General features: G+C 49.4%; 1 protein-coding gene across 1 annotated transcript; it reads left to right on the forward strand.

The window, feature by feature from the left end:
* The first annotated feature begins 11,261 nt into the window (after window positions 1-11,261).
* Window positions 11,262-43,301, forward strand: TMPRSS13 (transmembrane serine protease 13). The gene is given in 13 exon segments (XM_068555150.1): window positions 11,262-11,471; window positions 11,473-11,499; window positions 22,449-22,683; window positions 23,763-23,867; window positions 27,009-27,131; window positions 28,135-28,264; window positions 33,713-33,756; window positions 35,333-35,495; window positions 36,396-36,568; window positions 39,274-39,372; window positions 40,587-40,729; window positions 40,874-41,026; window positions 41,737-43,301. Coding segments are annotated over 13 exon segments (1,632 nt in total). The 3' UTR covers window positions 41,764-43,301.
* The last annotated feature ends 24,111 nt before the right edge of the window (window positions 43,302-67,412 follow it).

The following is a 67,412-nucleotide window of genomic DNA, read 5'->3' on the forward strand; positions in this document are numbered from 1 at the left end:
TATGATTACATTTATATGACATTCTAAAAAGGCACAAAAAATGAATCTGTGGTTGTCGGGGACAGGGAGTGTGGACAGAGGATTGACTGAGAAAAGGTATAAGAGAAACTTGGGGAGGTGGAAATATTGTATATTTTGAGCACAGTAGTAGCTATGCAACTGTAATATTTTTCAAAGCTCATCAAACTTCATACTTTAGAAAGGTGAAGTTTATTGTGCATAAATTACACTTCACAAAATCTGATTTAAAAAAAAAAAATCAGATCATGCCTCTACACTCCTCCCCCACCCCCACTTCCACCACTTACTTGAAAGAACACAATGGCTTTTCATTGTTCTTGGGGTAAAATTTAGATCCCTGCCCGTGGCCTACGGGACCCTAGGGCCACTCTTTTCCTTGCTCATTCTGCCCCCATGATGCTGCTCTCTTTTCCTCTGAGCTCTTCCTTCTACCTAGAGCACTGCCTGACTGACTCTTTTTCATTATCCAGGGCCTTCCCTGACTGTACCATCCAAAGCACCCCCCTCATTCTGCTCCATTTCATCAGTTTTCTTTCCATTGCTACGTGAAATGATTGTGCTTATTTACTTTTTCTTGCCTACTGCCTGTCTCCCTTTTTAGAATTCGAGCTCCCTGAGGACAGAACCTCATCTGTTTTCTTCACTAGAATTTATTCAGATTTTTTTCACCAGATTTGTCCAGAATCCCTAGCACCCAGCCCAGGCCTGGCACATAGGAAGCTCTCAAAGTTATTTGTGAAAAAGTTCCTTAAAATTTTAAACACAGAGTTACCATATGACCCACCACTTCCAATCTTAGGTATATACCCAAGAGAACTGTAAACATATATCCACACAAAAACTTGTATATAAATGTTTGTAGCAGCATTATTCATAATAGCCAAGAAGTGGAAATAACCCAAATGCCCATCAACTGATGAATGGATAAATTAAATATGAGATAACCATGCAATGGAGTATTATTCCACAATAAAAAGGAATGAAGTATTGATGCAAGTTATAACATGAATGAACCTTGAATATATTATGATGAATGAAAGAAGCCAGTCACAGAAGATCACATGCTGTATGATTCCATTTATAGGAAATGTCCAGAATAGACAAATCTATTGAGACAGAAAGTAGATCAGTGGTTGCCTATGGGGCTGGGGGAGGTAAGCTTTTTTGGGGTGATGAGTGTTCTAAAATTCATTGTGGTGACGGTTGCATAACTCTGTACACTGTAAGTGGGCAAATTATATGGGATGTGGATTCTATCTCAATAAAGCTGTTAATTTTTTTGTGTGTGTGGGATGAATTAATGAATCTGCTCCTCTGACCACTTCCTGGCTTTTAGGGGAGACAAATCAGGTAACACATGCCCCGTGAGCTGGTCTATTCTGCTCTATTCTGGACATGCACAGTTGATGCAGGCGTTCCATCTGTACACACGCCCTACCTACCTCTGGGATTCCATCCCCATGGAGCCCCCCTGGATGCCATGAGAGACCTAATGGGAAGGGTGTCCTGGAGGGCCACACAGGGTCCAGGCCCAGGTGGGACTACTGGAATTTTCTCTCCAGCTCTCTGAAGTTAGAGCAAAGCATTCTCTTAGTCACTGGCTCTGTCACCCCGCCCGGGGTAATTACCCCTCGTTAACCCCTCTGTGTGTGTCATCCACACATGTGGATGATTATACTGAACTTGGGCCTGATGATTTGGGCCACATTGCATCACACCAGCCTTGGCTCAGTGAAGACTGGGAGAACCGGCTCTTCCAGGTGCTCAGGGCGAGTGGAAAGCCAGGGCACCAGGCACTGAGAAGAAAAGGTGACAGTGGTGACACAGGAGGGCTCTCTGGTCTTCCTCACTCCTCACCCCAAAACTGGAACCCAGAGCAGGTGGGGCCGTGGTGGTTCCAGCTGGAGCTGAGGATGGCTGGCTGGTTGGCCTTGTATTTAGCCTTGAAGCATTGAACTTGGTATAGGAGGGTCTGTGGTTTGGTGTTGAACCAAAGAAGTCTTGGGCAGCCTTCAGACTCTGAGGTCTGGGCACAGGCCTGGGTGGAAAGGCCAAAGGCAGGAAGCGGGTCTTTAGAATCCTGGCCTCTCAAAGCTCTGCCATAAGATGTCAGAGGTTTACCCTGCAATCAGAAATTTAAAAGAATGATTCAGAAAAGAGGATCCCTGAGGTTCTTCCAGTTTGGACATTCTGAGAGTCTGACTGCAAACATCCACTGGGCACTTGGTCTGCGCCATGGCTGTACACGCACCAGCTCTGTTCACCCTCACATAACCCTATGAGGTGTAGCCTTATTCACAGTAACTTTTCTTCATGACGGGGAGATCAGTGGAAGCAATTTAGTTATTAAGCAGCTCCTGATAGGCACATAGTACAGCCTCAATAAAGACTTGATGACTGACTAACTGATTGCTTAGATTTGTGCTAGACATTGTGAGGAGATGTGAAAGAATTATATCAGTCAATTAGTGAATACTTATTGAGTGTATATTATGGGCAAAGTATTGTCCAATCTTGGAAGGGGAACCAGACTTCTTTGGGTTTTTAAATGTTGGCAATAAGTAATCCTGTCCAAATTCAATAAAATATATTGTGAAATAAGAAGAAATATATGTATTGGTCTCTGGTCCCCACCGTTCCTGTCATAGGGCTCCTGAAACCCTTGTAAATAGGATGCTAGGAGAATCTTTGGTTTTAATATTTAGTCTTTGATCCTGGTTCTTGACACAGGGTTCCTAAAACTCTTTTAATTTCCTGGGTGATAGGATTGTCTTTTGTCACAGAATTGCTTGGTGTGGGGAAAAAATTGTGATTAAGAGGAAAGTTGTATGGTAACATACATTACCGTTTTATTGAGTGTTGTCTCATTTAATCTTTAATGGGGTATTATAACCCATCAGATAGGTATTATTTTCTCTTTTGCAGATGGAGAAACTGAGATGCAGATAGTAAACTTGTAACTAATGTGACCAAAATTTCACCCTAGGGTGTTTTTTTTTTTTAAAACCATAGTCTAGTTTACATTCTTAACCATTATGTCATATTGCCATATAGATAAGCAGTTAGCCTAGAATGGAAAACCAACCATAGAGAAAACTGGAAACGTCTCTATACAAAGAATTAAGTAACAATTTCTAAGAATCTCAGAGTGGACAGACCTTATTTAAATCTTCATGAATTCTTTGGAAGACAGAATGACCATTCATATTTCTATGTCTGAAGTCGATGTTGAGTTGGGAGACTGTATAGGGAGGCATAGAGTAGCATTACAAGCAGTTTCAGAAGTCCAACAGAGCTGTTTTCAAACCCATTTCCAGCACTTATTAGCTTTGTGGTCTTGGGCAAATTACTTATCCTTTTTGAGCCTTGATTGCTTCTTCATCTGTAAAATGGGTATAAAATATCTATTTATAAGTTTGATGTGGCAATTAACTAAGACACTGTCCACGAAGAGGGTGCAATACGCATTAGCTATTCTTTTTCTGGTAGCCAAGTCCCAGGGTGAGGAGGGTGAGGACGGAGGAGAGTGAGGGTCTCACGGAAGGGTAAGCGTCATAAGGACAGGCGTGATGCTGGGCTGCCCCTGCTATGTTTTAGTGGCCTGAGCAGTACCTGGTATATGATAGATGCACAGCAAATAATTGTTTACAGATGTATAGAAATTAAGCAAGATTTCAGGGGCTGAGTGAGTGGGCTTTGATTTGGTAAGTGAAAGGGAACATATCTCAGCAAAATGATCCATGCACTAGCTTTAAGGTCGCAGGCCCTGAGCCTTCTGTCTTGACTTAAGAAAGGGATCTAAAAGGTGCTACAAACAGTTTTGGATACAGCCTACCAGTGGGTGGACCAAAGGGTAGTCACAGCCCAAAAGGCCGATGGAATCTGGATGTTTTCAGGGAAACATCAGCTGGAAACCTTGTCCTGCTCTGTGTAACAGCCTCCATTCAGTGCTTCCGTGATTAAGGGTCTCCATCGGAAACTGCTAGAAACGCCAGGACCCCTCAGTGTGGGAAAACTAAAGCTGAAAAAAAAACCCCAATATAAACTTCTAAAACTTGGAAGGCTGAACTGAATTCTGATGTGTTACAAAAGGGCACATCTTAGCGGTCAAAAGCATTGAGTGAAGACATACTGTAGGGAGATCTGTTTACACAGAGTTTTCAGCTGATAGTAATAATGTCCTATATCCTTAGAGCATGTCAGCGTTTCCCAAGAGCCATCTCACAATATCATTTGATCCCTAAGGGGCAGGCAGAGCAGATCTTACCTTTTCTGGATCACAGTTGAGAGAACTAAAGCGAAGTGATTTGGCCAAGTTTCCACTTCTGGGAAGGAGCCAAGCCAGGGCTGGACCTGGGTCAACGTGCATTGTCCCTAAGCAGTGCTCTAGGTTGGATATAAAGATAGTTTCAAGGGAAGCGTTTGTCTTCATGAATTTTATGTTGATCATAATTATTAAGGGCCCCTGTTTGGGGTGTACCATTAATGTGAAATGCACAGCCTTGGAGACATTTCGGCTGCAGCTGGGCCCAGCCAAGCCACCAGCCTTGGGACCTGAAGCCTCTCTGGGCTTTCCTGAGATCACCTGTCCTGTCTGCTTTGGAGGGCTGTCCTAAGGGCTAGAGGAGATAAAGTGCTTTACAAATGTGATTATTCAATGTCTTAATATCCATGTGCATAGAGAAAAAATAAATCATATTCCTTCAGATTACTTTGTTCTAAACTGAGAAGTCTTTTGAGAGCCAAAAAAGCAGAAAGGCTCATGTTCTCTTTCCAAACTCTGAATAACCTATTGGAGAAATGGAATAATGTAGTTGCATGCTCAGACTCACAGACATAGAAAACAAACTTATGGTTACCAAAGGGGAAAGGAAGAGAAGGGATAAATTAGGAGTTTGGGATTAGCAGATACAAACTACTATATATAATAGAGAAGCAACAAGGACCTACTGTATAGCACAGGGAACTATATTCAATATCTTGTAATAAACTATAATGGAAAAGAATCTGAAAAACTATATATATATATATATATATATATATATATATATATATATATATATATATATATATATATAACTTAATCACTTTGCTGTACACCAGGAACTAACACAGCATTGTAAATCAACTATACTACCAAAAAACAAAAAAATCTAAAGTTTCTCATGTTATCTAGATTTAAAGTCTGTATAATTTTGTATCTTTTAAAAAATAATTCATATTCAAAAAGGCAAAAGTTCAAAATGCATAACATTTCCCTTTCACTGAGCAAACAATATAAATGTCTATCTTTTGGTGACAGTTGGCAAGACACAGAATGATTAATCTGGGGACCTGCAGGGGTTCACCTTCAGTGACTTCACACTTATCATCTGCTCTGCTAAAAACACATCTGAAGCAGCTGAAAAAATGAAGCTAGGGAAAGAATTACATCCAAAGGAAGTGTTCCTTTTAAAATACCCTGAACTGTAAAGAATATAGATAAAGGTTCTAACAAGAATGTACATATTTAACATTCTATACTGTTTATTATCAAAACAGTGTATTGATATTTTGGAAAATTTAAAAATATGATGGTCCATTATACCCGTCTATTACAATAGACACTGTCATGGTAAGAACATAGATGTGGAAGCAGAGAATGTGGATTTGAGCATTAGCTCCATCCTTCATAAGCTGTTGACAGTGGAAAGTGTACTTCTTTGACTCTTTGCTCCCTTGTTGCAAAATGCGATTGTGTTCTGAGGACAAAGTGAAATAATATTCGTGCAGGTGCTTTGCAAATGTGAGTTATTATTTCCTGGTGTTCTTTTTATATTTAACCATGAAAAAATATATAGTTTCTCCTCATAATTCTTATTTACTGCACATTGCACCTGTTTTTGCTTTTTCTCTGGGTTCTGACCACCCTTCTGTTCTTTCTTCCTGGGCAACTTTGGCAGCATTTTCTTCTTTCTCAAACTGTAATTCTATTTCTTTCTGTCAGATTCTCTGTTCCTCAGCTCTTGTGCAAGGATCTCCAGACCGCCTGGTCACCTTCATTGACTCTCTTCTCTTGTGCCCAATCTCTCTACTTAGAGATTAGGTTCTCCAGAGCTGAAAGGGACCTCACTTTTTAGAGATGAGGAAGCTGAGCCCTGGTGCCCCTGAGAAGTTGCTCAGCAATAACAGAGAAGCAATAAAAGCCCAGTCTCGAGTCTTAGCCCAGGGCTTTCTCCACCAAACTGCCAGCAAAGGACCATTTTCTCTGGGCTTTGAATTCAAAGCATACGTCTTAGCCCTCTCCATACCTGCTCAAAGCACTACCTGTTGTTCAACCAAATTTTGCAATTATATCATATCACAATGGCTACTACTTATTGGCGGGTACTATGTATCAGACCTCGTGCCAAAAGTTTTATACAAATGATTTCAGTGAATGGACATAAATACTCTTATTTGAGAGGAACCATTATCTCCATTTAAGGAAACTGAGATTCTGAGATGGGGAGTAACTTGCCCAAGGACACAGAGGAAGTACCTGAAGAGCTCTGATTCCATGACAGATCTCAAAGCCTGTTATACAAAGCACTCAACACTTCCTGCTCTGAACGTTCCTTTGAGGACTCTCACACTCCCCTTGGCAGCCTGAGAGTGCCAGGCTGTCTTACTGCCTGTCTCTCACACCTTCTGGAATCCCACCTCCTCCTCCAGAAAGCCTTCTCAGATGGCTCAGAGGGGAGTAGAGATGTTGCTGTCTGAATGTGGGAGTCTCGTGGTCACAGCAGTGTCTCCTTTGTCCTCACTCTGTAAGTATTTGAATGTGGCTGTGTGCAGGTGACCCATGTTTGCCTCTGCAGGACTTAATCCCCACCTGTCTTTCAGCACTGCTGGTCTGTGGGCAGCTGCTTCAGTCCTGTGGAAAAATTAGCAGCAGCCCGGTTGGTGGTTCCGGTGAACCACTGGTTAGTTTTATCTTTACTGGTTGGGACAGTGGCTCTGGGACCACACTTCAGGGGGGCCATAGTGCCCGTGGGCCTGCTTTTGGAGAAATCCATGGAGGGAAGAGGACTTGACATCACCTCACACCAGGAGCAAGTGAAGGAACTGGGTGTGTTCAGGTGGGCAGAGTGCCGACTCAGAGAGTCACCAAACTGATCCCTCAAGTGTGAGAGGGGCTGTCATGCTGAAGTGGGGTTTGACTTCTGCAGGGAGGGGAGCTGGGAGTACAGAAAAATGGGTGTGGGCGAATCACGAGGAAGAGCAGCTGTGTCAAACGCTTCTTTGGAAACAGGTGGCACCTAAACAACAGAACTGTCTCCAGATGGTGGTATTTTCCACTCCAATCTGGGCACAGCTGGGTGACTTCCAGGTAGGAGGGTCACAGATGGTCCACCCGAGAGGACTCGGCTGCCCTGGCCCGGGACACCCTGGAGGGCGGGGCCAGCCCTCCTCACGGCCCATGGCCCACTGTTTAAGGGGCTGGGGGCCGGAGTGTGCCACAGGGAGTCTGGCGTTCTGCCAGAGGCTTTCTACCTAGTTTATCCCATCTAATCACGGATTTGGGGTGATGCAACCAGAACAATGATGGTTACGGGGAGAAGAACAGGGCTTGGTCCCTCTCTGCCTCCTGTTGGTCCTGAACAAGACAAATGGGGCAGCAAACTCCATGACTAAGGGGAACACTGGCTCCTGGGTTGAGGGTTCTAGACTCTCTGAGGCCCTGACCTGCTGGGGGGTCATCAGGTGGTCCTTTGGCCAAGCTCAGGCTTTCTGCCCACCTTTCTTTTCTGGGTGTGGCTGGCCTTCCTCCCTCCTCTGTCCCTATTACTCAGCCAAGAGGCCCCATATCTGCTGGATGTGGGGAGCCTCAGAGTTGCCCCACCAGCAGAGTCCCCTGCCAGCCTTCCTTAGGCTGGCTGAGGGGCTCCATTTAGGCTCATGAGCTGTTTCCTCTGGGCTTGAAAAAAAAAAAAATACTGCCACCCTATCCAGCCTCCCCTTATAATATCCGGAGCACCCTTAACCAAGCACCTGGTGTGGGTCCGGGCCAGTAGCCTTGCTGGTCTGGGCTCAGGGAGGAGCGCTGGGCTGGGGGCTGGGGGCTAGGGGGGCGGGAGAGCAGGGGCTGGGGGAAGAGTCCAGGCTCTGGGGTGGGGCAGGTGTCCTGGCCCAGGGCGTCTCTCCTGGTGACTTATTCCCTTGAGGGTGGGCTTGGTGTCTCCTCTCTGCCTGGCCTCTAAGTATGTGGTCTGTGTGTCGCAGCTTCCCTTAGACCTGGAGGGATGTCCCTCTGTTGAGCTCTGAGTGATGGAGAAGCTCCGAAGTGGGCTACATGGGAGGGATGGTACTCAGAGCTTTCACGGAGGGAGCGGGGAGGAAATTCACAAGTAGGGCTGATGAAGGAGGACTCACGAACCAGGACTGTTGACAACCAGGTGGGACTAGAATGGCCAAGAGCCCTGTTTCCTGGTCTGTAGCCCCAGGAAGGAGCTTGCAAGGTGCTGGGTAGTGGCAGCTGGAGAGGCCATGAAAGCAGAGCGCTAGGAGTTTAGTCTCAAAGTAGTAGTGAGATTTCTGTCACTCCTCACTCTCTTGGGGCTGCCTTGAGGCATGTACTTGTTTGCATGGATGATATATTTTCTGTAAAACTCCCTCCACCCTAAATGGAAATGACCCAGAGGCGGGAAAGGACCAGGCTACTAAAAGCCTGGAGTCCCCACTGAAGGGGAGGTAAAAGGCAGAGCAGATGAACACCTGGGCCCAGTGCACTGCTCCCCTCTGGGTGGAAAGTTGTCGTGATCAGGTCTCTGGAGGGAGGAGGGCGGGGAGGCAAAGGAAAGCGGGTAGTCAGAGGGATGCAGGGATGGCACGGACGGGGTCTCCTTCCTTCCAAAGAGACAGGAAGAGGCAGAGCAAGGCTGGAGCCGGGTGCAGAAGCCGGGGTAGGTGGTTACTAAGGCCAGCTCTGTTGGGGGAAGAGTCCAGGCCTTGTGCCACCCCGGGACCTTCCCCTCTGGAAATAGGAAAACTACCAGCAAAGAATTTCATGCCTCAGTGTCCCCTGGCCCCGCCTCCGAGCCCCAACGTGGGATATTGCATGTTCCCCCCACCCTTCTGTTCTTTGCCACCTTCACCTCCAAGAGCTACGGCGGGGCCTGGTGCTGAGCTGCCGATGCTGATTGAACTGAACGGGTGGCTGATGGGAATTTCCACGTGGGTCAGCTGGTTTGCTCAGCAAGGACCCTGGGACGACTTGTGTCTCTGATGGACCCAAGGAACAGAGCAAGAAATACAACCCACGTCTCTTCAGAGCCTCCCCAGTGCCGGACACATTCTCTGGGTGGATGTGTCATCATGGTCTTCCAGAGGGTGATAAAGACCTCCAAGTTCACATCGCTGGCCTTTACCTCTGAGGTGGGGTTTCCATCCCCCCCAGCACGGGCCCAGAACCCCAATCCTGAGCTCTTACCAGAGGACGGGGGGACCTTCAGGGAATGAAGCTAAGGGTGACGCTGGGAGGCCAGTGGTCTGCCTGGGAGACAGAGTGGGGCTCCTCAGGTCTGGTCTATGGAAGGAAAGGCCCAGTGCCAGTCTCCAGCCTCAGAGTCCCCGGTGGCCTGGAGGGGGGGGGGTGGGGGTGGGTGCCTCCCTAGGAAAGAGGGAAGAGGAGGTGCTGAGGACACAATTCGGAGTCTCCTCGGGACTGGATGACCACGTGGGAGGGGTGCCTCTGCCCTGGCAGGCTGGTGGAGGGAGGAGGGAGGGTATGGGGCCTGAAGCTGAGTTCTCTTGGAGAGCCAGGGCAGTGACACCCCGAATAACCCAAGACTGGAGAACCCTAGGGTCTCTGCCTGGGCCCACCATCCTTCTGCCTCTGGATTCGATTTCCTTCAAGACAGCTTTGGAGCCAACAGTTTCCACTCTCAGCTAGAAATTCCTGTTTTCTTGTATGTAAATGGAGAGAATAGTAGTCACTTCCCTTGTCTTTGCTTAAACGTCATGTCAGTGATCCCCTCCCTGACCTTCCTGTTTCAAACTGTAACTCTGCCTGCCCAGCCCTCTTGATCCCCTTCCCTGCTTTGTTTTGCTCTATGGCACTTTCCACTTTCTGCTACACTGGATCATCCATCTACCGTCACCACTGTTGTCTATCTGTTTTTAAAATTCGTTTTGTTTGCCCCAGCCCACCCCGAATGCTAGTGCCATAGGGCCGGGGGTCTTTGCTGAGTTTGTTCACTGTGTCCCTAGTACTTAGAACAGTGCCAGGAACATAAGAAGCACTCAATAAATAGTTGTTGAATGGATGAGTGAAGGATGGATGCATAGGATTGTTGCAGGAATTAAATGCATTGCTGTATGTAAAGCATTTCATAGGACACCCAGCACCTTATTATTATTGCTGCTGCTGTTGTTTGTTAGATGTGACTTGTGAAGTTTCCCCAGCTACTTGGCTCTCTGTTTCTCCATCTGTAAAATGAGGAGATCGAATCACTAGATAAACTCTGAGCTTCCTTCCATCTCTAAAGGGTCTGCAGTTCTATGATCTCTGTACCCCCAAATACTCAGAGGCTGGAAAGTTCTCCCCAGAGCTTACATTCTGCTGTTCTCAGCAGTTCTGCTGGGTGTGGAGGTGCTAACTCTCCCTTCACAGCAGCGCTTCCTCTGTTTCTTTAGACTATTTCTTTCGACAGGCTGGGGCAGAGGTAGGGAATCATGAGTCAGCATAGTATTTCTTGGAATGGTCTCCATTCCAATATATGTATGTTTCATTTTCATTGGTTTTGATGTGTTGTTTCATAACATTTTATTATTTTCAATAGAGGCAATTCATTATGTGCATAATTAGAAGCCATTTGATTTTAATTTCCTTGTTGAGAGTTGTTGTAGAAATAAGCAAAGTTCAGGAAAAAGATTCTTTTTGCCGGACCACGTGCCCCGATTTGGGATTTGGGCATGTGGTCCTTGGAGATGAAGTTTCACGCTGTCCTGCCCTGGGTTGGCGCTGGTCCCTGATCTTGGACGATCCTTTTATGGGGACAGGGTCGTACCTCAGAGGGCTCAGAAGCACCTGTTTTAGGGGCCCAGGTTGGCATGGCTAAGATTGTCCTCCCAAGGCCTGGGCCATTTCTCCCCAGAATCCCCCTCTGCAAAAGGTGGTCTGGAAGCCCTGGCTTCCCCACAGCTGACTCTGTGGGGACAGCTTTGGGAATAAAGGTAGCTTCATACTCCCAGTATTTGGTATTTGCTGAGTAACTGGGATGGCCTTGGAGGAGGGGCGAGGGACAGGTCTGGCTAGTTCTGCCCTGTTGTTCATACACAGGATTACCTCACATGTCCCAACTGGCTTCCCTGCCCATCTGGTGAGGGCTGGCCTTCAGCCCTCCAGCCCCCTTTTCCTCACCTGCCTGGGAAGCCAAACATGGGTCTTCCCGTCAACATCAGCTGAGGCTGGAGGCTTCACCCCCTCCGGAGACCATGGACGGAGACAGCCACCTGGTGAGTGCATCTGTGGAGCTTGGGCCAGAACCTCCTGGCACTGAGGAAACAGGGATGGGGCTGGAAGCTAGGTGGGGCAGCGGCAGTGTGCCTCGGTTTCAGGGGAAACTGAATGTGCCTTTTCTAGTTTGAAGTTACTGGGGATCAAGATCACGCGGCCTCCTTTTATCATGGTTCCTAAAAGGGGCCCCATGGGAGGAGGAGCTGATGGGATTTGGGGTCTGGTCAGGGAGCACCCCAGGGCTGTGTGGCTGAATCCTGGGCTCCCGCTCTGTGGCCCCTGAGAACCCCAGCCAGGACGTATGTGCTGTTGGGACAACTTTGCTGGTTTGAGAATCATGAAAGCTTGGTATTCTAACTCGGCTTCAGGGTTATCTTTGGGTGACCCTCTCACCAGACTCATAAACCATCTCAGAAAAGGTGGCATTGAAGATCTTCAAGGGGATTTTAAACTCCTCTTGGTCCTTATTTTCAGGCTTAATAATCTTCATGCTTGGAAAGTGCTTCCTTATGTCTAACCATGATTCCTTCTGCTACAACTAAGATTACTTTCCTCTTCTGTTTTTTGGTAGAGAGCAGCTAAGTGTCCTCTGTGGAAAAGCCAGTCATATGCATGTGAAGGTTTCCAAAGATTTTGTTCAAGTATTCCTCAGCTTTCTTTTCTTGAGGGACATTCCTCTGTGCCCTTACTTCTCCTTGGGTCTTATTTTCTGCTCATCTCCACCTTCTTTTGTTCTCCAGTGATGTGGTAGAATCTGGGACTGTGGGAAGGATGGGCCAACGCTGGAACTGAGGATCAGCTTAGCCTATGTTCTGGCTGATAGTTGGCTCGTGGTCCATTCTGAACCCCAGATGTATTTCTGAAAACTCTACCATCATCTCTCCCACCATTCTTCCAGCCCCTTCTTGACTTTTCTGTCCCAGGCTTTTTCTCCTGCCCTCTGATCTGGTCTCCTTGGCCCATGTCTCTGCCTCACCGAGGTCATTTGACCCTAGGCCTCTGGGGCTCATTGGAACCTCTGGTGAGCAGTAAGGGGGATGCAGAAGGCAGAATGGAGTTTGGTTTGAGGCATGGGGAAGGTGAACCCATGGTCACAGCCATGGGTCATGTTCCTTGGTAACTTGCTGGGAACCTAAACTTGATGGTCCCTAGACACAAGGGGTGAGAAGTGCTGAGCTATGTGAAGGGTGGTAGGGCCAGTCCCTGGGGCAGGGTGATGGTGGGGGGGCACCTTCTAGGAAACTCATCTGTCCAGAGTCAGGAACCAACATGGAAGGTCACTGGAGGGGCACAGGGTAGAGTACAGGCTTTTCATTACTGATAGAATAAATGTCACATGGTATGGCAGGTCCCACGTTCACTCTGGGAGACTTACCTTGGAACGAAAGAACTGAACCATTACCTCCTTATTTAAGGTTGAACCCCCAAGATAGTGAGCCTGAGGTGGGGACAGAGAGAGCTTCCTGAAGATCTTAAGCTTATCTGCAACAGATTTCTTAACACTAATTAAATTGAATAAGAGGAGACTGGGAGTAACTGGTCGTCTAAGGCTGTGCCTTTTTCCCTGAGGACGTCATTGCAGAAAGACGCATTGTGATTTTTGACTATCAGCTCAATAAAGTAGTGAGAAAGATGGTGGCCAATGGACTTAAGCCTGATGAAGTTCCTGTGTGAGCTGTCTGGGACTTCAGGGGGACCTTAGAAAGAAGGTGGAGAAGGCTCACAGCTTCTTTGTGTTCAAGAGAGAAGCCGCAGGATGTGGTGGACAGAACACTGACCAAGTTCCAGGTCAGCAGTGACTTTGGACCAATCACTTAACTTTTCTGCACCTTAGTTTCTTCATCTGTGAAATGGAATCAAAATAGTGTCTACTTCAAGTGGTCTTAGAATAGTGTCTTTCACATAATAAGTCTCTTTTATAAGAACATCTGGCATAGACAGACAGACAGACAGACAGATAGATAGATGGACATGTATTCATAGAGTTAAGATTTATTGCCATCATCATCATCATCATCATCGTCTAGGGTCTAGTCCTAGCTCCTCTAAATTTGGACAAATATCTTCTGCTCTCCGTGCCTCAGTTTCCCCACCTACACAAGGAGAGGGTTGTACACATTGCCCCCTGAGGCCCCTTTCTGGTTCCATGACAGTCTCTGGAATCACGTAGAGTGAGATTACAAGTGTGCCACGCTGGATAAGCGCATTTGTTCCTGAAGAATAGTGCATACTTTGTGTTCTTCAAGAGGCGTCACATGCTTAATGCTTAAAGAAGTGTCATGTTTATTAAAGAAAGACTGAAGTTGACCCACTGATAAAGCAACAATCCTCTGTAGAGTGGATTTTCTTCTACTGGGTCTTCTTTTTTATTTTTAATTAATTCATTCATTCATTAATTTATGGCTGCTTTGGGTCTTCATTGCTGCACACGGGCTTTCTCTAGTTGCAGCAAGCGGGGGCTACTCTTTGTTGCGGTGTGCGGGCTTCTCATTGTGGTGGCTTCTCTTGTTGCGGAGCACGGGCTCTAGGCGCGCGGGCTTCAGTAGTTGTGGCACGTGAGCTCAGTAGTTGTGGCTCGCGGGCTCTAGAGCGCAGGCTCAGTAGTTGTGGCACATGGGCTTAGTTGCTCCGCAGCATGTGGGATCTTCCCGGACCAGGGCTCGAACCCGAGTCCCCTGCATTGGCAGGTGGATTCTCAACCACTGCGCCACCAGGGAAGCCCTGGGTCTTCTTAAAGTGGAGCAGCTTTTCAGTCAGCCCAAGGCCACAGATGCTGTGCACTTGAGAATGGCTGGAGGCCCCAGGGCTGGTCCAGGATGAGGCACCGTCTTTAGAGGGGGCTGGGCAGGTTCCCAAGATGGCAGACCAGTAGGCTCAGGTCGCTCTGCTATCCCCTAGACCCCAAAGTGCAGGCACCCCCAGGACTCCTGGCACCTGCCCTTTGTCCCTGCAGGTATGCAGCCCTCACCTGAAACCTCTGTGTTCCATGTTGGCACTGGTGCCAGGCAGCCTTACACTAGGCCCATCCCACCCTGCCTACCCCTGTGTTGTCCCTGTGACCTGGCAAATGTAAGCATGAAATGTGTGGGAGTGTGTGTACGGGGCTCTAGGCTGGGTGCTGGGTGGGAAGGCTGACGGATGTAACGGTAGCCACTTGGCTGAAGTGTCCCGCTTTGGCAAAACAGCTTCCTCTTGGTACGGCAGCAACGGGGGTGGACGGTGTCCAGCCAGGCAGGGAGGGATGCCAGCACAGGGAACCCAGGGCTTGGTCAGCCAAGTGGAGGCCTTGGCGATGCCAGGCGGCGTCTGGCTCCTGTGATAGGGAAGCAATACCCAGGACTGTCCATGGGGCCCCCGTTATGTAGCAGCCCTGTTACCACCCCAGCCTTGGCAGAGAGGGCGCATGGGGAGAAACTGAGGCACCAAGTTCCTGGGCAACCAAACGTTATTTGTTTGGCAATAGGGGGTACTCAATGTTCTTTAAACTATTTGATGAATGAATGAATGAATGAATGAGCAGGAAGGTATTTTGATTCTAGTCTAATAGGGATCCCCAAGGTTTTTTCATGTGTATAAGAGGCATCCTAAACTAGAAGGAACCTTAGCGCCCGATCAGGCCGGCAATTTTCAAGTTCTTTGTAGTAGCAGACTCTTTTGTTCAAATGAAATCTTATGTGGAACCCACTGCATAAAACTGAAAAGTTAATCTGCTCTGTTTGAAGTGGGGTAAAGGACTCGAAGCTCTTTACCTACAAGCGGGCCTCCAAGGCATCTCCACGGAACTTCTAATGCTCTGTAGAAACTCGTTTGAAAACAGCTGATTGTCCAGCCTTTTCCTTGGTTGGCCCCAGAAAGGAAAGTGACTGTCCTTAAGGTCCTGGAGCTGGTTAGGAGCAGAAGCAAGAGTCCCTGGGGCTTCCTGTGCCTGTGGTGAGGGGGGCCTCGGGGCTCTGGCTTCTTAGTCTGGAGCCCAGTTTGATTCCAGGCCGACTGGGGTCCCTGAGGTTAGCATTGCATGTATGTGGGGCGTGCTGGTGGCTGGGTGGCAGGAGGTGCTGGGAAATCTGCCTGTGGGTTCTGAGGGGGCCTGTATCTGTGCGGTTTCTCTGGGTCCAGGGAGCGGGGAGGGTAGGACGGAACCCTGTGTACCTGGAGGTGTAATGAAGCCTGGGTTGGGCAGTGAGGATGGAAAGAAGCACGGACCACTCCGATCCAGTCCAGTCCACACTGGAGGGGGGTTCAGGCTCCCCTGCCATGGTCCAGGGGTTCCCCAGGCTCCCAACAGGCAAGGAGGCTTTTTAAGTTCCGTGAAAGGGGGCTCCTGATCTTCCTTGGCACCGCTTGTGCTTCCGGTGGGGATTGGGGAGCACCTCGTCCTGCGTAGCCTGGAATACTGGGGTGCCGGCCTGGGCTGCCACCCTTTGAGCATCCTTGATTCTCAGGGTTACTGGGAGAGAGACGCTGCCACAGGGGCCTAAATCTAACAAGGGGTCCTTCCTTGTTGGAGCTTGGGAAGGGGCAGGCAGTGGGAGAGCATGGAGGTGTGCAACAGCCTGAGGACGGCAGTCAGAAGATCTGGGTTCTGGTCCTGGCGCTGCCCCCAGCTGGCTGTGTGATCTTAGACAAATCACATTGCCTTTCTGGGCCTTAATCGCCTCACCGATAGGAAAATGGGTTGGACTGGAGGGTTTTCAAGATGCGTCTAGCCTGTGGTATGCCCAGCCTGAGCCTGGCCCGGAACCGGGGAGGGAGGCCCAGTCAGCTCGTGCTGGACTTGAAGGGGCCCCGAGAGACATGAAAACGCGTTCAAGTCACTGCAGGTGGACGTTCTTAAGCCTAGCGTGAGACTTTATTATAGGGTTCAGCTCCCTGTAATGCCGGGTGCTCTGAGTGACCCACAGTGCATCTGGGCCAGAGATCAGGCTGCCGCCTGTGGGTAAATAACAGTCTCTACGGAAAGCCCAGGGCACAATCCATGGCGGCAGCCACATAACCACTGAGGTGAAGCAATCCAGGAGGTGACTGTGACATCACTCAGCACAGCAGAAGCTCCCTCCCCTCTGGCACTGCTGGCTGGGCCTGCAGGAGACCCAGAGAGGCCAAGGGTAGGACCCACTTGGGGGCTTGTTAACTTACTCCCATCCCCCACCAGGTAAGGGCCCAGGGCAGAGCTGCCGCAGGAAACCGTAACACTGGCCCAGGTGCCGTGGGCTGGGGAAACTACCCCGGAAACTGTGGTATAGAAGAGGGCAGTGGACCAGGTGCAGTGGGTCTCGGGTTTAGTCCCTCTTCTGCTATAAGACGTACCTGAGCAACTTTGAGCAAAGCACACAAGTACTTTGGGCCTCTCCTTCCTTGTCTATAAAATGGGAATAATAATGCTTACCAGCTCCTCTCCAGGAAAGTGCTTAGAACAAGCCCCAGAGCCAGGGACTGCTCTCTTCAGGCCTCTCCCTGGCTCATCTGCCGCTGCTGCCTTCCTGTGGACCCTGCCCTGCCCACTGCCTCCTGCCCCAGAACGTCTTGAAGGGACTGGATGAGTTTTGAGTAGGGGTCCCCGGGAGCTGCAGAGACACAGGCAGGTGGCATCAGTGACAGCCTGGGGTATAGGCCTGGTCCATGACACGGTGAGGGTTCACGGCTGTATTAGCCCAGGGGGTAACCCCAGGGACCACGCCAGGGGTGGCGGGGGCAGAGAGGCAGAGAATGATTGGCAATGTTAGGCCAGGGAAATGGCCAGAGTCACCCACGCTTTGGCTCTGCCCTGTCCCCCTGTCCCCCTGTCCCCCTGAAGACCGAGGAGCCTCTGGTCTGCAGGCAGGTTGTGGAGAGCCTGGCCTTGGTCATCTGATTCCCAATCCTGGGTCTGCTGCCCACTGGCCAAGGCTAGGAGTCAGGCCGGTTCTGGTCCGGGCTCTGTCCCTTGTATCTCAGGACCTTGGGCAAGAATTCTCCTCCACTCCCTGTTCCCCACCTGCTCAAGGCATCTGCTCTGAGGGAGAGGTCAGGCCTCCAGGAGGGATGCTGGAATCTCAGCAGTTGATCTCCAAGAATTGAGGAAGGGAAATGAGTTACTGCTCTAGTAGGTTAGACGTCAGGGAGAACTTCCAGGAGGGTGGGGTGGAAGGCTGGGAAATGGGTAAAGAAGGACAGCTGTGGAATCTCCTGTTCTGGTGGTCCTAGAAAATGAGAACTCTTCCCAGCAGCGTCCTCGAAGTGTGATGGTTTGGAGTCAGGAAGATGGAGTAGACGGCCTCACTCTGGAGGCTGTGTTCCTCTGGTCTTGGGGCTGTGCTTCCATCCTGCTGTCCCTGCTGGGGTTTGCAGCTCTCTACATGTGCAGCTCTATCTGGCACTTTGGGGACCAGGACTCTTCTCTTGCCCTGCTCCGTGGGGCCAGAAACTCTCCACCTGTCTCCCACCCTGTCCAACACCAAAGTGCTCGTTCTCCTGAGGCCAGGGCCTCCAGGGCCTCCAGCCCCTTCTTGGGTATCACCCTTTCTCCCCTCCCCCCCCAAGCTTCCCCTCCATCCCCACACCGTACTCTTCCCAACCTTGGGAAGACTTTGTGCTGGACCGCTGAGGCCCAGAGGTAACAGTTTGAAAGAGTCTGGCTGGAGACTACTCACCCCTCCACCTGGCTCCTTGGGTACTGAGACCCAGGTTCGTTCCATTTCACACGTCCCACCTCCCTCTAGACTCAGAGAAGAGGGACCCAGGTGGGTCTCCTGATGGGACCCCAGGGCCTCTCCTTCCCACTTCCTGCCGGCCAAGGCCGTGGGTGGGCGATTTGGGACCTACCTGTGGGTGGAGCCAGCATCGGGGAGAGGGACCCGCAAGGCTCAGGAGGTCGCCCTGCCTCCCTGGCTGCCCCCGGCTTCCTGTTGTGCCTGCCCGCTCCCTGTTCCCTCCATCCTCCCCCAGGTCTCCCCACCCATCTTCCTCTGGGCCTCCACCACCTGTGGGCCTCTCAGCCCTCTCTCTCGTTCAGGCCCTGCTGATGGGGTGACAGGACCCTAGCTGGTCATAGGGTCCCGCTCGGGTGGAGGGCCTGAGCTCTTGCCGGGGGAGTCAGAAGGTTGTGATAAGAGTCCCAGGGCCACTAATCCTTTCGGGGGTTTTAGGCATGCTCTTGAGTCCCTCTGAACCCCAGTTTCCTCATGTATAAACCGGGGATGATAACTCCTGTCCAGCTTGCTAACTAGGAGCATTGTGAGAAGCAAATGGAATAATGGGTGTAAAAGCTCTTTGCAAATTGTAAGCCCTGAAGAAATGCAGGAAGTTACTGTGGGCATTCGTGATAATTTTGGGCCAGACTCAACTTGCTCTGAGTAGGCCTGGATAGAATCCAAGTGCCGTCACTTACCTGAGATGTAAATTTGGGCATGTTCTTAACCACCTGGGAGCTCAGTTTCAAAATCTATAAAATGGGGTTAATAATACCAACCACAAAGAGCTGTTATGAGGTTGAAATGGGATCAAGTAAAATGCCTAGTGGGCTGTTCCTATTATTACGGTGATATGCATTTATAAGCCAGCCTCTTTCATATTTATTCCTTTTCAATCTGGGGGAAGAAGGTAAGATCAATCCCATTTTATATGTGGGAAGACAGATTCTGAAGGGTTAATGTACTTGCCCGAGCCAGTTAGGAATGGATGTAGTCGAATTTGAACACAGATTTTTCTATTGCAAGCCCAGTGTCTTTAGCAAACAAGCAAATAGACAAACACCCACCCACCATCACAGCTAATGGTCACCAAGTCTTACTTTATATACATCACCTATCACTGCAGTGCTATGAAGCAAGGTGACCGGCTCACCGCACAGGTAAGGAAACCGAGATGTAAAGAGGTTAAGTCTCTTGCCCAGTCACCAGCTGGCCTTGAGAGTACCGGAGGGCTGTGATGCCACGGCTCCTGACGACCAGGCTTGTCCTGGCAGGCCACCGGACCCAACCCTGCTTCCCACTGGAAACTTTCAGTTCCCTGCTTCCTACTGGAAAGACCAAGATCCCTGCAGGAAGCCTCGGCTCCACCCCCAGGCTCCCCATGGCGCTCCCAGCCCTGCAAGGTCCCAGGCCCGATTCTCATGCCACGTCACAGATGCAGAACGAGCATCCCATGCACCGGGTTCAGAGAAAAGACTGGGCCGGGGGCCTCTTGCTCCTGACTCAAGAGGGCAGGAGACTCAGATGCACAGGGGCTTGGGCCAGGTGCCCGACTATGTGATTCTGGGCAATCTGAGCTCTGAGCCTTGGATTCCTCACCTGTAAAATGCGCTTCTAAACATATCAACCTCTCAGGGATGGAGTGATGACCTCAGGAGGCCATAGATGTGCAGGTGTATTATAAACCCTAAAGTACCATACATTGGGAGCTATAATCAATTTTATTGTATTGAGTTATGGGAATTTCCCCTGAGGTGAGGGAAGATGTATATTGTGAGCATAACAGGGAGGGAGGCCTGGCAGGCCAGCTGAGGTGCCACAATGCCAAGGTCTCGCTCAGGTGCCGAGGCTGGGGCCACCACTTGTGGGAAGGAAGCACAGGGCTCTACACAGCCTGGGCTTGTTCCTCTTATTGAAGGACCTTAGTCTGGCCTTTGCTGAGCACCCTCTTTTCTCCCAAGAGGAGCTCACACCACCTTTTAGCCCTTTGGCCATGCCTCGGGGCTGTTAAATCTCAGCACGGTGGGCGCTGGGTGTGCCAGTGCAAAGGGGGGGAGAGGAATGACCGTTTCCTGCCCAGCCACTGTGTGCCAGGCACGGGCAAGAGATTTCTTATTTTATCGCATTGAATCCTCAGGAGTATTAGTCCTATTCTACAGATTAAGAAAAAGAAAAAGGAAAGTTAAGTGGCTTGTCTAAGGTCACACTTCTAGAGCTAGGATTGGGACCCAGGTCTGCCTGAATCCAAAGCCAGTGCTGTGAACGGATGCATTGTAGATTTCAGCATATCCTCACCCCCTCTCCATGCTCCAACCCCAGTCCTGTTCCCCTTGAGGCTTCCAGGGGCTAACCTGTCTTCGTTTTGTGGAAATCTAGTCTCTAGACAACAGGGGTGAGAGGGAAATCTGAGCTCTGGTTTAGCTGCTCTTCATATCCCTAAGCACACACGCGTGTGTCCCTGCTCTGCTGGCTGGGGCATCTGGACCCATGTGTATTTACCCATGTCCATCACTTAACCCCAGTAACTCCCTGGGATAGTCACTCCTGGTCCCTGCCTCTGGCAAGCTGAGTGTGGTCAGGGACTCAACGTCCTTCCTTGAATTCATCCCACAGCCTCCAGAAAAATGGAGAAGTGACCAGATCAATTAGTGACCTCTGACTCTTAGAAGATGGAGTTAAAAAAAAGTGACCTCTGACTCTTAGAAGATGGAGTTAAAAAAAACAAAAAAACCCACCCTGCCTGGTAGGCTTGATGGTGTTGGCTTGAGCCGGATGTCCTAATGAAGAGGACTTTTTATTAACTGAGCTGCTTACTAATGTCAAATGCTTTTAAGCACAGTGGTAGATGAGGGATGAAACAGAGGTGCCCAAGGTCCAGAGCCCCGTCTCTTCCACACAGCCCTGCCGACTGTGCCCAGAGTGCAGGGTCCCTGAGCACAGGTCCCTTCCCCCACCATTCCTGCTCCTCCCCGGGCTGCCCTCCTGAGTATCCAGTCAGTGTTCAGCAGAAATGATAGTGAGGGGCAGATGTGGCCCCTGGGCCAGGTCGGTTTCCAGCACCCCCTGCTGTTCTGGGGACACCTAGAGGGGGCTTAGAAAGCAGAGAAGGTGTGAGGGAGGGCAGAGATCTCTGTAAGGAGCCAGAGGGAGGAGAGAGGGTGCCTGATCTGGTGACAGGGATTGGGGTTCCTGCAGACCAGGGCTTGGCCACCAGCAGAGGCTGCTCAAGGACTTTCCATCAGCCCTGGCTGCCCACCAGCTCCCAATCCCAGATTCAGTGCACCCAAAGGCTCAGACTCTCCAGGAAGGAACAGCACTGGTGTTCATTGATTGCCTGCTCTGGCCACTGCTGCATTATCTCATGCATCCCTCCTCAGAGAGGCAGCAAAGCCTGGTGGTTGAGCGTGGCCTCCAAAGCCCAACCTTCTGGCCTCAAATCCTGTCTCTGCCACTCTAACTCTTGAGAGTTTGATCAAGTTACTGAATCTCTCTGCCTCTGTTTCCCCTGATGCAAAATGGGGATAATAAGAGTTCCTACCTCATAGGGTTGTTCTCAAGATCAAGTGAGTAAATACATAAAGCACTCAGAGAATAAGTCCTCTGTAACTACAGCTTAAAGTGCTAAATCTAAATGAAAAAATCACTCCACCTACAGCTGAGGAAGGTTAAGGACCTTGGTCACCTTCTTCCCCTTCATCTTGCCTCTCCTTTTCCCCTGATGTATTGGGGTGTGTGTGTGTGTGTGTGTGTGCTCACGTGCGCGCGTGTGTGACTTCCTGTGTTACTGAGAACAGTGGGGTACAAGGCAGGTCAGGGCTTTTCTTAGGTAGTGCTTTCACACTTTTTGATGACAGCTCATAGTAAGAATGATGTTTTATAATATAACACACATACACAGAAGGGCAGGATGCAGGGGAGTGAAGAGGGCAGAAAGGGTGGTTACTTCCCCCTCAGAGTGAGGGTCCGGTCCAGCAACCTCTTTTTTGAGGGTCTCTAGACACATGTAGCCAAAGCAGGTGCCCCCATACCCCAGGCAGATGACCCACAGCCCTCTGCCCACCTCCGCAGGTCCCTGTGATGGGGAGAGACTGCAGGGAGTAGGGTACCGCAGGCTCTTTGAGCTTTCATCCATCCCTGGACATTCTCTTCCCTGTCTGGGAGGTCTGCTCACCCCCTAGCCGCCTGCTCCAGGGCATCTACCTCCTGGCCCAGCAGGGCTGACAGCTGGATGGGTTGGCAGTGGGGAGCAGCCTGAGGGATGGCTTTCACTCTGCTTTCAGAATGCCTCCCCAGCAAGGACGCCTCCAGCCCGGTCATCGCTGGCCTGTGCGTGCCCAGCCCGGGTACCACCTTCCAGGTCAACGCCCGGCAGGTCATCGTCTGCCATGTCAGCCTCCATGACATCGTCTCCAACGAGAGTATTCCTTGTTAGAGCCACACCAGTGAGGGCCGTACCTGTCCAACCACCTCCTAACAGGTCCACACCAGCTGCCAGGGCCACCAGGGAGAGCCCAGGTAAGGGGGCTCCTGCAGGGAAGGCAAGAGGAACAGGGAAGCAGTCCAAGGGCGGAGGGGGGTGCAGTGGGGGGAAATCTCCAAGTTGTCACTCTCTGCTCCTCCTCTAGCTCTTGAATAACGATGACTGGGAAGGAGCGGGGATGGTCCAGGTGGGCAGTGGGGGACCTGGGGAGGAGGGGGCAGGAAGGAACCATGACATGCAAACCCAAGGCAGTGGGAAATTGCAGCAAATGGGGTAGAGGTTAAGAAACCAGGACCGACAAAGCAGATGTAACTTTGGAGGCTGCTCAGTCTGGGTCAAGGTGCAGATTTTGAGAGCCACGGCTCCTGGTTAGAAACCAGGGTTCTTTCCTTGGGCTGCCCTGGGGGTCTGCCAGGGAAGCTGGGCTCTGCACTGGAGTACAGTCATGATCGTGGGCTCATCTGTGGGTAGAGGGGCAAAGAGAGAGATTCTGATCTGGCAGGCATGCCCCACCCCCAACTTCCCAAGCTGGCTTATAGGATTCAGCTAATAGGGAGACAGAGACGTCAAATGGTCCTCAGGGACTGGCTCTGCCCTTAGGGAAGCAGCCTTTCTGCCCATCCCAACTTTGCCCTCCTCCTGTCCTCCTGCCCCAGCACTGCAGTATAAACAGGCCTGAAGGAGCATCCAAACCAAGATTTGGGGCCCAGTCTTGCCCTTTGAAGGGCCGGTGAGGCACTTTGGTGTGGAGACCTTTGGGATCAGACACATTTCATTTGAATCCCTACTCTGCCACTCACTAGCCAAGTAAGCTTGAGCAAGTTATTTAACATCCATGAACCTCAGTTTCCCCATCTATAAAATGGGCGTAATGATACCCAGCTCACACAGTTGCTGTCAGAATTAAATAAGATAACACATGCAAATGCCTAGCTGGCCCACAGTAGATGCTGAGTAAAAGGGAGCTTGGTTTCAGGCAGGGGCGGTGCCATATTCTGGGTGGAGTGGTCCTAACAGGGCCCTCCTGGGCCAGCCTTCTTTCCTTCTCCCTCATCCATTGTGCCGGACTCCCCTCCAACAGCCTCACCCTCCCCTACTTCTGGCCTGTTCCCAGGTATCAACTTGCCCAAGTTCACCAGGCAGGAGGGCCTGAAGCGTATGCTGCTCGTCGGATGTATCTTCCTCTTCATCGCCCTCGTGGTGTCGCTCATCGTTCTCTGTGAGTTTAACAGAGGGAGCAGGGCTGGGCTCTGGTCACTGCGGGGTGGAGTGCGGTTCAGGGATGGGGACATGCAGCAGGGAGACGAGCGGGGAACACATACTCGCCGGCTGCCATGTCCACAAAGGGACACTCCTGCAAATGGCCTTGGACCATGGCACCTCCAGGCCCCTTGGAGGTAGCTGGGTTGAGAGGGTGGGAAGTCAGAGGAACCTGGCTTGGGTCCCATCTGTGTTACTTACTTGGGCGAGTAGTTAACCAGTCTGAGCTCAGTTTCTGTTTCTTCAAATGGGATTAAATTCATTCATTCAACTTATTATGTGCTCAGTAAAATTTCCTAAAGATTTCACTGGGTTATAAGGAATAAATGAGCTACTGGCACGATGCCTGGCACAAAATCCCACTCTAAAAAAGTTAGTTATTTAAAAAACAAACATAAAAACATTGATTAGGAAAAGTCCCCAGGCATTTTTAGTCAATGGGATAAAGTGTTCAGGGGTCCAGGCTCCCACAATTCCACGCCCTCCTTTGGGAAAGATACTCAGGACATGTCCCTGGACTCCCTGCCGGGGAGTCCACTCTGAGCCCAGCACAGTGGGAAATCTTAGGAGGGAGCAAAGGGGATCACACATCACATCGCCCTGTCCTCAGGGAGAGTACAGTCTCCTGGGGGACGTAGATGGAATTGATTAAGAGCAAGTGGATTTGAGTGTGACCATCAGGAAGAGAGGACAGCTGTATGGGCTGGGGTGGCAGGGGACAGCTCATAAAGGCCATGGGGCCAGATGAGGACCTAGAAGGTTGGGGGGGTGCGTCTTGGGCAGGGCATCTGAGCAGGATGAGCAGCTGCAGGGAACGTGGGGGGGCAGATGGGCAAGTTGGCATGGGGAGAGGGAAGGGACCCACTTAACCGGAGAGAATATTCATTTGGGGACCTGAGGGCTGTCATTTGGTTGGGCATGGCTGGGCCACATTGTAGAGAGCTTTAAATGCCAGGCTGAGGGGTAAGGATTCTGTTAAAGAGGCAGCACGGGAGGCGAAGGGCAGGGCTGTTTGAGGGACAGGATTGCGTGGGAAGAAGTTGCACGCTGGTTAAAAGTATGGCTTTATGTTTCCTTTTCCGGTAAGTGGCTTGAGGTGACCTCTAAAAATGGTTCCCTCTTCACTTGACCCAGAAAACCCCACAAAATCATGCAAGTCAAGAGGTTCAAATCTTCGTGTTCACTTTAAGAACACTCGTGAAACTGCCCAGGCCATTAAGGGTATGCATATCCGAAAAGCCACCAAGTATCTGAAGGATGGCACTTTAAAGAGGCAACGTGTGCCATTCCGTCGTTACAACGTTGGAGTTGGTAGGTGTGCCCAGGCCAAACAGTGGGGCTGGACGCAGGGTCGGTGGCCCAGAAGGAGTGCTGAATTTTTACTGAACATGCTCAAAAATGCAGAGAGTAATGCTGATCTTAAGGGCTTAGATGTAGATTCTCTGGTCATTGAGCACATCCAGGTGAACAAAGCCCCCAAGGTGCGGCGCAGGACTTACAGAGCTCGTGGTTGGATCAACCCATACATGAGCTCTCCCTGCCACATTGAGATGATCCTTACTGAAAAATAACAGATTGTTCCTAAACCAGAAGAGGAGGTTGCCCAGAAGAAGATATCCCAGAAGAAACTGAAGAAACAAAAACTTATGGCCCAGGAATAAATGCTGCAAAAAATAAATACAAATAAAAGTAAAAAAAAAAAACAACAACAACAAGGAGTATGGCTTTAGGACCAGACAGACCTGCCGAAGCATCTCGGCTCCGCCACTTACCAGCTGTGTGACTTCAGCAAGTTAATTAACTTCCCGAGCCTCAGTTTCCCCGCCTGCCTGACAATGCATGTGAAGGCGTCAACACGGAACCTGCCGCCACGTGGCATCCATGTGAACCTCCCGCTGGGGTGCCCCACCCTGCTGCCTCCCTTCCCCACATGGGACATCTGCTCCAGTAGGAAATAACCCATGGAGGGGGGAGATGGCAACTGAGGGCAGGTGCTCAGCATGATTTCACAGCATTCCCTGAAGTCCCCTGACCTCCGGAATTCCCAGGGAAGTGGTCACTGAGCAGCTCTGCAGTGGGGTCAGGACTAGAGCCCCTGCCCCCGAGAGCTCTCTCTGCTACACATCAAAGTGATCCCAGGAGCCTCAGTGCCCAGGACGTGGGAGAGGGAAAGACCAGGGCACAGAGAGGAGGGGGAAGTCCAAGAGGTTAGGAGGGATTGGTGGCTGGACTTGGAAGGAGCAGTCACACAAGGCTGACCTGCACCCGGGGTGATGGAGAGCATAGTGGGACCAGTGGGATATGTGAGGGCTGAGTAACAGGTTGCAGACAAGAGGCAGGGTGAGGAGTCAGAACCCGGGGTTTCTCAGGCATCCAAGGGGAGGTGTTTCCCGGCAGGAGGGATGACGGTTCCTAGTTTGGAAAGAGATGGGTCTTAGAAGAAGTCATGAAGCTGATTTTCACATATGGTTTGTAAAGCTGTTGGCTTTTCAGCTCAACTTGTACATTTAGGAATCAGCCACCTAGAGTTGCTCGCAGAGTGGGAAGACATTTAAAGGCATCAAGACAAGTAATGGGGCAAGAACTGAGCCAAGGGGACATCCCTTGTTTAGAGAAGAGGGAGGAGGAAGAAAATCCAGGAGCCTCTGAGGCTGGGAGGACAGCCTTTGAGAAGACAGGACAGGTAGTGGTTGCAAGTGTACGACTGAAGATGGAAATGTCTCTGCTACAACCCGCAGAGCACAGAGGCGGAGGGATGCCAGAGTGGCTCTGAGGAGGGGCCTCTGGGATGGTGGAGGAAGGGGTTTCTCTGACCACCACTCTGGCCAGCACGTAGGGCAGGGGAGCTCCCAGAGTAGAAACCGTCTCCACACCTCCCTCTCTCCCTCTCTGGGTGGCTGCTCTTGAGTGCTGCCCTGCTTGCAGGAGCTTTCTGGAGCATTCCTGAGCAGCCTTTCTCTCCATACAGATGGGGGACGAGAGACCCAGAATCCAAGAGGGATTGCAGATCAGTGTCTCAGAACACCCAGGGCCTTGGGCTGCTTAGTGTCATGTCTCTCTGGGGCTGGCAGTGACCAGGCTTCTGCTTCATCTTTTTCAGTCTACTTCTGGCAGGGCCACATAGGGATCAAGTACAAGGAGCCGGTAGAGAGCTGCCCCAAGCAGGCTGTGCGCTGTGATGGGGTCGTGGACTGTAAGCTGAAGAGCGACGAGCTGGGCTGTGGTAAGGAGGCCGGCTGTGCGTGTGTGTGTGTGCGCGCGTGTGTGCGTGTGCGCGCGTGTGCGCATGAGTGTGTGTGTGTGTGCGTGCGTGTGCACCCGCGCATGTGTACTCTGGGGGCTGCAAACTTGGTATCAGCTCAAATGGGAGGCGATGGACAGAGACTCAGAAGATCTGGACTCTAGTTACAGTAGACTGGGGTTTGGAACCTGGCTTTGAGTGCTATGTGACTTGGGTTAATCACTTACCTTCTCTGGGCTTCAGTTTCCTAACTTGGAAAATGAGTGGATTGGACAAGATTAGTGGTTCTCAGATACAATCTGACGGCTCACAGCTACCAGACTGAGCAAAGCAGGGCTGCTCTGGCTGGAGGCAGGCGTGGGGTCCGGAGCTCTGTCCACGTGCCCAGCAGGTGACCTCTGACCTGCCACCCCTGTGGTTTCACGAAGGTCAGTTTGTAAATGAAGGCTTTCACGAGCACAGAGATCTCTTTGAGCGCTGGTCCTCAGTGGTTTTTACTTGTGTTGTCCATGTACAGCCCTAACGTGGGTGTCTGTGGGTGCACACCTGGCCCTTTCCACCTGTGTGTATATGTGTGTCCTTGCCCATGACCACATCCCTCTGTGACTCAGCCTGTCTAGTGAGCACTCAGTTGATCATCACTCCCCTTGTCCCTCTCTTATTTGGGCACGTCACTGCCCTCTTGGGGTGATAGCTCCTGGCAGCGCACACCCTTTCTCCCAGTGACGGCTCGTGGGTCCTGTCAGATGGAGAGCTCTTTCTGCGCTGCCCCAGCCCCTTGCCTTGGCTCTGCCCTTACTGAGCATCCTGGCCTCTGAGCACTGGCTGATGATCATCCCATCCCGGGCCAAGCTCCCGGCTGTTTGCAAGGCCTCAGTGAGAAGCCTTAGGACAGGAGCATCTCAGAGCCTTACTCGGTTCATTCCTCAAGAACTTGGAGCTTCCTGGTGCTGAGGACCTGCCTTGACCTTTTTTTGCCCTGCAGTGAGGTTTGACTGGGACACGTCTCTGCTTAAATTCTACTCTGGATCCTCCCATAAGTGGCTTCCCATCTGCAGTGACAGCTGGGATGATTTCTACTCGAAGAAGATCTGCCAGCAGCTGGGTTTCAAGAGGTAAACCTCCCCTATGAGTCCCAGCTTCAGGGGTGCCGCAGACTCTTCGTAAGGGCATCTCAGGATCATTGATGGAAACTCATATTAAAAAGACTCTTGGGGACCAGGGCTGAGGTCACTAGCTCATAGCACCCTTGAATTATTCAAAGGGACAGTGGCCCGAGGAGCCCAAGTCTGGGGACAAGCTGTTTCCAAGAGGCCAAAGTAGTTATTTGCAGATCTGCAGCAGGATGACGTTCCTATATGGTTTTCTGCATCAAAGCGCCCTCATGCCCACGCTCGCATTCAGTGGTCGCGGAGGCCCTGTGGGGTGGGTGGGCATTCGGGCAGGTCTCGTCTTCTCCTCACATCTGGGAACCAGCAACTCAGGCTGTGCAAACCCTTCAGCGGACTTTGAGCAGCAGCTGCGGCTTGGGCTAGAATGCATCAAACAGGAATGAGATGGGCAGATGTGGCTAGGTAACGTCATTAGCATCTTTGGCTCTACAGATCTGAAACAAGAAGCTGGTACCAGTGGGTGGAGTAGGGAGTGGGGTTTACCATGACCTTCCCCCTTGAAGGAGCCCCCAGTTGGCAGGCCACATAGTCACCTCCATCCTCCCTCTTGGTCTGGGTTTCAAACCAAGTAGTATGGGGGTTCACCAATGTGTGTGAAGTTGTAGCGAGAAAGGTTGATTTATTAGCATCTCACTGTGGGCTCTCTGTAGAAACCACCTAGAACACCAGGGCTTGGGGACGAGGACTTAGAACCAGTTCGCTGCCCCCACCTCAGCCTCAGAGTTCCCATCTGTGAAAGACGACCCGGGTGATCTAGTTGGAAGACAACGGACATCGTTTATCATTGAGTTGTGTGACCTTATGCAAATGCGAACTTCCCTTGGGCTTCAATAGATAGTGTCATTTATTCAAAGAACATTCATCGAGCTTTTATTATTTCTGAGCCATTCACCCAGACAAGATCCCTGCCCTTGGACAATCTCTGGTATGGTGTGGGCGAGAGAGGCTTTACCCAATAATCACAGCACCGCGTGATGTGTAATGGAAAGGACACGTGGGAAGCATTATGCACACACCACGGAGAGGGTGCCTGACTGTGCCTGGAGGTCAGCAGAGCATGGAGGAGGCCCCTGGGTAGAGGGACAGCGCCCGCAAAGGCCTGCTGTCATGCAAGGGTGTCCCATGTTCTAGAAACACACCAAAGGGCCACGCAGATAGCGGTCCATGGATCACCCACAGCAGAATCACCTGGGGTGCTTGTTAAAATGCACCCTGAAATCAGAATCTCTGGGATTAGGATTTCAAACCTGCTTAACAACACCCCAGGCGGTGATTCTTAGGCACACTGTGGTCTAACAGCCAAGCGGTTCTCAGGCTTTAATGCGCAAACCCATAACATGAGGATCTTTAAAATGCAGAGCCTGGCTCAGCAGGTCTGGGATGATACTGATGCAGTCAGTCCAAGGATCACAGTCTGGATAGAAAAGGGCCAGGTCAGTGTTTCTCAAACTTGAGAGCGCATCAGAATCACCTGGAGAGCTTGTTAAAATGCAGAACAAGAATTCTTGATTTGGTAGGTCTGGGACCGGGCCCAATAATTTGCATTTCTGACAAATTTCCAGGCAGTGCTAACATTGTCCCCTGGGATTGGACCACACTTTCAAAACGACTGGGTTAGTGCGTGGGGCTAGTAGGGGACAGTGGGTGGGGTCCGAGATGGTTGGGTTTTAACTGCCTCTGGCCTCTGCAGCAGGGCTCGCTGGGACTCTAACGCTGGCTGGGGAACCATGGGTGTGCGCTGGCTCAAGGAGGTTCATTCTTCTTCCCTCTCCTCCCTTGCAGTGCTTACCGGACAGCCAAGGTGACCAATAGGAATTTTGACAGCAGTTTCTCAATCTCCAAATATAGCTCCACCTTCCAGGAGAGCGTCTACAGGTGTGTGAGGCGGGCCAGGCTGTCAGCTGTGCGCAGGGGAGTGAAGGAGTGCTCTGAGTCAGGGAGCCCCTCTCCCTCGGCCTTTCTGGGACCACACCTCCAGGAGTCCCTCGTGAATGTCAGGAGCGTCTCAGAAACAGCTCTCCTTCACTACCTGCCTCCTGACTTGAAAGCAGTCGAAGCTGGGTGCGCAGAGCACCTCGAGGTCAGAGGGGCCCCCAAGAGTTTACCTGGTTGCCAGAGACAATGAATAAACCTCGGGGCCACTGGTCAGCCTGATGTTTGGACTGAAAGCTGCTGCAGGGAGGGGGCGTGGGGTGGAAAGGGGGAAACATCACTGGGGTGGGGCATGGGGAGGGGGAGTACCAGGTGCAGGTAGTCAGGGGCAGGGAGGCCCATCTGAGCAGCACCGCCATCCCCCTGGGCCTCGCCTTCTGTCATCTTCACACTGCAGCTGCTCTTTCCCACCGCCACGGGGTGGAGGGGAGGAGTTGGGGGGTGGTGCCCCACCAACTAGCAGTGTTTACCTTGGGGAGGGGAGAGGAGAAACCAGGCTGTGAGAGAAGAAGGCATGGGGAGGGAAGGGAGGCAGTGAGCTGCCTCCTGGATTGCCTGCTTTGTGCTGGGTGGTTTGCGTGCTACGTTGTGGGCTGAACATGGAGCAACTGTCAGAGGAATGTTGGGCCATCTGTTTAGCTGGGGAAAGATGCTGGGACAGTGAAGTCATGAGTTCAAAGGACACGGACCTAGCCAATATGTGCAATCTGCACAGAAAAACTGGGAGGTTGGGAGAAGAGTGGGCATGGTTTGCACTAAGCCATCCCCATTCCTGCAGAAAGCACTGGAAGAGTCTGTCCCACTGGGAGGGAGAAAGGTCAGAATCTCCATCTTCAAGTGGGGTTTATCCCAGGAATGCAAGGATTCTTCAATATACGCAAATCAATCAATGTGATAAGCCATATTAACAAACTGAAAGATAAAAACCATATGATAATCTCAACAGATGCAGAAAAAGCTTTTGACAAAATTCAACACCCATTTATGATAAAAACTCTCCAGAAAGTAGGCATAGAGGGAACTTACCTCAACATAATAGAGGCCATATATGACAAATCCACAGCCAACATCATTCTCAATGGTGGAAAACCTGAAACCATTTCCTCTAAAATCAGGAACAAGACAAGGATGCCCACTCTCACCACTATTATTCAACATAGTTTTGGAAGTTTTAGCCACAGCAACAGAGAAGAAAAAGAAATAAAAGGAATCCGAATTGGAAAAGAAGAAGTAAAGCTGTCACTGTTTGCAGATGACATGATACTATATATAGAGAATCCTAAAGATGCTACCAGAAAACTACTAGAGCTACTCAATGAATTTGGTAAAGTAGCAGGATACAAAATTAATGCACAGAAATCTCTTGCATTCCTATACACTAATGATGAAAAATCTGAAAGAGAAATTAAGGAAACACTCCCATTTACCATTGCAACAAAAAGAATAAAATACCTAGGAATAAACCTGGAGGACAAAAGACCTGTATGCAGAAAACTATAAGACACTGATGAAAGAAATTAAAGATGATACAAACAGATGGAGAGATGTTCTTGGATGTTCTTGGATTGGAAGAATCAACATTGTGAAAACGACTATACTACCCAAAGCAATCTACAGATTCAATGCAATCCCTACCAAACTACCAATGGCATTTTTCACAGAACTAGAACAAAAAATTTCACCATTTGCATGTAAACACGAAAGGTCCCGAATAGCCAAAGCAATCTTGAGAAAGAAAAATGGAGCTGGAGGAATCAGGCTCCCTGACTTCAGACTATACTACAAAGCTACAGTAATCAAGACAATATGGTACTGGCACAAAAACAGAAATATACATCAATGGAACAGAATAGAAAGCCCAGAGATAAACCCATGCACATATGGTCACCTTATCTTTGATAAAGGAGGCAGGAATATACAATGGAGAAAAGACAGTCTCTTCAATAAGTGGTGCTGGGAAAACTGGACAGCTACGTGTAAAAGAATGAAATTAGAACACTTCCTAACACCATACACAAAAATAAACTCAAAATGGATTAAAGACCCAAATGTAAGGCCAGACACTATCAAACTCTCAGAGGAAAACATAGGCAGAACACTCTATGACATAAATCACAGCAAGATCCTTTTTGACCCACCTCCTAGAGAAATGGAAATAAAAACAAAACTAAACAAATGGGACCTAATGAAACTTAATAGCTTTTGCATAGCAAAAGAAACCATAAACAAGATGAAAAGACAACCCTCAGAATGGGAGAAAATATTTGCAAATGAAGCAACTGACAAAGGATTAATCTCCAAAATATACAAGCAGCTCATGCAGCTCAATATCAAAAAAACAAACAAGCCAATCCAAAAATGGGATCTAAATAGACATTTCTCCAAAGAAGGTATACAGATTGCCAATAAACACATGAAAGGATGCTCAACATCAGTAATCATTAGAGAAATGCAAATCAAAACCACAATGAGGTATCACCTCACACCAGTCAGAATGGCCATCATCAAAAAATCTACAAACAACAAATGCTGGAGAGGGTGTGAGAAAAGGGAACCCTCTTGCACTGTTGGTGGGAACGTAAATTGATACAGCCACTATGGAGAACAGTATGGAAGTTTCTTAAAAAACTAAAAATAGAACTACCATATGACTCAGCAATCCCACTACTGGGCATATACCCTGAGAAAACCATAATTCAAAAAGAGACATGTACCACAAGGTTCATTGCAGCACTATTTACAATAGCCAGGACATGAAAGCACCCTAAGTGTCCAACAACAGATGAATGGATAAAGAAGATGTGGCACATATATAAATGGAATATTACTCAGCCATAAAAAGAAACAGAATTGAGTTATTTGTAGTGAGGTGGATGGACCTAGAGTCTGTCATACAGAGTGAAGTAAGTCAGAAAGAGAAAAACAAATACCATATGCTAACACATGTATACAGAATCTAAAAAAAAAAAGGTTCTGATGAACCTAGGGGCAGGACAGGAATAAAGACGCAGACATAGAGAATGGACTTGAGGACATGGGGAGGGGGAAGGGAAAGCTGGGACGAAGTGAGAGAATGCACTGACATATATACACTACCAAATGTAAAATAGATAGCTAGTGGGGAGCAGCTGCATTGCACGGGGAGATCAGTTCGGTGCTTTGTGACCACCTAGAGGGGTGGGATAGGGAGTGTGGGAGGGAGGTGCAAGAGGGAGGGGATGGGGGATATATGTATACATATAGCTGATTTAATTTGTTATACAGCAGAAACTAACACAACATTGTAAAGCAATTATACTCCAATAAAGATGGTGTAAAAAAAAAAAAAGAAAAGAAAAGAATCTCCATATTCTTGTGCAGAGGGGATGGGATGAGACTTAGCAGGAGCCAATCACGGAAGGCTTCCTGGAGGAGGCAGCTAATGTGCCCTTTTCTCATCTTTTGTGTTTCCTCCTGCAGGTCTGAATGCCCTTCCCAGCAATATGTGGCTCTCCAGTGTTCCCGTAAGAGGATGCCCTTTCTCCTGGATAGTAGCCTGTGTGGGGTGGGAGTCAGGGGGAAGAGGTGTGGGGTCCCTATGAGGGAGAGTGCCAGCCCTGGGTGTCCAAGCCAGGAAGAGGGGCTGGAGCAGCAGGCCTGCTTCTGGGCCAGGGTCTCTGTAAGGCACCTGGATGGACATTCTCAGGGTAGCATTTCCCCTTCTCCTGACTCTGCTTAGCCCAGCAACCTCGCCATTCAAGTCTCCTGGATTCTGGGCGGAGGGCAGAGGACTGGGAGAGCACGTCAGGGCCAGCTTAAAGCTCTGCTATCAATAGACATGGAACTAGATCCAGAGCCAACATTTACGGAGCACACTGGATGCCAAGGCACTGCTCCTATAGCTTTACAAACGTGATTACGTTTAATTCTCACGAGGCAGGTGCCATTATTGTCCACTTACTGAAAAGAGACTGAAAATTTTGCCTTACTTAAGGTCAGACCGCTGGTAGGTAAGGAGCTGGTATTGGACCTTGGGTCTGACCCCAAAGCCCAGACTGTTAACGGGTCCACGAGTGCTGTGTGCTCATGGTGACCAGGTGAGGTGCTCCCCTGAGCAGGCGGGCACAGTGCTGTGGATGGAGCCCCCTCGGACCACCGCTGGCTCTTCCCTCTCTCCTTCTTCAAAGAAAGAACACACATATGAACAAACTCTGTCCATGATTTCCGGGGGGAGGACTCACTCCAGAACATGTTTGGAAATGTCCGCTTGGGGTGCAGGGTCCCCAACAGCACGGAATGACCCAATGAGGAAACATGTGGGCACGAACTACCTGTGCATCACGGGAAGGGCTTTTCTCCTTTGTTTTCTTTTTTAAATTTTTTTAAATTAATTAATTTATTTATTTATGGCTGTGTTGGGTCTTCGTTTCTGTGCGAGGGCTTTCTCTAGTTGCGGCAAGCGGGGGCCACTCTTCATCACGGTGCGCGGGCCTCTCACTATCGCGGCCTCTCTTGTTGCGGAGCACAGGCTTCAGACGCGCAGGCTCAGTAATTGTGGCTCACGGGCCCAGCTGCTCCGCGGCATGTGGGATCTTCCCAGACCAGGGCTCGAACCCATGTCCCCTGCACTGGCAGGCAGACTCTCAACCACTGCGCCACCAGGGAAGCCCTCTCCTTTGTTTTGAAACGATCCCCATCACAGTGCTTACCAAGTCAGGGTCATGTTAGGCTTGGTCTGCGTTCCCGAGCTCCTGACAGCAGCCCTGGGATTCACCGCTGTGGTCCTAATGCCTGGCACAGTGCCCAAAGCATGAGGTATTTAGGAAACATTTATGGAAGAATGAATGAGTGGGAGGAAAGAGGATCTTTCCTAGGACCAAACTTCCCACTGGATGATCCCAGAAAGCTAACCCACCATGTGGGAGCTCTGTGTTGGCAGGAAGCAGCTGTGCCGCATCAGATTAAGTGAGCACAGCGGCCTCCAGGGGTGGGTGGTGCCCTCAGGATGCGGCTGCCTGAGCTTCCCTGGGCCTGGGAGCATGGTAGCAGCTCCAAGAAAAGCTGAGTTCATACTAGTTCATCTCTTCTGCTTCTCCCCAGACTGTGGACTGAGGGCCATGACCGGGCGGATCGTGGGAGGGGCGCTGGCCCCAGAGAGCAAGTGGCCTTGGCAAGTTAGTCTGCAGTATGCCGACACCCACATTTGCGGGGGCACGCTGATCGATGCCCAGTGGGTTCTCACCGCCGCCCACTGCTTCTTCATGTAAGTGCCCAAGGGGGCAGGGATGCGACACCGCTGAGGGTCGGGGACACCAGCAAGGGCTGAGGGCAGACTGACTTCTCTCTGTGGAGGAGGGCTTTGTTTGTAAGCCTGGACCCTGCGGGTTGGGCGGCACGTGTGTGGCGAGGACCATGATTTGCCGTTGGTATTTGGTCCTGGGGCTGTGAGTTGGGATTACTTGTTCTGAGCCAGTACAGAGTGAGGAAAATACCATTGGGGGCTCCAAGGGAGAGAGAGAGGCAGGTAGAAGGAAGGAATTGTGAGCCTGCCCTAAAGACCAGGGTGAAATAAAGAGGTTTGGGGCTTGTTGCTGCTTCCAGAAACTGGAAGTTAGAGGGGAGGAGCCCAAGACGTCAGGAATGCTGTCCCAGGAATTGAGGGATGGGGATTGTGGGAAGGGCAGTGCAGTCAGCTTCTGATGGTCACCAGCCAGGCCTGTCCTTCGAGCTGGTGGACAGGAAAGGGCTCGGAGACGAGGCCTCAGGGCCACTGCCTTCCCCAGTAGCGAGGCTTCAGTGGGTCACTTTGTCCTGTCAGAAGCTCCGTTTCTGCTGAGGATACTACCACTGAGATGTGTCCCACCCACCTTATTTGATCCTTGGTGGCGTCCAGAGGAGACAGTGGGGCCAGTGGTCCCAGAAGTCTTACTCATCCCCTCCCGTTTTCTATTGTAAGGTACAGAGCAGCCAGTTCAGAACGGTTTCTTGGAAGTAGGGGATTGTCCTAGATCCCTGGGCTAAGATAGAGAGCTCCCTCCAGAGGTCATTTCATCCATTCTCCTGCCTCCAGTGGTGCTCTGGCTGCGGCTCCCTGTGTGCAGCGGATGCTGCCAGAGGGCTCTGCCAGGTGGTAACTGGCCCATGCTCTCTGTGGCTCTGGCAGAAACCCGGAGAAGATCCTGGAGGGCTGGAAGGTGTACGCGGGCACCAACAACCTGCACCAGCTGCCCGAGGGAGCCTCCATTGCTCAGATCATTATCAACAGCAACTACACGGACAGCAAGGACGACTATGACATCGCCCTCATGCGGCTCTCCGAGCCCCTGACTCTGACCGGTGAGTGGATCCATGCCTGTCACACACACCCCCCCTGCTCATCCAGCAGCCCTGGGGCCCAGCCTTTACACTTGGCAGCATCCGCTGACCCATCCCAGGGTCCAGAGCTTCAGCGTGGTGGATGTCAAAGATTCTTAGAGATCATTTAGTGGAACACCTCTGTCTTACAGTTAGGGGAACTGAGACCCAGAGGTTGGAAACAAACTTGCCCCAGTGACACATCTGACATTGCAAATTGGTGACAGAGCCAGGGTTTGGATACTGGTCTTCATCAGGATAAACAGATCGAATTGTTTCACTGGTATATCGAGCACTTAACAGAGACCAGACACTGTGGTAGGCATTTTACATCTACAATTTCACTTACTCTTCACAACCCGTCCTGCGGAGCAGGTACTATTATTAGCTTCATTTTACATTTGAGGAGAGGAGCTTTAGAGAGAGAATTCCCCGAGGCCATGCAGTAATAAGTGGCAGCTCCAAGACCGGGTCCAGCTGGGTCTGGCTCCTAAGCTATGCTCTTCCCACGCTGCTCTCTGCTGGCAAATTGCCGACACCAAAGTTGGGAACACAAGAAAAGTACCTATACATCCAAACATCTAACTGCCGTGAGGTTGGAGCTGAGGACCAAATGGGGCTACAGGAAGGAAATGCTACTGAAGTTCTCAGGAGATCAGAGCTTTTCGTCATTACTTCATCCACCCATTTGTTCACGCATCAAATACTGTGTGTCTACTACATAGCGGCTCTGCAGTTCCATTGGAAAGAGAACAAAACGGATGACACACACAAACAGCCACTTAGAAGCTAGTGATGTGATGTCGGGGGCACCCCGGGGGGCCGTGGTGGCACAGATTTGGGCACCTAATCGGTCTTGGCAGGCTACAGAGGCTTCTGGAAGCCTTGGAGGGCTCTCTGGTTAGTCCAGCCCTTCTGGTGCTCTGGGCCTGTGAGCTGGCCTTTGCCGGCACATTAATTACAGAGGCGGTGTTGGTCCTGAGTCACGGCGGTTAGCTCATCACAGTGGTGTGGGGAGGAGAACCCCAGCCCCAACGCAGGACTGGGCTGGGCGGAGCCGGCCCAGAGCTGAGCCCAGCAGAAGCCAAGCCCACCGCCTGCCATGGGCGAGCCCTCTCTGCCCTTCTCCTGCCCCTCCTAGCCTCGTCTGTGGAGCCTGGAACGGTGAGATGGGGGTGTCGTGCTGCCCCTGCCCTGCCCCTCGTGCACACATAAAAGGGGGCAGGCAGTCTGAAGGACCAGGACAGGCCTTCCCAACCTTGTAAAACCCAGACTTCATTTGGCTAACCGTCCAGATCTTACCTGCCATCACCCCAAACCCCCTTAATATTATATGGAATTCCAAATATAATTAATTTGTAAAACTAAATTAAAGCTATTATAGCACTACCTATGCTTTTCAGACTGCAGCTGTCCCTCTCTAGACTCTGATAGCCTCTCGTACCCCATCCCACTCTCCTGGGAAGGAAGAATATCTCTAGGCTGAGACAGTCACAGCTTAGATTTATGTAGTCCTGTGGTCAGACCATGTGCGCTGATTTTCGGTTTAGAGATCAGGGCAGATTTTCTTAAACTGTCTGGTAGGCTGAGCACTTCGAAGTCACAGTACTAGCTGAGAAAACTTGTGAAGGCTCACTGATAAATTTAATTACCCCATAAAAAGAGTAGAATATATAATAGTGTTACATGTTTTTAAGACTGCATGTCTCAAAAATAGGCACAGACTATTTTAAGAAGTCATGTTTTGTGTTTTTGGTTAATAATTGATGCCATCCCTTCATTTATTTTTTGTTTGTTTACTCTCTAGCAGAGAAATGTGTTAGACTCCCAATTTACAGGGGAAAAATTTTACATTCATTCTCCCTCCCTCTCCCCCTCCCCTTCCTCCCCTCTCTCCCTCCCTCCCTTCCTTCCTTCTTTCTTTCCTTCCTTCCTATGAGCACTTTCTATGTGTCAGGCACTGTTTTAGGCACGGGAAGCTGCAGTAAGCATAACAATCGTGAACACTGCAAACGTTCTATCACCTGTTTTCTTCTTGCAAATTGGTTGATGCTCTAATCCACATGGGAACACTGGTCCTCAGAGGGAGCTTATGAACTGATGCACAACAGCACCTTCTATATGATTCTGAGTGTGGGAGCAAGGGAGCAGCCGTTTCGTGGCCTGTGCCTCTAGGGATGTGCTCTCCCCACTTGGAGAGGTTGTCTCACCCTGGAGGGAGAGGCTCGGGCCCTGGCCAACCAGGGGTGCCCTCCCCAGACCAGGCAGGACACACCCCTGAGACGTCATGGCAGTAATACCTGGGATTTAGCCTGCACTGCTGCTTGCTCTGAGGGTCAGGCGTGGAAGAGGCTCAGCCAGGGCAGCCACTCTTGAAGCAGAGAGACCCTCAGCCACCCAGTATCAGCTGGGCACAGGGGAGCTTCCAAGACATATGCATCTGCTCACATGTCACCCACTGAAAAATCAGAATGTCTGGGGGACTCTGACGGCACCCTGAAGGCTGGAGGGTCAAGATAAAGCGATTGAGTTTCTTGCCTGGTCAGTTCAAGGCCCTGAAAGATTCAGAAGCACTCTGGGGGGAAGGAGGAGGTCCTGGGACATTGGTACTCCTGTCCCTCCACACACCACCCCCCACAAAACCTCCAGCCGTGTCCCTTCACTGATGTGTTGAGGTCTTGTCACAGCACATGTCCACCCTGCCTGCCTCCCCATGCATGGACAGACCTTCAGCCTCAATGAGACCTGCTGGGTCACAGGCTTCGGCAAGACCAAGGAGACAGATGGTGAGAGGCAGATGCTAGAGTGTGTGTGTGTGTGTGTGTGTGTGTGTGTGTGTGTGTGTGTGTTTACATATGTGTCTATGTAGAGTGTGTGTGGGTGATATGTCAGGGTATAGGGATGAGGGTCTACCTAGATGAGGGTTTGGATATATAGATTCATGGGCCTTGGTGTGAATGTGTGTGTATATACACCTGTGTATACATCAAAGCAGTTGCTGTGACAGTGCCCCAGCCAAGAACACGAGGAAAACCCGTCTTTGAAAGACCTGGGTTCATTGCTCATTGCACCGAGGGAGAACTCACGCCAGGGAGAACCGCGGGGCGTCTCGACAAGAGGGTGTCAGAAAGGACTTATAGGATCCGGGTGCTTTGAAGGGGGTTCAAAGCAGCGAAGTCTTTCCCTAGATTGGTTGCTTGTAGGAAGCAGGGATAATCCTGTGAGTGGATATCTTAATCATCTCGTTTAGAAAGAGTTAATAGACTGAGTCTAAAGCTGTAGTGGGTGAAGAAGCAGCAGCTGTTCATCCTGGCTGGGACAGGGGGCTGTTTGGTCCTTTCGTGGTTTGACCTACCTTGTGTTTTGTCTGTGCGGAAACAAGGCTAGGAAGCGGTTTGGTTTTCCCTCACTTCATCATGATCACAGGGCGGCCGTGTCTGGTGTCCGGTCTGTAAGGTTATGTATACTGGGGCAGGAGGGCACAGCAGTCAGCTGGCCTTGCCACGAGAGTCGTGAGCTTGTGGCCGCCGCAGGTGTCAGGACCTGCTCGTGGGATGGAGCGGTGACTGGCCAAGAGCAGCCTCGTTTTGATCCTGGCCCTGTGACTGACTCGCTGGGTGACGGTGGGCAAGTCCTCCCTCAGCCCTAAATTTCTCCTTCTGTAAATGGATTCATCACACCTGCGCTCCTCAGAGCACGTGGTTACCAGAAACGATCTATCTGACGTTGCTTTGAATACCGAAAGGCACTGTGCAGCATGTAAGGCAGCCCGACAGGCCTGTGAGTTTGTCTGTGTACGTGCGTCTCTGTTACGTGTAGTGAGTTGTGTCTGGTGTGAGGGTGTACGCGCCCATACATCCTGGGCGGCCTACCATGGGAATGGTGCCCTCCACGCCCGGGAGGCTGCCCGTCTGGGGTGCGGGGTGGGCAGCTGCAAGGCCACAAAGCCGCCCGGAGTCTCACTCCCTTCCCGTCTTCTCTCTCCTCCCCTGCACTGAAGAGAGGACATCCCCCTTCCTCTGGGAGGTGCAGGTCAACCTCATCGACTACAAGAAGTGTAACAACGAGTTGGTCTACAACAGCTACCTCACCCCGAGGATGATGTGTGCGGGGGACCTGCAGGGAGGGAGAGACTCCTGCCAGGTGAGGCTGCTTCCGCGTGGGGCTCAGGCCCTGGGACCCCAAGGGAAGGGAGGAAGCCTGGGGTTTTGGGGTTGGAGGGAGAGTCAGGTGATGACCTGATGATCAGAGTCGTCAACCTGCTGATGCGCGTGCACTCCCCTGTAGGGAGACAGCGGGGGGCCCCTGGTCTGCGAGCAGAACCACCACTGGTATCTGGCAGGGGTCACCAGCTGGGGCGTGGGCTGTGGCCAGAGAAACAAACCCGGCGTGTACACCAAAGTGACGGAAGTCCTCCACTGGATATACAGCAAGATGGAGGTGAGAGCCCTGCAGCGTGTGTGCACCCAGCAGGCGGGGACTCCCAAAGGTGGGGTGCCTGGAAGAGGGCCTAGCCTTTCCCCAGGGTCTCGGTGAGGTCCCCTTGCCCCCTTGCCTTTCGGGGTGTTCAGAATGTGGAAATGACCAGGACAGGACCGGAGTCAAATGTTGGGCCGACCCCCGCTGCCTGTGCTTCTTCCGCCCCTTTTCCTCCTGCAAAACAGAGCTCAGAGGGTTGCAAAGTGGTGGGTCTAGGCTGGGTACCGGCCCCAGCATCACTGTCCTCTGCCCAGTGATGGCCGCGTCGTGAGCCCACACGCTGACAGGAGGAGGCCTCCCCTTCTTGGCAGGAGGTGGGTCTCCTGGGAAACTGGGCATCAGGAAACGGAGGTCTACCCCCCACCTCTGTGGACCCGGTCCAGCCCCTACCTTCCCTGGGCCTGCGTCCTAGCTGTAGAGCAGGGGTGCTGTGCCGGCCCTTCCCTTCTCTGCCCAGGCAGTGAGGGGTCAGGTGGGGATGAGAAGGCTTCTCTGGAAATCCAGCAGGGCGGGTCCTGTTCCCGTCTTTTCCCCTGGGCTGCCCCTCTTCTCTGAGGGGCAGTGCCCGGTGACAGCTGGGCTGAATTTTAGGCCCTGAGGCCCCACCTTCAGCTTTCTGTGTTCTAGACACACCCTGCCCGCCCTCACCCTGTTCTCCCTCTTCTCCTCAGAGTGAGACACGCTTCCAGAAAGCCTAAGTCTGGCTTCACCAAACGGCACTGGCTGCTGTAAAGACTCTGGCCAATGTGACCGGGCCACGGGCACCATCATCTGGGCTAAAGGCCACCAGACACCATCGTTACTGCCACCTCCACTGTCTGCTGCCTCTGTGAATACACATGTGTGTGTGCATGGGCACACGCGTGTGTCACTCCTTTCCCAAGGTCTTCAGAAACCAGGAGAGCTGTCAGCTCTTCTCACACGCCAGGCTGGAAATCACCTGAAGATAACCGTTTGGACACCATGGAGGTTCCCACAGGGGTGACCATAATGGATGGAGGAGGTGGAGCCCAGGGAAGGGCCTGGAAGGTCACATCAGGAATTCTTGCTTCTCTGACCCTGACTTGGAGACTAGCCCAGAATGGGCCGCCTCCCCCAGTGGCCCAGCCGTCACTGCCGTCAAGGGCCAGTAATAGGTTTCATGGAGTACCGGGACCATCCCTAGCGGGAAGATATTCCCGCTGACCTCCTGCGCGGCCTCTCCCCTCTCAGCCCTCCTGCTGGGGCCGCGCCGTGGCTGTCCCCGCTGACAACTCAGGACAGGGCTCGCTGTCCTCGTTTAGTCACAGGCTGTTGGAGGCAAATTTCATTTCATTTTATTTTTATATTCAAGAAATAGAAGTAGATGTATTTTTTAAAATTCTCCAAAAATCCCAGGAGCAAAAGAATCCAAAAGAAAAAAGAGTGGATATACGTACATATATAACTGAATTACCTTGCTGTACACCTGAAACTAACACAACATTGTAAATCAACGATCCTCCAATAAAAATTAAAAAAAAAAAATTCCAGGAGCCAAGAGAGCTAACATCAATCACCTCAGGAACTCAGAGGGACTCCTGGCAGCTGTGCCCCTCTGGAGTCCCACAGAATGCTCCTGCCCTCAAGGGGCCCTTTGAGATACTCAGGGAAGCAAATCCTCACTTGGGCTGGCGGGCAAATCCATCACAAACAGAACCACGACCGTTGCTGCATCCAAGGGCTGCAGGAGCATGAAGGAACCAATGCTGCTTCTCTGTTGGCCCTGGAGCCTGGGAAAATCCAGGTGGATGGGCATCCCTGGTACCCAGGGCTGTCCTGGGACTTTGGAATTTCTTCTCAGCTTTCTCCATCTTTCACCTTCTCAGAGACACAGTGTTGCCATGAAAACTGCCTTGGAGAGAAAGCTGGCTCTGTCCCCACGCCCTCCAAACAGCTTTTTGAAGGATCCGAGTTGCCCCTCCTGCAGGACATCAGTACGTCTAGCCCCGGCACCAGCTGAAGTCCTGGACCTTCCCCATCCTTTTCTCTGGGGCACCCGATCCTCCCGCAATCCCATTCTCCTACCATCTTTGGGCCTGTCTGGTAGTGCTATGACTCCCATCGGCAGGGTCCGAGCAGATCAGCCCAGCCCAGCCCAGGCAGGCGGCTGCTCGGGGGATAGACTGTTCTGGAAGAGCAGCTGGAGTTGGCTAGCATCACTGGGCAGGGTCTGAGGGGCCTGGTGACGTGTTATCACAGCTGGGTTTTTTGGGGGGACGGCAACATTCACATCCACAGCACCCCTAGCAGTGGTCTTCAGCAATAAAAGTTGTGTGACCTGAAAAATGTGTCACTGGATGTTTTCATGGTACCCTAGGTAGAAAACTGAGATTGTCCACCCAGGTGCCCAGACATCCTCAGTTTTTGTTCTTAGTTTTGGTTCCTCAGCTTTGGGTTCTGCTCATTTAATCACACATTCATTTATTTATTCATTCACCCACCATATGGGTGCCTGCTCTGTACCAGGAACTTGCACCAGGCCCAGGTGGTACAAAAACCACAATGGTCCTCAGGAAGTCATGGTCGTGACCCAGTGTGATAGAAGCTGTGATTCAGTGTGGACACCGTGCTTGGAACACAGCCGGTAGCTGCACCTAGAGAGGTCAGGTAAGGCTTCATAGATGAGGTGAGATTTGAAATGAGTCTTAATAGAGTAGATGAGTCTTCACCAAGCAGCTGGGGTGGGACAAGAGCAGGCCAGTGCCTGTTCTGTTTGCCTCCTTCCTCTTTCTCTGCCTCTGACTTTGCCAGCTCAGCAAAAGGCATGTTTACAAAGAAACCCCAATGCTTACTCAACTGTTTCCAAGAGAATTGGATGGGCGGTCCCACTGGCCTCTTCTGAAAGATCTAGCCCTTCTTGCTCTGCACTTACTTTTCCTGTGTTTAATATCAATATATTGACCTCACCCATTATGATCCCACGATGAATTCCGAGCACCCTCAACACACACGCGTGCCTCTAGCCATGAGCACAGGCTTCTCCAGGCCTGCCCCCATGGGCCTGGCCTTTGCACACCCCAAGATTGTTTAATCTCCCCTGTCAACACCAGGGGAAATCCTTCCTCCAGTTATTTTCTTGCTCTGTCTGCATGACAAAGCATGGGGAGGGGGCAGGTGCCAGGCTTACTATATTTAGCAGTAGGGGTAGCACAACTGCTGTCACAGATCCCCAAATTCCCCACAATCTCAGTGGCTTGACCCAATCCAAGTTCATTTCTCATCTACCTAACAGTCCTGGGAGGGTGTCTGGCCAATGGGAGGCTTTCTTCCAAATGATTTTTCAGGGGCTCAGATTCTTTCAGCCTAGTGACTTTGTCATCTGCTTCCAGCTGGTGGACAGAGGAAAGAAAAGATGAAGAAAACATATCCACTTCTTAAATGCTCTGGCTCAGAAGTGATACATGTCATTTTCACTCATATTTTATGGGTGTCAACATATCACATGGCACCACCTAGATCAAGTGGGAAAGGCACGAAGAAAGTCAGTCCCTGGGCAGTTCCCATGCAAGAGTAAACACCTGTTTTGGAAGATAACCAGCCATCTCTGCCCCCCAGAGAAAGCTGGTCATATCCCAGAAGCCAGGCCTTGGGGCAGAGAGTTAGGGCTTAGGCCATTTCTGTTCCTTTTTCCTTAGGAACCAGACCCTTCCTCTGCTCTCTTGGCTCCCTAGGGCAGAAATTGATTTGCTGGGGTGCAGAGGTGTGTGTGTCAGGGAGAGGTAAGAGAAAAAGCAGTATCTAGATGGGAAGAGAAAAATATTCCTTAGGCCCAGGACATCTATAGAGGCTATAAAAATCATGGAGGGTGGGTGATGGGATTTCCCAAATTGATCCAGGGAGATGGGTGTGTGTACTGAGGGGAGGTGTTGCTGGTGACACTGTCCTATGGTCCCTGGGTCCCAGGCACCTCCAGGTTCCAGTCAAACTCTCTGGCTTTGTCAGCTCTGTTGACGGCTGAATTTCCCCGGAATTTCCCTGGGGAAAGGGGGAGGGTCAAGTGAGTGCGTTGGGGGTGGGACAGGTGATGATGGCTCTTTGGAGGGGGAGCCAGTTACAGCCTTGCTGCCCTTCCAGCTGCCTCTGGGGTTTGGTTAGATTCCCAAGACCTATTGTTTTCCATAATTGCTTAGCCGATGTCCTGCTGCAGTTGGGAGGACACTGAGAGATGCACATGGAGAGAGCTCCTCGTAATGATAATGATGACGATAATGACAGTAATAGCTAGCCTTTGCTGAGCGTCTGCCATGTGCCAGATGCTGTGCTGAACACCTGATGTGTATTATCTTCTGTGAGCATGAAGTAGGCATTGTTAGTATCTCTATTTTACAGATGAGGAAACAAGGCCAAGAGAACTGAAATAAGCTTCCCCCAAACTAACAACTACTAAGTGGCAGAGCTGGACTTTGAATCCAGCCTGTCTGATTTTAAAAGCTGCTTTAAAAGCAAGTAGAGCCTTCCTGGCTGCCGCCTCGTGGGGTCTGCCATCTGACTCTGTGGATCTCTCTGTTCTCCACCAGGCCTGTGCTGTGGGAGGGGCAAGGTGGGACAACCCCCCAGAGGAGGATGGGCTTATCCCTCAGAGTGTCACATGACCAGAGCCTTAGCCCATGCAGCTTCTAGAACCTGGGACAAATGCATCATGGATGGGAGGAGGCCCCCTGGCACCTCCCCCACCACCCCAAGTGGATGGTTTCTGGGAGACCCTCCCATGCCACGACACGCTATGGCCCCAGGACACCTCCATGTCTCCTCGATGTGGGTGGGTGACCCTGAGAGGTACGTGCCACTCATTCCCTACCTCCTCCGCACTGGCCCAGGCTTCCTGTTCCTTGGAAACTGCCACCCAGCCCAGGGAGAAAGCTCCATGCTGGTCTTATAATGGGCCTACCCAGGTAACACAGAGTGCTGTGCTCTGGAGATAAGCAGCTGGGACGCTCCAGGCAGGAGCCTTTATTGGATGAGTCCTTTGAGAAGGGAGGAGCATGGGTTGGTCTTTGGTCCTTCAAGCTCAGTTCTTGTCAGCGAAACCTGTGGATATAACAAGCTGTCTCCTCTGTCCAAGTCCCAGGTCCCAGAATTTCTTCACTTTTCATACAAGGAGGGAGCTGGGAGCTTTCTTTGAATAATTCCTCCTAATTACACTCTGTTGTAGTGGAGAGAGTCCTGGAGCTGAAATCAAAGCAACCTGGAGGTACAAATTCCAGCTCAGCCGCTTGTTTGGCTCTGTGGGCTTAGGCAAGCCAATCTCTGTTTCCTCATACGTGAGATGGGTGTATCTAGGCCACACGTTGTTGCAGGATTAAGTGGGAGGATGCATGTAAACGCACAGGGCAAAGTGACTGGCATATTAGGACCTCTCAACAAATGTTGAGTTTGCTACAAAAGGGCCAGATCCTTCACCTCCGTATCACTTCACCCAATAAGTGAGATAGGAGAGGGAAATTTGGAAACAACTCCAGGGCTTAGGAAATTTGCCATTTCTCTCCATAAACTTTCCTCTTAGTCTCATAGCAATGGGCTGATCTTCCATGGAGATGACACTACCATCTGGGGTAGATGGCCGTCCCCTACGGGTGGCTTCTCTAAGTCATGGAGATGCACTGAATTGAGCTCACTCTGCTCTCTCATCACTGATGGGACCAGGATGGATTCCTGTGCCTGGCCCTGCTCTGGTGGCATCTGACTGCTCAGCCAAAGGAGCTGACAGTTCAGGGCTGTGAGGGGACACACATCCTCGTTCCCCATGGACTCCTCCATCCACGGCCATCCGGCTCCTGCCCCATCATGTCAGTGAACTGCCATGTTGCCGAATCTGATGGAACATTTTTAGCCCTCATCTTACTGGCACTGCAGCATTTAACTATTGAGTACTTCCTACTTTGTGAAATTGCCGTGGCTTCTGTGGCACCAAGCTCTCCGAGTTCCCCTCCTGACCCTCTGGCTGTTCCTTCTGTCTTCCACAAGCTCTGTAAATGGTGTCCCCAGGACACCAGCCTCAGCCCTCTTCTCAGGGTAAATGTTCACCCTGGGTCGTCTCATCTATCCCTGGGTTTTCCAGCTAACATCAGTAGAGCCAGTAGGAATTTGTTCCATGTCATTAAAGTATAAGAAATGTCATCTTTCTCTTTAAAAGCAGACTAAAATCTGACTTTGAACTGCTGCAGCCTGGCTGGAAAACATCTCTCATCATGTGCTTCCCCAGGAAGCTCAGCCCCAGGAGAGCCTGTCCACTGCTCTCCAGGCGGGGTGCTCAGCCTGCAGCTGTCACAGGCACCCTCAGGGGGTTTTACAGGCAAAGGGAGTAGCTCACAAACTCGCTGCTCGCTGTACCCCTAGTCTCAGGAACCCCACTCTCCCTGGGTCAGGCCCAGGATGCTCCCCTCTCTTCAACCCCCAAAGCCCTTCTCTTTGCGGACAACTCAGGCCTGTCTCTTATGAACACTGTACAAAGGCCAACAAATTCTCTCTAGGGTCAAAGCCATTCTTTCCTGATGAGATCATGGCAGAAATCAAGATAAGCATAGATTTCAATGATTGTGCACAGATTTTCATGTGAACCTCAGTTCTCATTCCTCTAGGACAAATTACTCTAGGTGAGATTATGCTTACCATATGTTTAACTCTGTAAGAAACTGCCAGGCTGTTTTCAGAGGGGCTGTACCATCTTGCACTCCCACCTGCAATAGGAGAGTTCCAGTTGCTCCGTATCCTCACCAGTTCTTGGTATTGTCAGATTTTTTATTGTAGCCCCTCTAATAGATGTGTAGTGGTGTCTCACTGTGGTTTTAACTTGCATGTCTCTAATGACTAATGCTGTTGAGCTTCTTTTTATGTGTTATTTGCCATCTATCTAGCCTCTTGAGTGAAATGTCTGTTCAGATTTTTTGCCTGTTTGTTGGGTTGTTTCTTATTGTTGAGTTTTGAGAGTTCTTTATATATTCCAGATACTAGTCTTTGTTGAATATGTGATTTGTAAATATATTCTCCCCATGTGGCTCGTCTTTTCGTTCTCTTAATTGTGTCCTTACAGAGCAAAAGTTTTTAATTTGGTGAGTTCCCATTTATCGATTTTTTTTCTTTTTGGATTGTTCTAAGAACTCTTTGCCAAATCCAAGCTCTAGAAGATTTTTTCTGATATTTTCTCTTAAGAATTTTATTGTTTTATGTTTTACACTTGAACCTAAGATCCATTTGGAGTTACTTTTTGGATACCACTGAGTTATAGATTGAGGTTCATTTTTTGTTTGTTTCTTTGTTTGCAGATGTATGGCCAGTTGTTCTAGCACCATTTGTTGAAAAGACTGTACTTTTCCCATCCAACTGCCTTTGCATTTTGTCAAAAATCAATTGAGCATATTTGTACAGGTATATTTCTAGACTTTTTATTCTGTTCCATTGATCTACGTGTCTATCCTTCACCAATGCCACCCTGTCTAAATTACCGTAGCTTTGTAGTATGTCTTAAAGTTGGGTAGGGTGAATCCTCCAATTTTGTTCTTTTTCAACATTATTTTGGTTATTCTAGCTCTTTACATTTCCATATAAGTTTTAGAACCGTCTTGCTTATATTTATAAAGAAGCCTGTTGGAATTTTGATTGGGATTGCATTAAATCTATAACCAATTTGGAGAGAATTAACATGTTAACTATTGAGTCTTCCAAACCATGAACACGATATGTCTCTCCATTTATTTAGATTTTCCTTGATTTCCTTCATCTAGGTTTTGTAGTTTTTAGTATACAGATCCTGTTCCTATTTCATTATATTTGTAGCTGAGTACTTAATGTTAACAAAAATAATGTTTTTATTGAAATAATACTTTTTAAACAGAAAAGAGAGAAGAGTGGCATTGTTTTACATTTTTGCAACTGTCTTTAATGTCTGGCTGAATGAAATAGCTGGATTCTCATTTTTGTTTCAGTGTTCAATCTGTTGTGATATGTTGTTTTGGTTGAAATATATGAAGAAAATTCAATATCACACAGATATAGAGTTGGAAAGTGGAAACATAGTTTATTAGCCTTTTCAGGTAATTGTGGATACTTTTTTTGATACTTACTATACTCAAACTTGACAAGTGGCAGTTTTGTAAAGGTCAGTTGCAATGTGGAATCTAAAACCTGTCAATGAACTTTTTTACTCAGTTACATTAAATTCTCTTGGTCTGTGTTGCACTCCAAATGGGTCTTTTTACCCACATCTAATATTGTAACATCATGCATTCGTCATTTGGAAAATATTGATTCTGAGTTATGAACATCTTCCACATGCTGACACACTTCAGTATACATATCAAAAATAGTACGTATTAACATTACCACTGATCTCAGGACTTCCCGGGTGGCGCAGTGGTTAAGAATCCACCTGCCACTGCAGGGGACATGGGTTCAAGCCCTGGTCCGGGAAGATCCCACATGCCGCGGAGCAACTAAGCCCGCGAGCCACAACTACTGAAGCCCGCACACCTAGAGCCCGTGCTCTGCAACAAGAGAAGCCACTGCAATGAGAAGCCAGAGCACCTCAACGAAGAGCAGCCCCTGCTCGCCACAACTAGAAAAAGCCCATGCGCAGCAATGAAGACCCAATGCAGCCAAAAATAAACAAATAAATTAATTTAAAAAAATACTACCACTGATCTCTTAGAAAAGTATTTAAGGATTGGAAATCAGTCAAGCTCATGGGAAGGATGCACATTTCCAAAATTCTAATTTTCAATTGAGAGTTTAAATTCTGTCCCTAGAAACAAATATTGTCTGTTGTTTTCCTTGCTGTGACAAGCTCATTTTGTTCATTTTTGAGAAAATGATTGCCAACTATCAAGTCTGAATAGTCATTTGTATGTTAATCTTCATTCAAGGAAAAATGGTATTTCACGAAAAAAAGTGGCTAGTTCAGCTTGCAGCTCAGAAATATTGGGTTGGCCAAGAACTTCGTTTGGGTTTTTCTGTAAGCTGTTACAGAAAAACCCAAACAAACTTCTTGGCCAACACAATACAAGGCTTTTCCTCAAGAAAACCTTAGTACTTTGGAATGCAGCAGAAGTGCTTTGTGCATACTTCCCATTTTTTCACACTGAATGTTAAAAAGACATTTATTCAGGATTGAGATTAAATAAAATGAATACTTTTCAATAATTAATAATTTCTACCACTTCATCAAAGATGTTCTTAAGTGAAACTGGCAAGAGTGTGCTGGCGAAGAACACAGTGACTACACACACAGTTTGGTGCCGCGGCCTTGATTCATGGTAAGGAGCCTGTAGTTTTGCGCACCATTGCTTTTGTACCATTGGTAAATGTCAACACAGTGAAAAATGCAAATGACATCATAGCATTATTATGAGAATAGTTTTGACCCTGCTGATCCCCTGAAAAATGTCTCAGGCACCTTCAGGGGTCCTCAGACCACACTTTGAGGACTGCTGTATTAGACCACACAGCAAGACAAAAACAGGAAAATCCGCAGGTATTGATTTTGGGTAGGCACTTTCTGGAAATTCTACTGGAACCATATCTTGATCTTACCTTCACTGCTCACTCTGAGGAAAAAGTGAACAATCTCTCCCGTGAAGGGGGCTAAGGCTAGTCAGCTTTATGTGGTGATGTTGGGTCTTGTTGAAGAAGAGGGACATTAATTTAATTGCAGTTTAATGAAGAGCTCAGTGGGTGGGAGAAAGAAGAGTGATTGGGAATTTGCATTTTCTTAACTTCCTGGGCTTGATGCATCCCAGGTGAGTGTGCTCTAATGTTAGAAACACTTCGATCATTCTGCCTGGGACTGGGGAAGCATGGCCAATACCTTCAATATTGCAGATGAAGTCTGTGTGGGGTCTGCTTTGTGGTTGGAACTGGAGATTAGAACTCCATCAGGTTCTTCTCTGATAATCCTTCTAATTGGACTAATAGATGCCCCAAATTCTGTTGAATTCAACAAATTATGACAAGCACTCACTAGTGCAAGGACTACATTAAGTGCTGGGAGCAGGACTTGCGGTTGGAGTGGAGGACACACATCTATATCATGGTGTTCCTTCCCTGCCCCTTTCTACTCTGGTCTTTGTTTTAAAGCTTGATTGTTTCTGTAATTTTGTAATTAACGCTCACTATAGGAGCATCTGAAAAAAATCCAAACAATCCTGAAAACTATAAAAATAATATAAAGGGTACCATTTATTTGCCAAGCATAAACTCTCCACATCATCACATATTTTATTATCTCATTTAATATCTCAACAACTATTACAATAGTAGGTACTATTGCAAAGAAGAAAGTAAAAATCACTTTAAAGCCCACCACCCAGAGGTAAATATTATTAGCACTTGGGTAAAATCTTTCTAGATCTCTCTCTATGTATCCATAGAGAGAGGTCTACAATTTTATATGAATGGGATCATATTATACAGATTATTTTGTATCTTGATTTCTTTTTTCTCAACAATAAGAGATAAACACCTTCCCCAGGGGGATGGATCTTATCATCTTTAATGGTTGTGGAATACTCCATTGTGCAGATGTATAGATTTACTTAATCTGTCAGTGGACGTTTAAGTAGAGTAGTTTTCAGATTTTGATATTATAAAAGTTAATGCCATAGATTTCTCTGTGCATGCTTCATTCTGAAGCAATGATCTCCTAAGGGTAAATTCCTGTAAGTAGGGTTGTCTACATATTTATCCAAAATGCTAAACTGTTTTTCAGAAGGGTTTAATTAACTTCTACACCTCCACAGTGTCTAAGTCTGTTAGCCCGTGCTTCAAAGAATGCTAAAGGCAGACATAAAAGTACACATGAACGTGTTCTTAAATGAATACCTGTGTGTCTATGTGAGCTGTCCACATGCATGAGGGGTTCATTTATTCATTTAACAAATATTTCTGAGCATCTACCATGAAGCAGGCACACAGCTAGGGATGGAACTGTGAGAAACTCAACGTGATCACAGCTCTCACGGACTCAAACATACATTTTTTAAATATATGAAGAAAAATTATACAAAGATATGACCAATGTTGATGAAAAATTAATCAATAGTCAATCTAAGAAAGAAATGGAAAATTTTATTTGCACCAATCTGGGGATTATAACCTGGGAGACAGTCTTTCAAAAAGCTCTGAGGACTGTTCCCCCCCCCCACCCCCAACACTGCTATTAGGCAAACGGATATATGTCAAAGGATTATACATCAAAGTAATATGTTGACAGTTTACACGGTCCAGCAAGGTGAGTAGTTGGTCATTGTGACCCCTTACAGGATTAAGGAAGGAATGTTATCTCCTAAGGAGTTACCTCGCTGGCACGAGGAGGAAATTTCTTTTCTTTTCTTCTTTTTTTGACTAATAGGCATTCCTGTGTCATCTAAGGGGATCTAGTTAATGTATAATGCAGATGCACAATGCATACTAAAGAAGGAGTGGTAGTGGCTCAAATAGCAGAGACAATTTTATGTTAAATTTTTTTCTTTTCTCCTGACTTAAAATAATTTCATTTTATCACCACCTATAATTAGACTCTGCCCTGGTCTAGTGTTGGTGGTGGGAGTGGTAGGGGAATCAGGGAAGGTTTCCTGGAGAAAGAGATATTAGAACCTAGATCTGAGGAGTGGGTAGGCATTAACTAGACAAAGAGTAGTGAAACCGAGTCCCCCTAAAACTGAGTTTTCATACCGAGTTTATGATTCATCTCTCTATCCAAAATTTTATTCTTTTTTTGTCCCCTCTGACCTCAGTTCTATGCTAACTGAACACTAATCAGAGTCAGACTAAAATTACTGCTGTCAATAACATAGTTAGTATACTAAAATTGCTGTTGGTGTTACTGAACCAAACCTGGGTCTGCTCGCCCACTGCACAGCAAAGCCAATCTACTGACACCGGGTTGTGGTGAAGGAGAGTACAGTATTTATTGCAGGGCACCGAGCAAGGAGAATGACAGCTTATGCTCCAAAGACCTGAACTCCCTAATGGTTTTCAGGGAAGAGTTTTTAAAGGCAACATTTGGGGTGAGGGTTTGCAGCTCGTGGACTTTCTTCTGATTGCTGCTGGTGAGGTGAGGTATTAGGTGGTATTCAAGGAATCTTAATCATCAACCTTCTGGTTCCAACCAGTCTGAGGTCTACATGCTTGTGGTCAGCATGTAGTCACCATCCTCCACCCATGTGGGGGCTTAGTTTCTGCAGAACAACTCAAAGACATGTGTCAGATTGTTCTGTATATCCCTTGAGGAGGAACTAGGACTCTGCTTTACTGCTGAACTGTTGTTTAAGCTATCATTACTTTTCTTGCTTGACTGCTTTTCCTTTGTTTCTGCATTCCCTCACTTCCCTAATTAGGACATACTTCAGTCTGTTCTTTGGAATTCAGGGAAGGCCTAGGAGACTAAAGCTTTTTTCTACAAACAAGAAACAGGAAACACGGAGGGACTTTTGAGGAGGGCACCGCAGGATCCTGCTCGGTTTCATTGCCCATAATGTTAATATACTAAGATTGCTATTGTAGACATCATCATTAACATAGAAACTCAGGTTGCTTCTCCAGGGCAATCTGAGCTAACAGACCCCCAAGCCATGGACCACCTGGCCAGAGAATTGTAAACCAGAGGCATCCTGACTCCTGAAACTATGATTATGAAATATCACAAGACGATGATTAATCTCAGTCTTTTTGTTCTCCTTTTTAAAAACCGCTAGCTCAAAGGTCAAGTGGAAGTGGATCTGAGGCTTGTCTCCCACTCCCTTGCTCAGTGCCGTGCAATAAATCCTTACTTTGATGCAAACTCCCACTGTCAGAGTTTGGCCTTCTGCACCACAGACACACAAGCCTTTGCTCAGTTTCAGTAGGATGAAGCGTGTTCCAGGCAGAGAAAGTTTTTGTCTCTTGTTCCACCCTCAGGGAGAACCATCTTGTCAGGAGAATCTACTGCCATTTCCCACTGTCGACTGAAAAAGAAAAAAAAAAAAAAAGCACAACCTAAAAGTTGAGAATTATGTTTTATTTCGCAGACTTGCTGGGGACTTAAGCCCGGAAGACAGCAAGGAGCCAGGATATATAGGAGTTTTTGCAAAAAAAACCCAGGCAGCTGGAACACCAAAAGATTATTGTTAATTAAAGAAAAAACAAACAACTAAAGTTAATGAATTTAGCACTTTTCTATGTATGGGAAGATGCAAAAGTCTGGCTTAATGAAAGCATTCCTTTGATATGCACCTCCACTATCTAGGGCCGGTATCCTGTTCTTTTCCATCCTGAATCCCCTCAGTGTACACCGTCGGGGGCGGCTACAGTAGCTGATGGTGTGGTGGCAGGCAGCCTGTTTGTCTCCATCCCGAGCTCCCTCAGGGCGCACCTTCAAGGTAGCTGCAGTGGCTGATAGCTTGATGGCTGCAACATCCTCTGTTTGCTGATTCGGCAGGCAGCATTCTTGGTCCACACCTGACCACAGCACACGTGAGCGTTTCTGCTTTGCTGCCTCAATTTATTGCTCTCCTACCTCTTTTTCCTCCTGAGGCAGGAGGAGCATGGCTTGAAGAATGCAGAGAAGACTGGAGATACTGAAGCCCAAAGATTGAGGGGGAGAGTGGGGCCAGAGGATGCTGAAGAGGTGGCAGGACCTGTGTCTGAACACGTATGTCTGTGCGTGTACATGCATTGGAGCACACGTGTGAGTATCTTAGTGCTGTTGGTAGAGGCATTATTAGTGGGCTGGTTCTCAAAGTGCGGTCCCCTGGGGGCGGGGCCCAGCACTCTGTTTTAACAAGCCCTTCTGGTGGTTGCGGGGCTCGAGTCTCGCTTACATTCGTGAACCCCTCCTAGAGGACGTGTTTGTCTGAACACACCTGTGTGCGCCAGGCTTTGGGATATTTGACTTGCAGGTGGAGATTTGCATGTAGGCCTCCTGGCAGCAGGAAGCTCACTCCATCTTTCTTGACTTTGTCCTCTCAGAGCACTCCCAAGTCTAGGGCAGGTGCTCTGGGGCACTTAGCAGATACCAAATGATGACAATAATGACAGTAGCCAGATGTGTCTCCAGCCAAACCCCTATTTCTTACCAGTCTCTGGCTAGAGCAGCCACAAGGCACCCTTCTTTGATCACAGACAGATATCTAATCTCAACAACACAGAAAGCAGGAAGTTCACGATGGGAGACCCAGGGAGATGGCCTATTCAGAGGGGAAAAAACTTCCCAGCACTTCCCCTAAACAGGTTGCTGGACAAAGAAAGCAATTTCCTGCCTATCCCTGGCTAATGGCTTCTGGCATGCAGAGAGGGCAGGGGTGGGTGCCAGGGCCTCAGCCCAACACGGGGCAGGGGTCAGGGGTGGCTGGTGGCTATGAGAGGGTGTCCTTGTGTCACAGGATCATGCATAATGGGAGCCCTGGGGATCGGGGTCTTCTCGTGGGGAGAAGGGACCAGGAGTGCAAAACCCCTGGAAGCTGTGAGCCGAGGCTGCATCTTCACCAAACAAACCCCAAACAAGTACTTGCTTTGCACCTGGATTTGGGTCCTGGCTCTGCCACTGATCAACTGAGCAACTTTGGGAAATCACGTCATTCTTTTAGGCTCAGTTTCCTTGTCTGAGAAATGGGGACAAAAATAGGATCTGCATCGCAGGGCTGTTGTGTGGATTAAATGAGGGTGAGGCAGGAGATAGATGGGCTCCAGGCTAGACATTCACAACTGGCTACCTGTTCACACTTCTTGGGGCCGGAAAAAGATGGGCTCCAGGCTGGACATTTATTACCAGCCTCCTGTTTATATTTCCTGAGGCAAGAGACAAGTGGGCTCCGGGCAACATATTTATACCAGCCTCCTGTCCTCACTTTGAGATCTGCCCTTTGAGATCTGCACTTTGATATAAAAACAACAGGAATAGGGTAAATAGCCAGACATAGGACAATTTTATGGCAGGAACAGAGAGGGACTAAACCCTGTTTAAAAGATCAAGAGGTCACGTATTTCCCATCCTTGGGGCAAGGGAGACACGACACACGTGCAGGAAGGCTCCGTGGGGTCAAAAAGGCAGGGGACGCCAGACCATAATTAGTCTAGCCATCCCCCTTAGACGCCCTTGCGCTGAAATCCATCTCGGCTGAGGGGTCCTTGCGCACCTAGGGGAGGGCCCTGAGACAAATTAGCCATGGGGTCAAAGCAAGACGGCTGGCCAAGAGAAAAACAAAGACCCAGAAGACTGCCCCCTTATAAAGGATCTAAACTTCCCAAAGGCATGACTCTAGCTACTCTCTCATTGAGTTCACCCATGCATCTTTCCCCATGTATTCTGCTTTTCTAATAAACGCTTTACTTTCATCTATACCTTCCGTCTCCTTGTCAGATTTTTCCTCTCAAGGCAGACAAGGACTGGGGATTTAGACCCTAGACGCTGGCCCCCATGGTCTAACGGTTAGGATTCCTGGTTTCCACCCAGGCGACCAGGGTTCAGTTCCCGGTCAGGGAACTAAGGTCTCTTCCAGCTGCTGCTTACTGCAAGCTGGTGCTCCCTGCTGCGTGCACCTGAAATGAAGAGGATGTATGTGAACTCACCAGTGCTGTGCCAGGCCTGTGGTAAATGCGCAGAGGTGGCTGTTGGCATTTGTATCTCCTGCAGAAGCCTCTCTCAACCAGAGAATGGTATTCAGTTCTCTTGGTCACTCCCCAAGCCAGCTTGATGAGTTAAGTTGGATCGATCAGGGTCCCCCAGATATGGACAGGGTCAGCAGAACTTGGCACTTTCATCCTTCGTGGAGCACCCAGTTTCCTGGCGACGTGCAAAGGTCCACAGGTCAGAGCAGGGGGCGTGTCCCTCTGACCCTACAGTCGCTACTGTCTTGCATCTCTGCATCTGCTAGGACTTTTTGTCACAATGGTCTGCTACAGGGTAGAGTTCACAGGAAAATGGGGATCAGGAACACCTGGCACTCAAGGTTGTATGAGGAGGAGTGGGACGTGCCTAGTTCCCTGCCTGGCACACAGTAGGTCCGTGATAGGTGTCAGTTAAAGTTCTCTGTTGGAGCTGGTCAAAGTGGGCTTGGTCAGTACAGGAAATCAAGAAACAAATGTCTATTGAGCAATTGTCATTGCCAGGCACTGTGGTAGGTATTTTACAAGTGTTTTCTATACCAATCCTCATAATAATCCCATGGAATAGAGACTACTAATAATATGTCTTCACAGGTGAGGAAATTGGTGCCCAGAGAAGTTAAGTAGCTTGCTTAAGACCAACAGCACTCGATTCCAATCAGTGAATTATCCATGTTTGTTCTACGACTGGCTCACCGCCTTCCAGAAGAACCTGTTCTTTGGCATGGCGTTGTGGATCTCTCCGATGAGCAGGAATTATTTGCCGAGGAAGTAAATTTACCAACCTCGCTCATTTTGCCCACTCTGATCACAGGGGAGCTCTTCCCTCTATGGGCCTTGACCTCTCCTACTACAAGCAAAATCCCTTCTCTCTTGTTAAATCTTGGGCCAAGGGCAGTCGGGAACGTATAAATTGTGTGCTCCGTGCCTAGCAGTTCATAGGAAAGAATGGGAAACCGAAAAGAAACTCAGTTGGGTGGTGTCTCTGAGGTCTCCCCTAATGATGAAGGGGGGCTGGACTTTCAGGGGAGAGGGGGGCAGAGAATGGAATTCTGACACCAAATTCAGAAGCCCACAGCCTCGCTGAATTAGCTCCTGGGGCTGGTCCTCTCCCAGGCCCTAATCAGCTTTCTTATCAGCACAGCGTGGGGCTAGGTAGGGGCTCAGGAAGTCTGTGTCCAGGTCCCCCCACTTGGGCACCCGCCAGGCAGTCCTATCTCTCCTCCGCTGGTGGAGGAACCAGACAAGAAAAACAGGCCCTAGATGGAAATTTACAAACCCCGGTGCCTTCCCGGCAGGGCTTCTAAATCTGCCAAGTAGATGGCCTGCACCTCCCTCACATCTTATTCCAACCTCTGAGCCTCAGCCTGCTCTCCCATCCCAACCCCCAACCCTCCTCCTTCAAAGCCCAACTCTTCCAGGAAGGTGGCCTTGATTAGTCCCGCCTCTTATTCTGATCTTTCTCTTGGATGCTTTTGGTATTTCCACCTTAATTGGGACATTAATAATAGGCACTCAAGTACACAGCTTCGTTAATATTTTAAAATATTTTCCATGCATTTAGGAAAGTGTGAGTTTTCTCAGCTCCTCAGTTAGGACACAGAAACCCCGAGAGATGGGTGGGGCAAGGGAAGAAGGATAGGCCAGTACTCAGGAGACCTCGCTCTGGTCCCCACTGGGCCACTAACAAGCTCTGTGACTTTGAGCCAGTCAGTTCCCCTCTCTGGGCCTTGGGGGTCCCAATTTGCAAAATGTTCTCTAAGGTCTCATCTGGCTCAAATATTCCATAGCTCTGTTTCCTCTGACTCTCCTCCTGTGTCTAGTTCAGAGCTCCACACACAGAAATCTCATGTGCCCTGTTTCTTCAAGACTCTGCCTTTCTGAGTCTGTTTGATCTCTCTTACTCTGTGTCCCTGGCCTGGGTTCCTGCAGCTTTGACCCGCTGAGTCTGGGGTCACGGATGAAGCGGCCATGGGAGGAGTAAGGGGGAGACCGAACTCTCCTTCTCGGTGCCAGGGAGGGCCTGTAAAAATACAGATGCCCAGGTCGATCCCTGGAGAGTCTGATCCATGGGCCTGCGGGGGGCCCAGTCACCTTGTTTTAGTCAGCTACGGCTGCAAAACAAAACGTTCCCAAATTTTCTGTTTGTTTATTATTTACTTATTTATATATTTATTATTTTTAATACCTGGAAGACCCATGTTTCCTGGACTGAGAATCAGCGTTTTGGGCCTCAGCGTGCTCTGCAAGGGCTGTGACCTGAAACTTTTTAAAGAACCATCCACATTTTGGGGTAGCATTTCTGAATTGTCCATCACCAACCATTTCTTCTTGGATACCATCATGAAACACCTGTTTGCCGATTGGAGTTGTCCTTCAATTTGATGCACCTCTGGATCAGAATGAAACATGAAATCGTCTTCCTTCTCCATCAGGCGTACAGTTTTTAAACTATCATTGGCATTTCGAGTCTTCTGAAAACAACATGGCAGTCTATGCACCAAATTTTCTGTTTAAAACAACAACCGTTTCATTTACTCGTGATCTGAGCAGCAGGAATTCAGGCAGGGCGCCACTCAGTGGTATGTGGTCAGCATCGCTCAAGGGGCTGCCTTCAGCTCGGCTGGGAATGTCCACGTGGTCTGTCTGTCTCTCTCTCTCTCTTTCTCTCTCTCCCTCTCTCTCCGGGGGGAGTCTGACTTCTTCCAAAGCAGATGGTCTCCAAGAAGTGGCATTCCAAAGGTCTAAGGCAGAAGTTGCAGATCTCTTAAGGCCCAGTCTAGAAAGTTACACGATGATAGTTCTGCCCCTTTCTGTTGCTCAAAACAAGACATAGAGCCCAGCCCAGACTGAAAGGGGGAGAAAATAGACCCCACCTCTCAGTGGGAAGAGTGGTGAAGTTTCACTGTAGAAGAGCCTGTGGGATGGGAGAGGCCATCTTTGGAAACACAATTTACCATAATTTAAAAAATAGTCTCCTGGGACTTCCCTGGTGGTCCAGTGGTTAAGACTCCATGCTCCCAATGCTGCGGGCACGGGTTCAATACCTGGTCAGGGAACTAAGATCCTGCATGAAGCCAGGCACAGCCAAAAAGAAAAAAGAAAGTCTTCAGATGAGTCTGCTGCGCCCAGCGTCTGCGAACCGCGTCTCAGGGAGCCTGCTTCGCATCTCTCCCTTCCTCCTTCCCGTCAGACAAGGCACAGCTTCAGACTGCCTCACAGCGCCGATACAGGGGCTAATTATCGATGCGCAGTGGTTTTCTCTGTCAGTATCATTCCTACCATTTGCATTCAGTAAATACTGACCGTACACTCATTATATTGGTGAGTGGGGAGAGGGTTAAAAACATAAACCAGACTCCCCTCCCGTCTTCAGATTACTCACCATGTAAAAGTAAACAACTTCGTCTATTCCCTGGGTGAAATCATTGCATCCCTTCTCCTGATTCTGAAAAAGAAAGTTCTGAGTTAAATTTAGGAAGATGATTGAAGATTCTCTTTTTAACAAGGTCTCGGGAAGGAGTTGTGTGCCAAAGGCTATATAAATGTTTACAATTAGAGTGAATGGCCAGAATGGTGAGCGTTTTATACCTATCACCTCCCACCAGCTACATCTAAGTTTCCATACAAGGCCTGAAAAATGAAAATCAATAGAGATAATGCTTGAAATGGTGGACATCAAATATGCCTCTGGTCTGAGAGGCAATTACTTGAACAGCATCTTCAAAGAGACAAGTGAATTACAGGAGGGTTGAGAGGGACAGAGCAGTCAATGGTCCCAGGAGTCCAACATAAACAGACAGAGAGGCAGCGCCTCCATGACCACAAGTGGTCTGCTGACCTGCCCAGGATGCCAGGCTTCTCGCTACTGCCCTGCCCGCCTCAGGAAAAATGCAGCTTTGTCTACAGGCACCCAATTTTGCTCTGTAGGGAAGCTCCTCCCCTCATGGTAGTTAATCTGCAGGCTTCATGTGACTTCTTTTTTTTTTCACACACACACACTGTATTTTATTTTTACAAGAGATAAATAGACTGACACCAAGCATTGTACATGGATGACCACAACAAAAGCAACGATGATTGCAATTACCAAACATGAAACACACTCATACTATGTCATCATGTGACTTCTTTATACAGAAGTTCAACAGTCTGCCAGCCCCGAACCATTTTTATTTCTTTCCTGAACTCCAGCTTGGGCTTTGGGGTGGCGGTGGGGGAAGTTGGGGATGTGAGAAGTAATAAGTGCATTCAGATCAGTCTTACTTGCCCAGCACATGTGCCTAGACTAATGGGTTATTGTCTAGTTGCAAAGCTGGTTTAGAGACTGAATGGAGGTGCCTGCTGGGTCACTACAGTTCTTCCGGGCCCCCAAACTCAGCTACAGCCTCTGTTCTGAGCCTGGATCCAGTGGGTTGGAAGAAAGTGTATGATGAGAAACAGGTGTCTCTCTCCATGAACGCTGGCTCCAGGCACTCAGGGAGGGGCGGGGAGTTCAGCCGCCTGCTTATGCTAACAGGCTGTCAGCTTCTCCGTGCATAGGGATAACAGAAACACGAAGCTATTCTGGTCTTGTCTAGGGAGCCATTACGTATTGAATTTCCAACGTTATTATCTCCAAAGGGCGACATCACTCAGTTTTCTTCCATTTGCATTCACTGGGAAAAGACAAATGGGTGCATATTTGCAGAGTGGAAAGGCTGGGGGTGAGGGGGAGTGGTCATGTGCTCTAACTTGCATAACCAGCGGCTCTGGAAGAAGTGTGCTCATAATTAGAGATCAGCACCTTGAGGTGACGTTACACGCTTACAAGTTTAAGTTAATCAGGCAGCAATTGGTTTTCCAGACTAATGGGATTGGGGTGAATTTTTCACTTAGAAACAAATCTCATCCATGCTTTGGCATGCCTTGTTTCCTGACATACGTCATAGTTTTCCTGTGGGAAGATAGGGAGAGATTTTATTTCAGACCTCCCCCGCCCCGACTGCCTTTGCTTTCTTCCTTTTCCAAAAATCAAGACCCAGATAAAGATAGCTAAGGAAAGGGACCATGCAGGAAGCACTCCACAAAGAGTGATGCTGGGATTTGTGTTTCTGATGTGCTGGTGTGTGTCAAGTGTGTGCCAGTGGGGCTGTAAGTGGCAGGTGTAGCTTTTCTAGGGGAGGAAGGCTTGTGCTGAATTTCTGCTTTCTCATGATGAAAGGCTGCTCTCCCCACTTGTATCCCTTAGGGGTGTGTTGGCTGCATGGGACAGAAAACCAACTACAGTCAATTTATGTACTGGGGGATACAGCTGGTGCCACCTCTGATAGACTCGGCAAGAAGAGCCGCTGTCAGCCTCCGGCGGCCCCACCCCTTGGGGGCTCGGGCCCAGGAGCTTACAGAGGGAGGGGTGACCTGGCCTGTACAAACTCCTGCCCCCCCATCCCCGTGTCCTCATCTTTAAAAAAAAAAAAAATTCTCAGCCTGGAAAAAAAATTTATGTACTAGGAGCTGAGTTTTCTCATGTAACAAGAACTCTGGAATGAGGTAATTCAGATGTTGTTGATGGCTCTTTCTAGCTTGCTGCCCTGCCATCCTTAGTTGCAGACTTCTTCATGGTTGCAAGATGGCTGTTTCACCTTCAGGCATCCCATCCACGTTTCTGACAAAAAAAAAAAAAAAAAAAAAAGAAGGACAGGACATAGAAAACAAACTTACAGTTGCCAAAGGGGGAAGGGGAGAGGAGGGATAAATTAGGAGTTTGGGATTAACAGATACACACTACTATACATAAAATAGATAAACAACAGGGACCTACTGTATAGCACAGGAAAACGTATTCAATATTTTGTAATAACCTATAATGGAAAAGAATCTAAAAAAGAACACAGATATATATATGTATAACTGAACCACTTTGCTGTACACCTGAATCTAACACAGCATTATAAATCAACTATACTTCAATAAAAAAAAAAAGGAGAAGGGGGAGGAGGAGCAAGGGCAGGAGGAAGAAGAAGAGGAACAGAAGAAGGGAGAAAAAGAAAAGGGCAAAGGGCAAAAGGGCATATTACTGTGTCTTTCTTAGAATTCTTCCTGAGTATAATTCTGTTCCCATCTCCTTGGCCAGAACTGGATCATATGGACACCCCTAGTGGCTGGAAAATCAGTAGTTTAAACTGAACACGTTGCAGCTGAATTAGAAAAATGTTCTGGTAGAAGGGAAAAGGAAGGCGGGGAAGGGAGAAATTAGGAGTTTGGGACTGACATATACACACTGCTATATATAAAATAGATAACTAATAAAGACCTACAGTATAGCACAGGGAACTCTACTCAATACTCTGTAATGGGCTATATGGGAAAAGAATCTTAAAAAGAGTGGATATAGGTATATGTATAACTGATTCACTTTGCTGTACCCCTGAAACTAACACAACATTGTAAATCAACTATCCTCCAATTAATAAAAAAGAGAGTTCATTGATGAGGAAATGAAGAATTAAGTGAATTAACTAAAATCAAATAATAAATTACATTCTAAGGGAAAGAAAAAGAAGGGAAAAAGAAGAGAACGGACCTGGTCTAGGGAACCAGTGGTGTCTGCCATCCTACCCAGTCCCTAGTGCTCCACCCACAGTCAGAGAAGTCCTGCTTTTCAACCCCCAATGTCAGTGTCAGGGCTGCCTGCTCCTCCCCTCCAGGCAGTCTGGCCTGGGAACACTTCTCTCCTCTGCCTGGGGCCTCAATAGCACCAGCTTCCTCACCCCTTCATCTTGGGAAGAGAGAACAAAGCAGCTGCATCTCACTGGCGTGGTCTGGGCCCAGGGTACCCGTGCCCAGGGAACCAGTTCTGAAGACCCTTTGGTTAAGCTGAGAGGTTGCTGGCTGGAGAGAGGGCATGGAAGAAGGTGTTCGGAATGCACCTGGAGAGGTGGGCTGAGGCAGGATCATGTAGAGTCTTGTGAGCTGCAATTCACTTAAATTCAACCAGTTGTAAGTGAGTCACCATGCAAGACACTAGGGCGTATAAATGGAGTAAGATGCCTGGCTGATCCCAAGGAGTTCCCATTCTACTTGGGCCACACACACATGCAATTAAACACAGTAAAATTCAGACGATGATATGTACAAGCACAGATGAAGAGATGCAGTGCAGTTCATGACAGTGTGGACAAAACAGCTTTAATTTCAATAAGGTGATATCTGAATTTCACTTTGCATGGTAGGTATGATTCATGTAAGTAGAGAAGGGAGGGAGAGGATATCTTAAGCAGAGAGGATTATATGAGCAAAAGTTTGGGGGTGGGAAAGCAGGCAATGTATTTGGATAATTGTGAGTGGCCCTCTTGAGCTGGGGGACAGCGTTTGCAAGGACTGGGGTGACCAGAGTGATGAGATGGGGAAGGCAGGGCAGAGAATGGGTCGGAGATGAAGCAGAAAAGGTAGGTGGGTGTCAGGTGGTAAAGACTGAATGTTGGATTTTAAGAAGTTGGATTTTAACTTGTAGAAAATAGGGAGCCTTGGAAGGTTTGAATCACATCTGTGTTGCGGAAAATTATTACCAAACAAGAGTTACTGTGGGGTGGGGAGACTGAGGCAGAGGCACCAGCGGGAGGCTGGTACCTAGAACAGAAGCAGTGGGGGGAGAGGCATGAGGACGGTACACACTTTTCTGGATGAATAACTGAGTTGGAGCAGTGCCATTTCCAAATTCAAGGAAGATGTGGGAGGAGAGTCAGCTTTGCGGGGTCAGATGATGGATTCAGTATGGGCACTGCTGAGCCCCTGGAGATTACTCGTCTGGGTCTCCAGGGTAAGGACCAGGCTGGAGAGCATGGGGTCATCAGCCCTAAGTGGGTGGCAAAACCATGATTGTGGATTGGACTGTCCAGGAACTATGCAGAGTAGAGGACAAAGGGCCCAACACAACTGGTTGAGGGAGAAGCCAAGGAGTTTGAGAAAGAAAGATCAGGAAGGGAGGAAGGGATCAGGACCAAGGAGTGCTTTCGAAGTGAGCAGAGCTCATTCAGCGAGGGGCTTAGCATTCGCCCGAGGGTGGGAGAGAACACGCTTTCAAATCCCTGCAAAGTAAAATGAGTACGAATGGACCCAAGGTAGCAATTGGTGGGCAAGGTCTGCTCTGCTTCTGCAGTCTGCACCCAAGGATGAAACAGCACCCAAAGCTTGCTGTTTCTACTAGGAACTGCTAGGAGGGGCAAGGTCTCCTCGGGTGACTCCTGGTCTTGCCCCTTTAATTTTCCCTGCAGGCCCTCTTCTTCCTGTCCGTAGCTGTGTGACCTGGGTACTGACTTATTGCAGGTCTGTTTTTGCCACAGTACAAGGGAACTGGGGCAAGTGTTATCCAGATGGAGTTTTAGCTGCACAGTTGCAAGATACTTCGCTCAGCACAAGTCCCTTAAGCTCCCAACAATTACACTATCCTTCCAAACCCTACGTCTTGGCATGGATCTTATTCTGGGCATGGGGGGGTGAGAGTGGGGAGGGTTTTAGAAATGGTTTCTGTGCTTTCGCGCCCTATGCCCACTGTGGCTGGGCACCCCTACCCCAGCTCTCTCTCTTTGCTCCTTGGCCTCTAGAGAAGCAGGCTTCCCTTCAGTTGGGATCCAAGCCGATTTCTCAGCTTCATATGAGCACTGCTCTCCTGACAGCTCCTGATCCTTGACTGTAGGGTCCCCCACACTATGGAACCAGCAACTCCCCAATTCTTGCTTGCAGTAGTTTTCTTAATGCCCTTCAGTGGCTTCCCATTGTCGGGAGAATAAAACCTGGACTCACCCAGGAACCACCAGGTCTGCCTGGTCTGGCATCTGCTTCCTTCTCCAGCCTGTCTCCTCTGCTCCAGAGCCACTGCGGCTCCTTTCACGCCATGCTCCTTCTGCCTCAGGGCCTTTGCGCATCTGGCTTCCTCCCGGGTCAGAATCATTTCCCAGCCCTGCCTGTCACTCCAATTCCTGGCTCCTTCACCTCATCTCCTTAACACCTCCTGACCCTTCAGCTCGCTTCTCAGACGTTACATCCTCAGGGCTCTGAATCCTGTTTTAATGACACACTTGTCCATGGGATTATTTGATCAATCTCTGTCTCGCCAATTAGCTCTAAGGGACCATGACTTTCCTTTCACTGTGGAGCCTGGAGCTTGGCCCAGGGCTCACTGCCCAGTAGCTCCTCATGCCAATAAATGTGTTGAAAGAATGAGGCAGCTGGTGACCTTTTTTGCTGACGCCCACATGTTTCATAGGGGCTAGATGTGTTTATTCCTCCCCTAGAAGGGAGCCAGGACTCCCGCTAGAACAAACTTGTGTGTGACTTCACAGCTGTGTCACCCCAAACTCCCTTAGCTGTGCCTCTGGATGCACTGGGAAGAAGCACATTTGAGGGGCAAGCCAAGGTCCTTCCGCACGTGAATGTAGCTCCTGCTGCCCCTTTGCGGCCTTTCACTGCTAAGGGGGGCATCTGAGTAATTTGGCTAAACACCTTGGAATTCTCTGGCAAGACAAGGGCTGGTACTAACAGGTGACTCGGCTTTGGAGTTCTGACCCCTGGCCTGTCTCTCTCAAACAGACTTGCAGACCTGGGTTTGAAGTGTCCTCACCGGGAGGAACTCTAAGAGGCAACACAGTGAGATGCTGGCCGGCAGCCCTCAAGGGCGTCTGCGAGGGACTAATCTACTTGCCCAAGGACATGTGCCTAGCGAGTGATTTTCAAAGGCACCCACGGAACTTCGGGACTGGGCCAGAGAGACGTCCACTCTGTCCAAGGTTCTGTGTTCATGGAGTCCAAACTGTCCTCTCGAGGGTTCCCCACTCTTTCTCAGTAGCCATTTATGGCTTCCACATCTGTGCGAAGACTTCTGGAATCCATGTATATTTCCTGCTTTGGGGTTTTGAGACTGGACCATTTATTAAAATAATTCAATCAAGGGTTCGAGCTGGAAGGGGCCTCTGGATTATCTAGCCCATGTCCTTCATTTCACAAATGAGAAAACTGAGGGCCAGGGCTTGGGGTGTTGAGGTAGGGCTGGGTCTCTTCCTGGCAGTACCCATCGTACTAGGGTTCGGGGTCTGTAAGGAAGTCCCTGCGGCTCCTCTCGGGCTTGGACAGTTACAGCCTCTCTCAGGAACCGGCCCCCTCTCCCCCACCCCCAATCCTGTCGATCCCCCTCCTGGCTCAGGCTGGGCAGCCTCATGGCCGGCAGCATGGCTTCCTGGCTACCAACCGAGTGGCCAGCCCTTGCTGTGTCCGTGGTTTCTGCCAGTGGCTGGCCTCGGGCCCTTGCTACAGGCCCTGCTCCGCACAGCGACTGCCGGCTTACGGAGCGCTCACTCTGAGCTCAGCTCCCGGGGGGTCAGTGTTCTCACCGCCGTTTCACATGGAAGGAAACCGAGGCTCAAGAGTTCCCTTCAGTGCTGTGCTCAAGGTCACATCACAGGTGCAGTTGCGGAGCTAGGATTTAAATCTTCTCATTCAGTTTGTCGTCTCGAATTTGGACCTGAGGAGTGGACTGGGGAGGGGGCGGTACTGTGACCCGCCAGGAGCAGGACGAGGGGCCCTGATGAGGGGGATCTGGGGAGCAAATCTGTGGTTCCAGCTTGCCCCCGCCCTCAGCAGCCCCCCTGGCTCTTGCTGAAAATGACAACTCCGGCCAGAACCGGCTCGCGCGCCCACGACACAGCCATTCATGCTTTAGGTGCGCATCCCACTTAATTGTCAAGACTTCCAATTAACGTGGGTTGCTGTGTCTGGTGCT

Source organism: Eschrichtius robustus, chromosome 11 (assembly GCF_028021215.1).
Source record: "Eschrichtius robustus isolate mEscRob2 chromosome 11, mEscRob2.pri, whole genome shotgun sequence".
Taxonomy (NCBI): Eukaryota; Metazoa; Chordata; class Mammalia; order Artiodactyla; family Eschrichtiidae; genus Eschrichtius; species Eschrichtius robustus.